Source organism: Dipodomys spectabilis, unplaced genomic scaffold, assembly GCF_019054845.1.
Source record: "Dipodomys spectabilis isolate Male_0828 unplaced genomic scaffold, ASM1905484v1 ptg000098l, whole genome shotgun sequence".
In the NCBI taxonomy this organism is placed as follows: domain Eukaryota; kingdom Metazoa; phylum Chordata; class Mammalia; order Rodentia; family Heteromyidae; genus Dipodomys; species Dipodomys spectabilis.
The window spans coordinates 4,830,493-4,888,615 of record NW_024870775.1 but is presented as its reverse complement, the minus strand read 5'-3'; the positions used below and the strand labels follow the sequence as shown (position 1 = coordinate 4,888,615).

The window sequence follows — 58,123 nt, the reverse complement described above, 5'->3', positions numbered from 1 at the left end:
ATAGACACCTTGGTAGGTATGCCTGTGTCCCCATTAGTGTTAGCACAGTCTGCAGATTCCGAGGCAGAGGATGCTGCACCTCACACTCTGTGAGTGAGCTGGATGTAAAAGACCTGGTGAGGGCCTGGGAAGGTGGCTCATTGGTAGAGCGCTTGCCTTGCATGCCTGAGGCCCTGGGTTCGATTCCTCTGCACCACATAAGCAAAAAGAAAAAAGCTGGAAGTGGCGCTGTGGCTCAAGTGGTAGAGCACTAGCCTTGAGCTGAAGAACTGAGGGACAGCTCCCAGGCCTAGAGTTCAGGCCCCACGACTGGATCAAAAAAAAAAAAAAAAGACCTGGTGAGGAGGACTGCTTTTAAATAGAGTGGCCACTGGATGTCATTGCTGAGGAACAGGCATGTCATGGGATGTACCCCTCACCTGGGTTACTTCCATCTGTTGCTTCCTTGGAGCCACCCTGCTGGGGCACAATGGCTCCAGATTGCAGAGGTCTCATTAAGTCTTGGAGAAGGCCAGGCGCCAGTGGCTCACGCCTGGAATTCTAGCTACTCAGGAGGCTGAGATCTGAGGATCGTGGTTCAAAGCCAGCCCAGGCAGGAAAGACCGTGAGACTCCTATCTCCAATAAACCTCTAGAAAACTGGAAGTGGCGCTGTAACTCAAGTGGTAGAGCACTTGCCTTGAGCTGAAGAGCTGAGGGACAGCGCCTAGGCCCAGAGTTCAAGCCCCATGACCGACGAAAAAAAAAAAAGTCTTGGAGATCTTAGGGGAAGAATGAGTGGGGGCTCTGATGATCTGACGCCCCCAGTCCCCTGCATGGCTGCCTTTCTGTGGCTGCTACATTTCCTTGTCTCTGTAGAGTTCAGATGATCTAGCCCTGATGCAAGTGAGTCAAAGCTCCGGGTGGCCATGACCTCCAAAACTCAGGGTCTGGCTTTGTAGTTCTGGAACTTTGATTACTTCCCCTCTCTCAGGAATCATCATTCCCTGAGAAAATCACACTCAGGGCATGAACCCACAAAGCAGTTAACCCAGAAAGTAACTGATTTTTATTGGTAACAGCACAACACAGTTGGTGGTGAGTTCATTCACTATTGAGCAGTCAATAAACATTTGCCATATTCCCCAGCAAAGGCAAAATCATGGTCTACTGTGCTCACACTCCTGTGGTGCAACAAAAAGAGATGCAGGGCAGGGGCAGAGCTCAGTGGTAGACCACTCAGTCATCATGCTTAAGACCCTTAGTTCTACCTCCAGCACTAAGAAACCAAACACTGCAGTCCTTGTTCCCAGAGACCTTCCTTACCTTTCAATGGGAAAATCAAGATTACAGGGGTCGCTAGGGGCAAGCGTGAGCTCTATACTAAGACTCAGAGTTGAAGTCTTTCTTGCCAACTAATCTCCAAAGTTGGAGTTTTCTACCTACAATATGGACATAATTTTTACCTTAAAAGAGCTACTCGGAAAGAAAAGAGTGTTGTAGGGCACACCTGTAATTCTAGCACTCTGGGGGCTGAGGTCAGAGGAATTCAAGTTCCAGACTGCTTGAGCTGGAGTGAGATTTTTTTTTTTTTTGTCGGTCATGGGACTTGAACTCTGGGGCTTGAGTGCTGCCCCTCAGCTCTTCAGCTCAATGCTAGCGCTCTTCTACCACTTGAGCCACAGCACTACTTCTGGTTTTCTGGTTGTTTATTGGAGATAAGAATCTCACTGGGGCTGGGAAGGTGGGTCAGTGGTAGAGCGCTTGCCTTGCATGCATGAGGCCCTGGGTTCCATTCCTCAGCACCACATAAGCAAAAAGAAAAAAGCCAGAAGTGGCGCTGTGGCTCAAGTGGTAGAGCGCTAGCCTTGAGCTGAAGAGCTGAGGGACAGTGCCCAGGCCCAGAGTTCAGGCCCCACGACTGGACCCCCCCACCCAAAACAAAAAAGTCTCACTGACTTTCCTGTCTGGACTGGCTTTAAACCACAATCCTCAGATCTCAGCCTCAGCTTCCTGAGTAGCTAGGATTACAGGCTTGAGCCACTGGCGCCAGTCCCGGGGCTTGACTCAGGGCCTGGGCGCTGTCCCTCAGCTCTTCAGCTCAAGGCGCTCAACCACCTGAGCCACAGAGCCACATTTGGCCTTTTTTGCTTATGTGGTGCTGAGGAATTGAACCGAGGGCCTCATGCATGTGAGGCAAGCACTCTACCACTGAGCCAACTTCCCAGCATCTCTCCAATTGTATTCTTGTCCTAACTTTACAAATGCTAAGGTGATGCCTACTGGTTAAAGTTACATACTTTAGCAGTCACAGATGCAAAGGTAAACCTCTAGTCTGGAGGTGTAGCAAAGTGGGGAGTATTTATGTCCCAAGACCCTAGCTAGGTCTGATTTCCAACATCACAACCAAATCAATCTAGGTATGCTGTCTCTTTTTACCAGCTTTGGGATTGTAGTAATGAAAGGTCAAGCCCTGACACTATGGACATAACCAGGACCAAATGGGCTTAAAGTACAGCATAGACTGGCGGCGTTGTCTGGGTCCAGTGGCCACTGGATTAGCAAGACCTCTTACATCTTTTGGCTCTCATTTCTTGTCAGCTTCATTCTCAGTACTATGCATGTAACAAGCTTACATCCTACTTGATAAGCAGTCCTGGCAGAAGACCTCAAAATCTTTTCACTTTTCTAAGCTGGGTGCTGGTGGCTCATGCCTATAATCCTAGCTACTCAGGAGGCTGAGATTTGAGGATTGTGGTTCAAAGCCAGCCCAGACAGGAAAGTCCATGAGACTCTTATCTCCAATTAACCCTCAGAAAACTGGCAGTGGCACTGTGGCTCCTGGAAGAGAGCTAGCTATGAGCTGAAGAGCTCAGGGACAGAGACTAGAGACCAGGCTGAGTTCAAGCCCCGCACTGAAGAAAAAAAAATCTATAATCTTTCCACTTTTCTAAAGTTCCAGCAAAATCCAAGGGATTTACACGGACTGGTCAGTCACTTACCCACCAAGGAGGGTCTGCACTGCCTCATTAATCACAGGAAACATGCATGGAAGCCAGGCCAGGGACTCACTCAGGCCATCCTAGTTACTCAGGAGGCTGAGATCTGAGGATTGTGGTTCAAAGCCAGCCCTGGCAGGGAAGTTCATGAGATTCTTATCTCCAAGCCAAAAACCCAGAATTAGAGCTATGGCTCAGGTGGTAGAATATAGGCCTTAAACACTAAAGCTCAAGGAGAGAGTGTCTTGAGTTCAAGCTCTAGGACCAGACCAACACAAAAACCTGTAATCCTAGCTAATTTGGTGGCGATCAGAGGATCATGGCTAGAAGCCAGCTTGGGCAAAAAGTTCTGAAGACACCATCTCAACCAAAGTCAGGAGCAGAGGCACAGGCCTGTTATTACAGGTATGGGGGAATGAATGGATGGTGGCTTCATCTGTCAACCTCAGCTATGTGGGAGAAGCACAAGTAAGAGGATCACAGTCCAGGGCAGCCTGAGCATAAAGCAAGATCTACCTCAAAAATAACCAACACTAAAGGGAGTTAAAGGTATGGCTCAAGTGGTACAACACCCATTTAGCAAGCCCAAAGTCCTGAGTTCAATCCTCAGTACAACCCCCCCACCCCCTGGAAAAAAAAAAAAATCAAACCAAACTCACCATCACTGGTAATGTCACTAGCTTTGCATTTACTTCATTGGAAACTCATAATGCAACAAAGTAGACAGGACAATATTTATTCCCATTTTACAGATAAGGAAACAAAATCAAGAAAAGGCAAGCAGTCTATCCACCTGCTCTAGTCAAAAAGTGGCTTGGCTGCAACTAGACTTCTGATTTCAGTAAAAACATTCCTGATCACCTCCTTTCCTGTGTGTGCCATAGAAGGAACGGGCACTGCTGCAGTTTTCACCAGGCCCACCTGGAGGGTATGGGGGCAAATCTGATCAGGAAGAGAACAATACAAATTGGGTGTGCAGGAAGCTAAGGGAGGATAGCAGGCTTTCTGTCCTGGTTTCAGTACAGTATTTATGGAGGGCTTGGGGCTTACAGGGGCCCATCTATTGTGCCTGGGGCCCAAGACAAAGCAGACAAAGATTCAGGCTGAGTCTCACATCCCAGCAGGTTCAACAATGCACAGGTTTGCCAATGAGAGAATGGTGTATTGTATGAACTCAGGGCCTGGGCACTGTTTCTGATCAAGGCTAGTGGTCTACCACTAGAGCCACAGCGCCACTTCTGTTTTTTTCTGTTTATGTGGAATTGAACCCAAGGCTTCAGGCATGCTAGGCAAACACTCTACCATTTTTTTTTTTTTTTTTTTGGGGTCCGGTCGTGGGCCTGAACTCTGGGCTGGGCGCTGTCCCTTAGCTCTTCAGCTCAAGGCTAGCGCTCTACCACTCGAGCCACAGCACCACTTCTGGCTTTTTTCTTTTTGCTTATGTGGTGCTGAGGAATCAAACCCAGGGCCTCAGGCATGCAAGGCAAGCACTCTACCACTGAGCCACCTTCCCAGCCCAACACTCTACCACTGTCACATTCCCAGCCCCTAGTGTTCATTTTTAAAAATGAACAAAACCTAACTTTGATGAAGGGAGCAACTTGTGCCAGCATCATGAACAATTGATGGTAGCTACTTCTTGTCCCTCACCCAGGGCTCATGAGCACCAGCAAACGGCTGATATAACCAATTCCTTCTGTCCTGCCAGGACAATTTATACACTCGGTATCCAGCTGGCATTCTACGTGTTGCCCCTGAGGCCCCAGAAGAAAATATTCCAGTCAAACTCAAAATCAGGAAAATAGACCAGTGCAACATGTGGTGTGTTAGTAGTGGGCAGGGTGGACAAAAACTGCCATTAGACAGGAAAGGAAGGAAAAGTACTTCCACAGAGAGGATCCAGCAGAGGCCAGTGGTTTAGCCTGGGCTGCAAACCATGGGGACTCATGGATGGGAAGCATTTAAAGGGCTCTGTCAGGAATGAGATCTGCTATGCAGAAGCAACTTCATGAGAGAACATAAGAAATGGAGGACTGCTAGATGGCTGCATTTTTTTTGTTGTTGGTCATGAGGCTTTAACTCTGGGCCTAGGCACTGTCCCTCAGTCCGTCAGCTCAAGCTTGCACTCTTCTACCACTTGAGCTACAGTGCCACTTCCAGTTTACGGTGGTTTATTAGAGATAAGTCTCATAGACTTTCCTGCCAGGGCTGGCTTTGAAATGCAATCCTCAGATCTCAGCCTCCTGAATAGCTAAGGATTACAGGTGTGAGCCATTGGCGCCCTGCTTGGCTATATTTTGGAAGCACACTTTGTGGCAGTGGCTAGGGCCAGTACGGCAACAGGAAAAGATGGAAAGGTAAATTCCTCCTTTGTCTGAAGAGGAAGCACAGGATTTCCTGTGGGCCAGCGGAGGGGTGGTGGATGGAGGTGCTAAGGGAAAGAGTTGGTCAACTGACCTCAAAGCTGGGGCCCCTCCCTCCATTCCACAGCACTGGAGTGGCTGAAAGGTCCCGCTTCCAGTGTGGGAATCAAGAGACATTTTTGTCTGGATTCTTCATCTCCCTTACTTCCCACAAGCAAGCAGTCCTGAAGCCACTGGTAGATTCTAGAACAAAACCTTATTAGGTCTGCCTTCACCCAGTCCCCTCTTGCCCCTTGACCTTTACAACAGTCTACGGCAGCCACAAACTAAGGCATTTCATAAGTGCCACTTTGTTTCTCTCCCATCAACCATTTTTGACAGTTTTTCCTATTTATCACCAGAACCTGGTCCTGCACTGGTCCCAAGAAACATGTGACGAAGTGGTTAACAGCCCCCTCCTCTCCAAAGAGCGGGAGTCCCAGGCTGGGACCAAACATGACACATACAATATAGGATGGAATTGCAGTAAATTTTCCCTTCCCAAGGAAATGTGTTTCTTTCTAATACAGTTTCAAAGCACAGTTAGATTCCCAACACTGGACGGAATCCAATACCTTCTCTTCCAAAGGCAGAAAGTTCTACCCTCTTAACCTTACAACTCCTGAAGGTCGCAGAAAGCATTAGTTCCCATTTTACAAATAAGAAAACAGAGGCTCAGAATGGTTGGCCTTCATTATTTCTTGTGGGGAAGCCCAGATGAAGACTGTCCAGTCCAGTCCAGTCCAGCCCAGCCCTGCCCTGCCCAGCCCTACCCTGCCCAGCCCTGCAGCATGGGTGTGCTGAAGATCCCCTACTATCTCACCTCCTAACACAGCTGCCTGGTTTTTAGCTGTATACCTCATCTCAGCCTGAAGACTTGAGAGACATGGCTCAAATATATCCTTAGCTTTGCAGATGACAAGGTATGCCGTCTCTCTATCCCTTCTCCTCAGTGCTGGGGGGAAACACCACCACCCTTTGAACCCAAGAAAAAGAAGCACCTTTGCTTCCAGTCTGGGAGGAGGCAAAACCAGTAAGGAGAGAGAGAGATCTGAGGAGGCAAGAATAGTTCAATGGGACAAAGGAGGAGAGGGCCACCAGGGGAACGCCTTTTAGAAGGTTTCTGCCCATAGGCACCTAGGAACACAAGATCCCAAGCCAGTCATTTCTTCAGGGCCCCCAGGCTCTTCAGGGCCTCCTGGGCCTGGGCCAGCTGCTGCTGCAACCGCTGTCGGGTGCTCTCGCTGGAGGCCCGCTTCAGGAGGTCCCGCATCTCCTCCACCACCGCCCGGTGGCCAGGGGTGTTGTGGAAGAGCCGCACCGCCCGGTCCCCACATGAGGCCAGGAAGCGGCCTGTGATGTCAAAAGACAAATCAGTGATGCACTCCCCATGGACCTGCTCGAAGTACTCTTCCTTCTCACCCCGACGAGTGTTGAAGAGATGGATGCTAGTGCCACTGGCCAAGGCCAACACATGGGTGTCAGGGGACAGGGCCAGGCGGCACGGCATGGTGCTTGCCTCTTCAAAGCGGCCTGTCCTCAGCAAGTAGGGATCCTGCTGTTTCTTGTACTCCACGTCTGTGTCCCACAGTTTCCATGTGCCATCCTTGGACACAGAGGCCATCCTACAACACAGGAAGGCCAGCCTGAGCCCTGATGTCCCCACCAGAAGGCCAGGCACAGATAGGGAGGCACCTGGGGTCCAGAGCCCCCAGGAACACACGGGCACATTCCCTCCCTCACTCACCTCCGGGAGTCATTGGAGAAGGCAAAGAAGTGGACAGCTGCGGCGTGACCCTTCAGTTCAAAGGCTCGCACCACCTCCTGGAAATCCCCTTTCTTCCCAAAGCAGACTTCCCAGACTTTCACATCTGGAGTAAAGCCACAAGAGGCCACGAACCTGCCACACAAACCACGTTCCTAGACAACTGAATTTTAAAGACATAACACCTGTTTTCCAAGAGAGTTTCTTCTTTCTCGTGGTGCTGGGGACACAGCCCTACTTCTGGCTATTTGGTGGTTCATTGGAGATAAGTCTCATGGACTCTTCCTGTCTGGGCTGGCTTCAAACTGTGATCCTCAGAACTTGGTCTCCTGAGTTGCTAGGACTATAGGTGTGAGCCACCAGTGTCCAACTCCTAGATCTAAAAAGCGCTCTTGTAGCTGGGCACTGGTGGCTCAAACCTGTAATCCTACTCAGAAGGCTGAGATCTGAGGCTCATAGTTCAAAGCCAGCCATGGCAGGAAATTTGAATCTCCAATTAACTACCAGAAAACTGGAAGTGGCGCTGTGACTCAAAGTGGTAGAACACTAGCCTTAAGCTGAAGAGCTCAGGGACAGGGCCCAGGCCCAGAGTTCAAGCCCCATGACCGACCAAAAAAAAAAAAAAGTACTCTTGTATGTTTGTGACCTCAGTTCAACCTTAGAGCTCACTCTAAGATGACCAATACCCCCACTCCAACCTCTAAACCTCACAGGTGAGAAGAGAGACTGAGGAGGCAGCAGCCAATACAGAATCCTAGCATAAGAGCTAGAGCTGGCACCAGACTCCCTCTGTTACCGAGCTGCCCCAGCTTCTTCCCACCCCCTCACCTGCTACACGGGGAGATAGTAGCGTAGGTGTTGTTCATCTGGTTGGTGTTGATAGTGGACAGCACCTGACCCTTCAGATTCCAGATGAGGACCATGGTGTCACTAGACACAGTCATGATGAACTTTCCTGGACGGGAGGGAAGGACATGAGCTTGCTGCAAGGCCCTGAGCAACTGTTATTCTTCATGATGACACTGTGAGGCCTCTACTCCCAGTCCTCCCTCCTCCTGGGCCTCTGCTCTGAACACAAGGCCTGTGGCTCTCCATCCCAGGGGCATTAGGCCCTGGGTCACACAGGGACTGAGTGAGCCAATGCGGCAGCTGTAACAGATGTAGGGTGAGCTCCACTTCCCCTGATCCCCACCTGTGTCAGCAATGCCAATGTTGATGACAGGAGCCTTGTGCTTCTTAGGGAAGTCATCGGGCGTGGCAGTGAAGGTAAAGCCTCCATCTTCCCGCTTGGTCATCTTGAAGACACGTAGGGTGTCCCCGTTGGCCAGCCAAACCACAAAGGCTCTAGGGATGGGCAGCAGACAGGTCATGACCCCATTTGGCCTGTGTGTTCTAGGGCCTATGCCAAATTCCTCCTCACGTCCCACAATCTAGCCTTATAACGGAACCCCTTGGTTCAAAGGGAGGACTCAAAACTCTGCTGACTCCCATAGTTACCAGAAGTCAAGAAACCACGAGGGCTTCCTACTTCATTTGGAAGCCAAGCACCAGCACTTTTCGTAGAAGCAATTTTTACTCTGCTTCTTTATGTTTTTTGTTCCGGTCGTGGGGCCTGAACTCTTGGCCTGGGCGCTGTCCCTCAGCTCTTCAGCTCAAGGCTAGCGCTCTACCACTTGAGCCACAGGGCCACTTCCGGCTTTTTTCCTTTTTGCTTATGTGGTGCTGAGGAATCGAACCCAGGGCCTCATGCATGCGAGGCAAGCACTCTACCACTGAGCCACCTTCTCAGCCCTACTCTGCTTCTTTACTATGTATATGAAAGGCAGTCCCCCAGAAAGCCCCAGGCTATCTGGTGTCTGTCCATCTGTCTTTTTGAACTGGCTCTTCCACTGGAGCCACACCCCAGCCCTTTTGCGTTACATTTCAGATCTATCTGAAAAATACCTTGTACTTTGGCCCAGGTCAGCCTTGGACCTTGATCCTCCCTCAATTGCCTCCCAAGTAGCTGGGACCACAGAGGTATGTGCTACCACATCCAGCTACTTTGTTCTCTTTCTGTCACCCTGAGGGAGACCACCCAGGATCTCTCTATCCTTATTTCCCCTCCCAGATATGGGAAGGCCAAATACAGGGGCTGAGCTTTGGTGGGCAACCCTGAGGCTCCATCCTGCCCCACCTGCAGTCAGGGCTGAAGCGCACCAGGGTGGCGTGGTCCAGCTCTACATTGGCTCTCATGCTGCGGTGCTCCCGCTGCAGGAAGTCCTTGGTGCTCCAGATGCGTACTGTGCGGTCATCTGCACAGGTGGCTAGGTACTTGCCGTTGCTGCTGAAGTCCATGCAAGAGATGTTCCCATTGTGGCTCTGGGGGAGTGGTTGGAGAAAAGCATGAATCGGAGCCCTGACTGGGGAACCCTTGCTTGGGTTAAGTGAGCTGAGGACAGCTGGGATGAGAAGAGATAGGACAGAACACATATGCTGACTTTGGTCAGAGGTAGAGGGGTCTAAACATGCACAGATTACTGCTGAGGAAAAGATGTGTGGGGCTGGAGGCTGTGCATGGCACCCTGGATGCTGCTGTGGCTACTGTTTACCTTCAGTGCTGCAGCCAGAAGACGGTGGGTGAAGTTGTGTGGTTGAGGCTTCTCCTTGCGAATCCGCTGATGCTGTTTCTGCTTCTTGGTTCCCGATTTTTTGGATCCATTTACCTTTTGGCCTAGAAGGAAGGGCCATGTCAATCATCCATACACTTGCGCAAAGCCATTCACTGACTACTTAGGATTAGCCAGGCCCTGAGGAGAGCAGAGAGAGATGAACCAGGTATGGCCCTTGTCCTGGAGAAATGTGTGACGTGGGCAAAAACGGAATCCTCAGTTTGTATCTAGGCTCTCTCAGTGAGTGACTGAGGCTGTCTTTGGGCTGATGAGGCTGACCAAGGGGGTCAGAGGTAGGGAACAAAACTTTTTTTAGAAATTGCTTTGATCCTTGTTATTTTTGGGGGGAGGGGGTTTCGTCTTATTTTTTTGAGACAGGACCACAGGTAATTGAGATGATTGCACTGCATCTTGGTTTCCTTCAAGAGCAGTTGAGAACTGGGTACTATACACAAAGTGATACACTGCTATACACAAAGCAGATCCCACACAATCAGTTACAGGGAGGCATAGTAATACCCATACATAATGACAGTACTGGAGTGGGTAAGGTGGGAGGATTTTGAGTCCCAGGCCAGCAGGGGCTAGCTATTTATTTATTTTTTGGGTACGGTCGTGGGCCTAAACTCTGGGCCTGGGCATTGTCCCTCAGCTCTTCAGTTCAAGGTTAGCGCTCTACCACTTGAGCCACAGCGCCACTTCCAGCTTTTTTTTCCTTCTGCTTATGTGGTGCTGAGGAATCGAACCCAGGGCCTCATGCATGCAAGGAAACGCTCTACCACTGAGCCACCTTCCCAGCCCCAACCTGGGCTATTTAGAATGATCCTCAGCTTAACTTCCCAGCCTGCTCTAACACACACACCCACACACCCTACCCCCCCCCCCCCCCCCCCCCCCCCCCCCCCCCCCGCTTTTTTTTGGTCAGTCATGGAGTTGGAACTCTGGGCCTGGGCACTGTCTCTCAGCTCTTCAGCTCAAGCTTAGCCCTCTATCACTTGAACCACAGTGCCACTTCCAGCTTTTTTTCTGCTTATGTGGTGCTGAGGAATCGAACCCAGGGCCTCATGCATGCAAGGCAAGCGCTCTACCACTGAGCCACCTTCCCAGCCCCACACTCTCCTTTCTTGACCTTTGATTCACACCAAATTCTGTTCTGCAGCTCCTCACCTTCGTGAATTTGGCCATTTTGTAAGAATGTCTTTCCTTCTTGGCTTTTGGGTAAACTTTTTTCCTACCCTACCATCCTTTGGCCACCCCTTGCAGGATGGAGGTTATAGCCCCGTGGCAAGAGCACATGAGTGAAGGGCATACACACACAAAAAATGTCCACATTATGGATTTCCTACTCTGGTTCCCTGTTTCTAGTAGTGGCTCCGCTGTGAAATCCATCCTGCTTTTTTTCTTCTTTTTTCTGTGTGGGTTCCTGAGGCTTGAACTCAGGGCCTGGACTCTGTCCCTGAGCCTCTGTGCTCAAGGCAAGCGCTCTCTTGAGCCACAGCGCCACTTCGGACTTTTTCTGAGTAGTTTACCGGCAATAAAGAAGAGACTCACAGACTTTCCTGCCCGGGCTGGCTTCCTCAGATCTCAGACTCCGGAGTAGCTACCATGACAGGCGTGAGCCACCGGCGCTGGGCTTACTTCCCGCTTTTTTGTGTGTGGTTAACTGCGGAGAAGAATCTCACGGACTTTCTCGCCCGGGCTGGCTTCGAACTGCGATCCTCAGATCTCAGCCTCCCGAGTGGCTGGGATTACAAGCGTGAGCCATGAGCCCCCGACGATCGCGCCATTTTTTTACTGGCGCTTTTAAATGCTCACAACTCACATTCACTGAACTCATTCAAAGAACGCTTGGGCCTACTGGCGGTGACAGGGCCTCTTGACACCCGCGGCTTCACTTAACCGCCCTCCCCCGGCCAGGGTGCGGCGGGGACCCGGAGGGGTGACCCCCGCCTCTGCAGCCGAGGCCCGAGGCCCCGGCCCCCCGCCTCTGCAGCCGAGGCCCGAGGCCCAAGGCCCCCCGCCTCTGCAGCCGAGGCCCGAGGCCCCGGCCCCCCGCCTCTGCAGCCGAGGTCCGAGGCCCAAGGCCCCGGCCCCCGCGGGCGCCCCGACCCTACCCCGGCCCTACTTACGGACCGGCCGGCTGCTCCTCTCCTCCTCGGCGCGCAGCCACCCCCGCGCCACTGCCGCCGTCGCCATCAGGGCCAACAGCCCCACCAACAGGGACAGCCCCATCAGCTCCGGCATCTGCGGCAGCTCCATGTCGGCCAGGGACGCCGTTGCCAACTCAGCTTTCGGCGTAGGGCGGCGTCCGTACGCCTCGACGCACGCAGGGGGCGGGGCCAGGCCGTTGGCGGGCCTCAAAGGGCGGAGTCACCGTGTGAATGACCCGAGGGGAGGGGCCTCAGTGCGGGCGCGCCTGGGGAGGCGGGGACTGACTGTTGGCGCGTCTCATGGGGCGGAGCCTTCCGTTTGAATGCTCGGAGAGGCGTCTAGAGGGGCGAGGCCTGGCAGTTAAGCATCTTTTATGGGCGTGACCTGACTGTTGAGCGTCTTCTGGGGCCGTGGGTGGGTCGAACTTCGCTGCTCGAGCGCCGGAGAGGCGGGGCCTGACTTTCTAGAGAGCCTGAAAGGGCGGGGCCTGGCGGTTGAGCTGCCCTGAGGGGCGGAGCCTGTCCGTTTGAATGCTCCGAGGGGCGTGGCCTTGCCTTTGGCGGGTCCTGCGGGCAGCCTAAATCCGGCGGGTGGGGAGTCGGGCCTGCTGTGCCCTGAGAGAACTACGGGCTCCGTGTACGGTGGCTCGGCGGGGTTGCAAAGTTCCGGCCTGCCCTGGACACCGTTCCGGACGCGGGTCGGGTCGAGGTCCGAAGGGCCGCGCCTGGCCCTGCACCCGGGGGCCCCACTGGAGGGGATGCAGATTACCTCCAGGTTCTGCGGATGTGCGGGAGAGTGCAGGGAGTAAGGACAGAAGCACACGGGAAGTCGGTGGGAGCAGGACGCTGGAAGGAGATTGTAGTTCGTTTTTTGTCGTATTGGGGGATCAGACCCAGGACCTTGCTCATACTAGGTAAGTACTCTACCACAGAGTTACACCCACCTCCCCAACAAGAAATTACACAGAATTTTATTATAGATTCACAGGGAATTGAAAAAGTGAATGATAGAGCCAGGCCCAGTGGCTGGTGTCTATAATCCCAGCTACTTGGAAGGTGGACTGAGGAGCAAAAATCTGCGGCCAGCTCAGGGAAAATGAAGTGAGTGCCTGCCTCAACAAGTCAAGTGTAGTGGTGAGTGCCTATAATCTCAGCCTTGCAGAAGGTAGGATCACCATAGTACGTTGTCAGGGCAAAAAGTTCACACCCTATCTGAAAAATACAAACAGGGTTGAGGTGTGGTTCCAGTGGGAGAGCACTAGCCTAGGAAGCACAAGTTAGGACAGGCCTGAACCACCACACTGCTCACGGTGTTTTCTTACAGCCTCCAAGGCCTTCTACAAAGCCACCTTCAGCTGTCACCCATTCTGTCTCCATCTCAGAAGACACATTGATAGTCACAGCAACATAGTTTTTGCTTTTATGGTTCAAGAAATCTGTACAAAATCCACACATACACACACCCATACACACACAAGATGCCTGACCGCTCTAGCCGCCCCTGCTCTGGTCTTACCAAATATGAGACCGCTCTTGCTCGGCTCAGAGGAAGCCACCCTTCAGCCCCCATGTCACCTGTGTAGGAGCAAAGAAGGCTCCTTCCTGCTCCCTGCTCAGGGCCCCAGGTAAGAACAACACTCTCTGGATGGCCTGCTTAAGTTCCTACAGTCACAGTAGCTAAGGCCTTAGAGCTCTATGTCGGGTGAGCCTCCTTTAGCACCATTTTGCCAAGTGAAAAATGGATTTCCAAAGATGGGGTAGAGTGTCAGTCACCCCAAGTTTCATTGGTATCCCAGGGACAGGAATGCAGCTCTTGGAACTACAGCAAAGGGGCCTGGGACAGGAGTGGAGGGCCTGGGAGTTGTTGCTGGAGCTAGGCAGGGTTAGCTGATACTATAGTGGTGGTCTGCCCCAGGTGCCCTCAGTGACAGCCCTTGTGGCTTGCTCAGGCATGCGGCTGGGATCGGTCAGGATGCTGGTGCACACGCTTAGCTGGCGGAGGGAGTTCAGCACAGCTGGAAAGAGACAGAGACTTGGCTGAGGTGGGGGCTGGCATCAGGCCAGCCCTTCTAAGACCCCTGTCTGTAGGCATCCTGGTGGTTGTAGGACCATCCAAGGAGCACAGCGGCATGGCCCCAAGCAGAACCCCCTGCCCTGAGCCTCCACGCTGCAGGGCAGACAGGTGGTGGGCATACTTGGCCGGAGAGCTGGCAAGGAACAGCACTGGTCCAGCCAGGCCAGCGAAGTCTGGCGGAGGCTGTGAAGGCTTGAAGTGGACACCATCCCATTGAAGGACTCAAACAGCGGTCGGATGAGAATGCTGAACTGAGAGCCAAGGTCAAGGAACAGGCTTGAGGCCAAGACAGTACTACACGGAACCTTGATACCTGACCCAAATCAGAAGGAAGGGCTTGCCACTATCTAACCTTGGGCCCTAAAAACCCTCAATGTCCCCCACATCATGCCAAAGACTGACTACCTCTCTAGCTTTCAGCTCCCTCCTCTTGGTTCTGCCAGTCCTGGTTCTACTCAAGACTGCCCCTTCTCCCTGGATTGCCAGTCATGATTCTGAGCTGGGTGTGGTGTTGCATGCCTATAATGTCAGCTACTCAGGAGGCAAAGGTAGGAAGATCACAATCCAATGCCAGCCTGGGCAAATGCCTGAGACCCTATTTGAAAAACAAAAGGACTGGGGGTATGCGCAAGTGACCCTGAGTTCAATCACTAGCACGTGGTGGAGCGGGGCTGGGATTTCTTCCATTTTTAGATCTCATCATTAAAAAGATTCAGAATACTCTCTTGGGACCTTGAATGTGTGTGTGTGTGTGTGTGTGTGTGCACTTGTGCACATTCATGCATGCTGGTACTGGGACTTGAACTCAGGGCCTCATGCTCTTGTCTGATGATCTACCACTTGTGCTACCCACTCCACTTCTGGCATTTTTTTTTTTTTTTTGGTTGGTCGTGGGGCTTGGACTCTGGACTTGGGCGCTGTCCTTGTGCTCTTCAGCTCAAGGTGAGGACTCTACCGCTGGTAGAGCACCACTTCTGGTTTTTTCTAGTGGTTTATTGGAGATAAGAGTCTCACGGACTTTCCTGCCCAGGCTGGCTTTGAATGGCGATCCTCAGATCTCAGCCTTCTGAGTAGCTAGGATTATAGGCATGAGCCACCAGTGCCGGGCTGGCTTTTTTTTTTTTTTTTCTAGCAAGTTGGCAATGAGTCTCTGGATTTGTTTGCCCAAGCTGGCTTTGAACTGTGATCCCCAGATCTTAGCTAGGATTACAGGAGGCATAAGCCACTGGTGCCTGGCTTTCTTGGGGCCTCTTGAGGGTTCCTCTTGCTTTGGATCTTTCCTCCCCTTGACTCTCTCAGCTCCCAGATCTACACTGGGTGACCTTGCTGGTCCAGAGCCTGGTAGCAGGGGGCAGGTTAGAGTCCTTCTTTGGGCCTGTGGAACTGAACCTGTGGCTTCAGGCACAGCTTGATCAGGCTGAAGTACTCATCCCTCTGCTGCCCTGAGGCCATTGGCTAGAGTGAGGATACCACCCAGAACTTCCAGTTGTGCAGTGTGCGGGTCCGGACGTAGTCATCAAACATGTGTCGCATGTGGTCAAAGCGCTGGTGTGTGATGGGCACCCCCGTGGCTGGCAGCTGCTGCTGACACAAGCTGGGGGCCATGCACGTCAGCAGTGGGGAGCCAGAGGAATGGCCTGCTCCCTGGGCCCCTGCCTTTGCCCTGACCCCAGACCTTCCCCACCCTGCCTACTTGATGGCGGCATTGAGCTCCTCGATCTCGTCCCGGAGCTGCTGGGCCTCCTCCTGCATGGAGGCCCGCTCCTGCTGCAGGATGGTGATGTACTCTGCAGTTTTCTGTAGCGTGGTAGCCTTGCTCACCTGCAGACACCACCAGTGTGGGCCTGGGGGCTGGCCTTAGGTGGGCGGTCAGGGAGGGGTCCCGGTGCTCTGGGGGTACAGCCTGGGCTGGGGGCTCACCTTGAGGCTGGGCTGGGCACTGAGGGTGCTCACGAGCCCATGCAGAGTGTCGAAGCCGAGTTTGATATTGAAACGCCGTTTCTGTTCGGCCGAGATATGCGTGATCCTTCGGCTCTCCGTCTTGGGGAACAGAAGGTGCAGTGAGTTTAGGAAGGAGCCCGGGAGAGCCTGGGGAGCTGGACAAGCAGTGTGGAGGTACCCACTTTATTGTTGTCTTGACGGCCCCGGCTTGGGATGGGTAGAGGGGGAGAGACACGGCCCCTTGGTGGCCCAGGTGCAGGGACAGAGTTCTCCTCCGACAGCCGCCGCTCACGGCCTGTAGCAGGGACAGAGACAGATCCCCAGACAGACCTCTCGGCTCCAGGCAAGCCCCCCTCACCCTTCCACACTCCATCTTCCTTCATCCTCCCTCTTTACCACTGGGAGCTGGGGGTGACAGTCGCTCTGCTTTGGGGACAACCAGGGACCTGGGAGGGGCCAGCGTGGCTGAGCTAGGTGGCGGCCTGGGTGGTACAGGGGCCAGCGTTGGGGAAAAGAAGGCATGAGGGAATTCAGGGATGGTCTCCTGTTGGGGCAGAGAAGCGCAGAGAGTTGGGGAACAGGCCCTGGGCTCAGCCTCACCTCCCAGCACCTGCCATCTTACCGGTGATCCCGGGGATACGCCAAGGGGTGCGGGCAGGAGTGGTGGCTCCAGGGCCTGCTCAGGCTTGGCTGCACACACGGGACAACCCATCATGGCTTAAGATCCCCTCATGCCCCAAGCTCACCCTTCACCCGGGGCTCCCCAGCACAGCCCTCATTCCAGGGCTAGTCCATCTCACCTGCCCTGAGCAGCTGTGTGAGGCAGGGGTTACTGGGGCTGGTGGTGGCAGAGGTCATGGTGGGGGGGCTGGCTCTCTGTCCCCTAGGGGATGGGACAGGGGGCTTGCCTCTGATATGCATGCTCTGGGACACTGAGAGGGGAGACCCAAAGGCAGACTCTGGGTACCCCGAGGAGAGATGGTCTATGGGGAAAGAGGCAGAGGTGGGGCGGGGGCCAGGCTGTGGGGTGGGGAGGAAGGCCGGGGGAGCAGGCACAGGGGACACTCCCAGGACAGGAGGGCCTGTGGGGAAGGGGAACCTGCTAGAGAAGACAGTCTCTTCTGGTACCATAGCTGGCGGTGGAGCCATGGCAGGGAAGGAGGGTGGGGTGCAGGGCTCCAGGGGTCTTTTGGCAGGGCTAGGGTATGGCAGGACAGGAGTGGGAGGTGGGGGAGGAGGTGGGAGCTTGGGCTTGGAGTCTTCAGGAAGGAGGAAATCAGAGTTCAGAAAGGCACCGGGGTCCACAGGGACAAGGCAGCTGCTCCGAGCCTAGTTAGGGGACAGAGAGACACTCATCAGGGAGTAGGGGGGGCAGGGAGGGTTACCCATTTGCAACCATGTATCCATCCATCCAGTCATCCATCCATTAACTACCCACCAGTCCACCCACTAACTACCCATCGGTCCATCCATTCAGTTCTCTGTGCATCATCCACCCATGACCATTCCTATTCATGCACCCACCTACTATCCATCCATTATCCATCCACCCATCCATCTATCATCCATCCATCCATCTATCTATATATCTGTCTATCCATCCATCCATCCATTCAACCATCCACTCATGATCCATCATCCATCATCCATCCATCCCTCTGGTCATCCATCCATTAACTACCCACCAATCCATCCATTCATCCTTCCCTACATATATGCATGCATCCATAATCCACCATACCTCTATCCATCCATCCCTTCATGCATATATCCACCATTCCTCCATCTATTCATCCACTCATCCAGCTGTCATCCACCCATCTGTTCATCACCCATCCATCCAGCCATCCATGCAACATCCACCCATTACCCACACACCAATCCATCCATCATCTACCATCTAGCTATCCATTCAACCATCCATCATCCATCCCTCCTTTTATTCATCCATCTACCCATCCATCATCTAGCCACTATCTACTAAGTACATTAACCAACTACTTACCTACATCAGCCCATCAAACTATCTACGAATCCATCCACCCAACCAGCCACTCATCTGCTTACATATCCACATATAGCTATGTAACTCACATATGCATGCACCATTATCTTCATTCCAATTACTAATTCATCATCTATGCATACACTTACTTGCTCACTCATTGGACAACCATGTACACTGTGTACACTTAGAGACAGTAGTGAGCAAGAGGCCCACAGTGCAGTGCAATTTTCTCCTCCTTACAATCCCTTTTTCTGACCATGGAGTTTTTGAGCCAGCATGGTAGACTCAGATTTTCCTGAATAGATGCTCAGCTTCCTGGCTCCATGTTTTCCTTCTCACTCCCCCGCCCCCACCCCCACCCCTCCGCCCAATAGTCTCTTCTGTCCAAACCTGACCCTTGCCCAAAGGCCCAGAATCTGGGCCTCCAAGAAGTCTTTCCTGCCTGCAACCCAGCCTCCCATGGTGCCCTGCTGTGTTGACTGCCATCTCTGTCTGGCCCAGGTCTGCTCTCGGGCCTCCCTTTCCCTGCCCCTGTGCCCTCCTGGATCTCTTGGTTGGCCAGACTTGATACAGAGACTGCAGGAAGTGCCTGGTAGGGCTCCAGGAAGCTCAGGGGATGACCAGAACAAGGGTGAGCTCACCTGCAGGCGATTCTGTCCAGAGAGCGGAATTATGGCTGAGGAGGATGCTGGTGCCACCTCTGGGCCCAGGATCTCACTGCTGAAGAGAGAGTCAGCCATGGGGCCGAAGCTGGGGGGCTCTGGGAAGTTGGAAGATACGGGCGTCTGGGGGGGACGATAGTTGCTGAAGAAATCTGTAATTGAGACCCAGGGGTGGCAGCAGTTAGGGCTCTGTCCCCGGGCTGGGGGGGGGGGGCTCCACAGGAGATTGTGAAATGAGTTTCTGTCTCACTCAAGGGAAGCAGCAGCCAAGGCTGGGGTTGGGGGGGGGACCTGCTTGGGGGGAGGATAGTGGGCTAGCTAGCAAGGTCCTCAGGAAACCAATCCCACAGGGTCCCTTTTCTGGCCTCTTTCTCTGATACAAAGGTGGGGTGGCATGAAGGGGGTCTGGGAGGGAAAGGGGTGGGGTACAGGGAGGCACCCCAGTGCAGCAGGAGGTCAAGGGTGAGTCATGGGTGAGTGGGTCAGGAGGTCAGCGGGTCTGGGGCTTGCAGGAAGGTTGACAGAGCCCAAGCAGAGCCCAGGATAGGGTGAAGGCCAGGGGGGTGACAGACACAAAAAAAGTGGGCTCATCTTGGGGACAGCAGCAGGGAGGAAGGGGCTGGGGAGCCTGCAGCGCTGGTGAGGGGGCACAGGGTGGCCAGATTGGGGTGCTGTGTTGTGTAAGTCCTGGGCTATTCTGGTTTTGGGAAGCAGCTGCCTGTGGCCTAAACCACATCCCGGGCTAGGGTGCCGCTGGCCACCCGCTCCCTTCCGGGCACCTTTCTCTGACCCTGAGCAGCCTGCGGTCTGCCCCAAGGCCTCCGCTGCGGGCCGGGCCTGACCTCACCACGGCGGTACCCGGCTCCCTCCTGACCCTCAGCCAGGAGAGCCCGCAAGGCCCCTCTCCTGCACCTCATGTGTGCACATGTGTGTGTGCTCTCCACAAAGCCAAAGCCCCCTCCCTCCCTCCCCCCCAGTGTGTCACTTTGTCTGTGGCAGCCTGTGCGTGCATCCTGCCCTTCCCCAGCTGTGTCTCCCCCTGCAGCAGGAGGCATTTCTGGCTGTCCTGAGGTCTACTTTGTGTGTGTGTGTGTGTGTGTGTGTGTGTGTGTGTGTGTGTGTGTGTGTGTGTGTGTGTGTGTGTGTGTGTCTGGTTCTGGCTGTCCTGAGGTCTACTTTGTGTGTGTGTGTGTGTGTGTGTGTGTGTGTGTGTGTGTGTGTGTGGCTGGTTCTGGGCCTTGAACTCCGGGCCTGGGCACCGTCCCTTAGTTTTTTTCATTCAAGGCTGGCACTCTACCAACTGAGCCACACCTTCACTTCCAGTGTTTTGGTAAGTAGAGATAAGAGTCTCCACAGACTTTCCTGCCTGGGCTAGCAATTTTTGGTCCTCAGTGTCCTGAGTTGCTAGGATTACAGGGGTGAGCCACTGGGCCAGGACTCTGAGGCCCATTTTTAGCCAAGGGGCTGCAGGAGCAGGTAAAGCCACCGATCTTCCAGCCCTGGTCCCCAGGGGCCACAGGCTACATGACTTGAGACCTGGGGCTTGTCTGGCACACTCCCACCCCGCACAGGCAGGAGTCTGAGGTGGCTGGTCCTCAGCCCTGAGCCGCCAGCCATCTGCCTACCCTGGACAGCCCATGCTTATCCCCAGAAAAGCTGCTTCCCAGCCTCCTCCTCAGCCCCGGCCTCCCCCTCAACCTCAGCCTCCTCTCAGCCCCAGCTTCCCCTCAGTCCCAGCCTCCCTCAGTCCCAGCCTCCCTCAGTCCCAGCTTCCCCCCAGTCCCAGCCTCCCTCAGTCCCAGCCTCCCTCAGTCCCAGCCTCCCTCAATCCCAGCTTCCTTCAACCCCAGCCTCCCCCTCAGCCCCAGCCTCCCTCAACCCCAGTTTCCCCTCAGCCCCAGCCTCCCTCAACACCATCCTCCCTCTCAGTCCTAGCCTCTCTCAGCCCCAGCCTCCCCTTCAGCCCCAGACTCCCTAAACCCAGGCCTCCCCCTCATCCTTAGCCGACCCTCAGCCCCAGCCTCCCTCAACCCGTTTCCCCTCAGCCCCAGCCTCCCTCAACACCATCCTCCCTCTCAGTCCTAGCCTCTCTCAACCCCAGCCATGCCCTCAGCCCTAGCCTCCCTCAACCCAGCCTCCCTCAGCCCCAGACTCCCTCAACCACAGTCTCCCCCTCAGCCCCAGCCTCCCCTCAGTCCTAGCCTCCCTCAACCCCAGCCTCCCTCAGCTCCAGCCTCTTCCTGACCTGGGCTTGCTCCTGGAGCCCCATGCACCCTGCCCTGCCATCTCTCCCCACCTGTCCTCACAGGGCTCCTGAGTGCATAGAGTTCTGGACCCCTGGGGGTGGGGGTGGTGAAGGTGTTTCCAGGGAGGGGCTCACAGTGGAAGTCCAGGAGCCGCCACCTCTGTGAAACCCAAGCTCACCCCCACCCCGCGCACAGCCACTCTGAACTGAAAGGTCTCATAAGGTTCCATGTTGGAGGCTCATGCCTGTAATCCAAGCTACTCAGATTACAGGGGTGACCACAGGAGGATGAGATCTGGTGACTGTGTTCAAAGCCAGCCTGGGCAGAAAACAATTCCTGAGACTTTTATCTCCAATAACCCAGCAACAACAGAAGTAGAGGTGTGGTTCAAAGGGTAGAGCACCAGCCTTGAGCAAAAAAGCTAAGCAAGAGTGTGAGCAAGCACCAGTACCAGCACCAAAATAAAAGTCCCTACGGTCTCAGTTTTGTCCGGAGCTTTGATGGACACTGGCTCTTACCTGTGGTGGGGGTCTGTGTGCCAGGACAGGGCTGCCACCCTCTTTGGCTGGTCTGCTCCCAGGGTACTGCCATCAACACTTCTGCCCCTGGCAGCCCCCACCCACCCAGAGCTGAGGCAGGGGTGAGGGTGGTTCCTCATTCCCTAGTCCCCGCCCCATGGACCTCTGTTTCCTGATGGACAGGCCCAGGACCCTATGGGAAAGCAGCTGAGGGAGTGGCTGAAACTAAGCCTCTCTTTTGAGCAGGGCACCGGTGGCTCATGCTTGTAATCCTAGCTACTCAGGAAGCTAAGGTCTGAGGATCGAGGTTCAAAGCCAGCCTGGGCAGGAAAAGCCATGAAACTTTTATCTCCAATAAACCACCAGAAAACCAGAAGTGGCATTGTAGCTCAAGCGGTAGAGCATTAGCCTTGAGCTGAAGAGCTGAGGGACAGTGCCCAGGCCCAGAGTTCAAGCCCCACGACCCAACAAAAAGCAGAAAAACAAAACAAAACAAAAACAAAAAAAACTAGGTCTCTCCTTCTTTCTGTCCCCTGGACCTTGGGTGCGACAGGCTGAGCCTGATTTACACACACACACACACACACACACAGGGCTCTAGAGCCCCCTAATGCAGTTTGCAGAAAGTAGCGTGGAGGATTAAGTCATGTGAAAACAGACATTTGGAAAGGTGTAACTTGGTGGCTCTAGGTTAGGAGAGGAGGCAGCTAAAAATTTATGATCTTCAAAAATGTTTTATATAATCAGATGCCTGGGATATTCTCTCTCTCTCTCTCTTCTCTGCCAGTTCTTGGGCTTGAACTCAGGGCCTGGGCATTGTCCCTGAGCTTCATTTGCTCAAGGCTAACACTCTACCACATGAGCCACAGCACCATTTCTGGCTTTTTCCACTTATATGATACTAAGGAATCGAACCCAGGACTTCATGCATACTAGGTAAGCACTCTACCCCTAGGCCACATTCCCAGCCTGACCTGGGATGGGCTGGGAAGGTGGCTCAGGGACAGCACCCAGTCTGAGTTCAAGCTCCAGTACCACCAAAAAGAGGTGTTTTTTAAAAAAATTAGTTTTTATTTTTTGTCGGTCATGGGCCTGAACTCTGGGCCTGGGCGCTGTCCCTCAGCTCTTTTGCTCAAGGCTTGTGTTCTACCACTTGAGCCACGGCGCCACTTCCGGTTTTCTGAGTGGTTGGAGCTAAGAATTTCATGGACTTTCCTGCCTGGGCTGGCTTTGAACCGAGATCCTCAGATCTCAACCTCCTGAGTAGTTAGGATTACAGGTGTGAGCAACTGGGGCCTAGCTTATTATTATTTGTAAGTAATAAACAGACCCAAGCCAATCAAAGTCCTTCTCTCCCTTAAGAGATTCCCACATTTACTGCTTTCCTGGGAGTCCCCAGTCCCCTGGTCCTGTATTCTACCTGTCCCTCTCCTTACCTGAGGCCAAACAAAGTGGCCTAAGGTGGTGTGGTACCCTGCCTGTCTACTCTAGGAAGGTCTGCCTCACCTGAGCTGTCCATGAAGTCATCAAGGCTAGGCTGCAGGGGCGTCAGGTCTGGCTGGATCATGTCAGCATTGCCAACATAGGCTGGGGGAACAGTAGTGTTGTCAAGAGCAGCAAGCAGGGTGGACAGTCCCCAGCCATCCTCTCTGGACTGTCACTGGCCTGAGGCACTGACCCTGCCCCCAGTGTGGACCAAGGCCCTCACCATCCTCAGGAGGCAGCTGCAGGGATGAGGGGCTGGGCTGGGTCATGGTGAAGAGCGTGTCAGAGATGTCGGACAAGAAACAGTCGAGATCCAGCAGTTGCCGCCCACCGGGCTCCTCCTCCGGGCCCCCCAGCAGCACGGGCACCACGCTGGAGAAGATCTGCTCGCACCATCGCTCTGGAGGGGGCCACCCCGCTTCCGCCTAGTGAGACAAGGATCACTGCCCAGCCCCCCACATCAGCCTGCCTGCAGGACGCACCTCCTCGCCTCTCCCAGGGGTCTGGTCCACTGCCTGGAAGGTCACAATCACCCCACTGGCCTCTAATGGATTTTCCCCAGGAAACAGGCCAGGGTGGCCAATCCCCTGAAGAAATAAGGGATCCGTTCCTCCATTCTATGCTTTTCCCTCCTGGGGAGGGGGGGGGTCCTGTTTACTCAGTGGCCAGAGGTCTTTCCACCACTGCGGGTGGAGGTCCCTCCCATCCCACCCTAGCCTTCGGACACAGTGGCCAGCCAAGGGGGAGCTGTGGAATATGTACCTCTTGTGGGACAAGCCCAACCCCTTTCCTGGATTTCACAAATACCTACCTGTTTAGGGGCCAGGAGATCCCCTTCCCTGCTGGACTTACGGAGCTGCAAGGACAGAGTTAGACACGGGACCCCCTTCCATAACTCCCAGCCTCCATAGACGTGGTCCCCCATGTCTTCCCTCCCCCCCCCCGCCCCCCCCCCCCCCCCCGTCTCCCCTCTGCCGTCAGAGGTAAGCAGGCTGCAGTGGCGTCCAGTGACCACACGGTGGCGCTGTCAGCGTGGGACTTTCATGGAGGTCCTGAGAGAGCGGGCTGGGCTGGGGAGCCCTGCAAGCCCTTTCCCGAGCCGTGGGGCACAGCGGTGGGGCACCCCAAGTCGCGGGGGACAGCTGTGGGGCTCCCCTGGGTCCCCACTGACCCGCTTCTTGTAGTAGATGCGCCACTTGTGGTACTCGCGCATCACCACCTCGATGCGGCGCTTCCAGTAATTCCCTTCCAGGACGACGGCCTGGGGGTGCGGAGGGAGCGGGGCCAAGAGGGGGCGTGGTCGGGCTCCTCCCGCCCCTCCTCCATCTCACCCCCTCTCCTCCATCCACACCCTTCCCTCCTCCCTCCTCTCCCCTCCCCACATCCCTTCCTGCATGACAGCCTGGGGACACGGAGGGGGCGGGACCGCGCTTCCTGCTGGGGCCTGCCCCTCCCACCCGTGGCGCTGAAGGGGCAGTGGGTGGGTGCCGCACCCCTGTTTTCTTACCTCGGGTTTCCGATGCTCATCAGCCTCAGGCCCCTGCAGAGGAGTCACGAAGCCACACACGGGGCTCCTCCTCCGCTCCACATCTGAGAGAGGGAGCCAGGTCAGGGGCCCCCAGATCTCAGCAACCCCTTATGGGAGGGGGGGTGACTACTCAAGCGACAGCCTCTGAAATCTAGCTTGGCTTTTCTGTTTTCTTGAGACAGTCTCACTAAATTGACCAGTGATTCTCCTGCCTCAGTCTCCCTAGTGTGGAAATTATAGCACTACCACCCTGGCCCAGCCTGGCCCTGGTGTTCAGGAGGAAGCCTGCCTGCCTGGGCTGGCCCTCCCTTCCCATCATGCCCTCCTGTGCCTCCCAGGATATCCTGAATGGGGGGCACAGTCCCCAGTTCCCGGCTGGACCTCCTTAGGCTCGTGGGCATCTGGGTCCAGGCCATCTCCACCTGCCTTACCTGGCTCCCTTTCCAGGCTCCGGTCCCAGCCTCTCTTCTTTTTTGTGTCTACAGTCCAAGTTTGGTTACTGAATTCTAGGACCTAGCCCACCCACCACCCCCTTTTAATTTGGTGCAGGTACTGGGGCTTGAACTCAGGGCCTCAAACTCAGGGCCTCCCACTGGAGCTGGCTTTAACACCAAAAAATTCTCAGTAGCCATGGATGCCCTCTAGCAGGGGCAGATGCTGGGATGGGGGCACAGGGCTAAAATGGGGTGGCTTATCTCTCACTAAGAGATAAGAAAAGCAAACAAAGCAGGAGATAATGGGGGTGGAAGGTTCTCCCATGGAAGATAGGGCAGGGCACAGGCTAGGGAAGGACTTGAGAGTTCAGGACCAAGCAGAGGGGTGAGTTCCTCCCTTCCCTAGACTACCTTCAAACCTCTGGTGATGGGAAGGGGGCGTTCCTAACTTCTTTGTGTGCTAAGACTGAGGCTTGAACCCCTGGGGGGGGGGGGGCTTTGGGCTCTGACTTGGCTTTTTTTTCTCAAGGCTGGAGCTCAGCCACTTGAGCCACAGCTCCACTTCTGGCTTTTTGCCAACTTTTCTGGTCTGATTGGCTTCCAACCACTATCTTCAGATCTCAGCCTCCTGAGTAACTAGGATTACAGGTGTGAGTCACTGGTGTCCAGCCTTGGCTACACCTGTTTTTTGGCCATGGGGCTTGAACTCTGTCCCTGTGCTCTTCAGCTCAAAGGCAAGTGCTCTACCACTTGAGTCATGGCGCCACTTCCGGTTTTCTAGTAGTTTATTGAAGATAAGAGTCTCATGGACTTTCCTGCTTGGGCTGGCTTTGAACCCTGATCCTCAGATCTCAGCCTCCTGAGTAGCTAGGATTACAAGTGTGAGCCACTGGCGCCCAGCTCGGCTACAGCTTTTATAATATCCATGAACCTGAAAAGTCACTTGCTATTCTGAGCCTCTATTGCTCATTAATAAAATTAAGGGGGCACAGCTAGGAGGCTTTTTTTTTTTTTTTTTGTCGGTCGTGGGGCTTGAACTCTGGGCCTGGGCGCTGTCCCTCAGCTCTTCAGCTCAAGGTGAGCGCTCTACCACTTGAGCCACAGCGCCACTTCTGGTTTTCTAGTGGTTTATTGGAGATAGGAGTCTCACAGTCTCTCCTGCCCGGGCTGGCTTTGAACCGCGATCCTCAGCTCTCAGCCTCCTGAGTAGCTAGGATTACAGGCGTGAGCCACCAGCGCCCGGCCTAGGAGGCTTTTTATTTTTTATTTTTTGGTTTGGTTGTGGGGCCTGAACTCTGGGCCTGGGCGCTGTCCCTCAGCTCTTCAGCTTAAGGCTAGCGCTCTACCGCTTGAGCCACAGCGCCACTTCCGGTTTTTTCTTTTTTGCTTATGTGGTGCTGAGGAATCGAACCCAGGGCCTCATGCATGCAAGGCAAGCGCTCTACCACTGAGCCACCTTCCCAGCCCCTAGGAGGCTTTTTAAAATTTGATTTTTAAATTTTTTTTGGCCAGTCCTGGGGCTTGAACTCAGGGCCTGGGCACTGTCCCTGAGCCTCTCTGTGCTCAAGACGAGCACTCTACCACTTGAGCCACAGCACCACTTCTGGCTTTTTCTGTGTATGTGGTGCTGAGGATTTAAACCCAGGGCTTCATGCATGCTGGGCAAGCACTCTACCACGGAGCCACCTTCCCAACCTTAGGAGGCTCTAAAAAAGAAGGTGAAGATGAGTGAAACCAGTCTGGGATCCAATGCAAAGACCTCAGCTGCTCCTCTGGGGTTGGGATGGAGCTGAGCTGGACAGGGGCCTAACCAACTCAAGGCTGGGCCAAGACCCCTGGGTTTTCCCCAAGGGAATGAGTGTGGCCTCTTCAGGGCACATCATTTATCATTGACTGAGCACAGCATGAAGGCAGAACTGCCGGCCTTACCTGATCTGGAATAATATGGGCTCAGAGAGGTTGGGCAGCTTGCCTGGAGTCACCAGCCAACATGATATTCACGATCTAGCACTGCCCCCCTCCCCCCCAATTGGGGAATGAACACAGGAAGTAGGCAAGTGATTTACCATTGGGCTATATTCCCACCCCTTCCACGACCTGATGCTCTGGGACCCCAAGTCTCCAAGGTAGGCACCTCCTGGGTGATCAGTAAAGATTTCATGGAAGGCTGGTGGAGACTCACACAAGACTTTCCTCAGTTTCCCCACTTACAAAGTGATGCAATTGAGTGAGTCGCCACTGAGCCAGATGCCTGTAATCCTAGCCACTCAGGAGGCTGAGATCTGAAGCCAGACTGGGCAGGAAAGTCCCTGAGACTTTTCTTTCCAGTTAACCAGGAAAAAGCTGGAAGCAGAGCTGTGGCTCTAAGTGGTAGAGCACCAACCCTGAGAGAGAAAGCTAAGGGACTGTGCCCAGGCCTTGAGCTCAAGCCCAGGACTGCCCCCCCCAAAAAAGTGCTGCAACACTCAGAAGGTGTCTAATGCCCCCTTTACCCTGCCATTTGGAGCACCTGTCTCACAGATTGGGCTGTGAACTGGTCCCCAAGTGCAAGCTGCTTCCCACATAAGGGTGCCCTCTGCTGGTGACCCGCACAACTGTGGACACTACCTTGGCACACTCCCCCCCCCCCCCCCCCCAGACCCTCAGGGCTTCCTGGTAAGACCAGCAGCAGCCTGCCGGCTGTCCTGAATTTGCTAGCGATCTCTGCCAGGGGCCCTGTGGCTGGGGGCCCTGTGGTTGGGGGCGGGGGAGGGGGGAGTCCTGGGGTACCCACTCACACTGGATGTACCAGGCTCTCCAGATGGCGTTGTTCAGGCGGATCTTTTCCCTGCACAGCAACTTGAGGCCTTTGAAGTTCTTCCACTTGGGGGAGACCAGCTTGCCACTGTTGTGGGGAGAGGGTAAATCAGGATAGGGTCCTGGGGGGCTTCTCATGCATGAAGCGTTCACCTGTGGCTGCAATTGGAGGAACCCCACCCCAAATCCTATCCCTCTTCTCACCTGCCAGGATCCAGACCCTGGCCGTATTCTTCAGACCTCCCGGTTGCGTTTCCTGAGCCCTGTGTGTTAATCTACTGCTGTGAGAACCCCAGCCAGGGAGCATTTGCTTATAAACTCTGTCTTCCGAGCAGCCGTGAGTGGTGGCTGCACAGCTGTCACACCTGTAGTAGCCCTGGGGGAGAGGCTTCAGACCCTTTTCTTACTTTGGGAGGGGCAGAGATGACTTTCATGGTCAGGCAAGATAGTGCATGCCTGTAATCCCTGCTACTAAGGAGGAAGATAGGAGGATTGTGGTCAGAGGCGAGCACAGGTTTAAAAAAAAGTGCAACCAAAGGGCTGGGGAGTGGCTCCAGTGGTGGAGCATTTGCCTAGCAAGTGAGAGACCGCGAGTTCAAACTCCAGTATGACTCCCCACCCCCCAAAAATAATTAAGAGGAGAAAGGGGGCATGCTTAAGGTCACATAGCAAGGGTCCAGGCAAGCCCTGGGACTTCTTCTGTTCCTCTCTCTGGACCCCTTAGTCTGAGGGGCTGGGAACCCATGGGAGAGGGAGCCACTTCCCCAGGGGTTCCCTTCTCCTGGGACATGGCGACCAGAGGATATCAGCGGAGCTGGCTGCCAACCCCGTGTATAGAGGCTGCACACAGGAGGCTCCCAGGACCACTGGGTAGAACAGGCAGGCGAGGCTGACCCAGGAGGCCAGAAACTTGAGGTCAGACCTCTGCCCATCCTCTCCCCCCACTTCTTCCTCATGGTTTACACCCCCCCCCCCCAGCCTTCTGGAAAGCTAGGCCTGCCCTCTTGGGAGTAAGGAGGGGGTGGGGGGGTCTGACTCTTCAGCTCCTCTCCCAGAAGGGGGGGGGGGAGGTGGGGGGTTGGGGCATAGGGTCACTTGTCCTCTCTGGTCTCCAAGTTCCTCTGTTTGTTTTGGGAGGGTTGGCTGCCATGGGTAGGGACAGGGGTATTGCCACCTCAGGGGACCACAGGCCTCATTACCCAAATAGGGTCCACACACAGGTGTCCTGGTGCTGATGGCCCTATCCCCTGGTGCTTAGATCAACACCATCTGTACAGTAATGAGAGGGAGGGGAACTCTAACCCTTCCCTCCCCCAGCCAGCTTGCCTTCTGGCACCTAAAGGGGACTGTGGAGTTGATGCTCCTGCATGTATCCCAGCAACCTCCTGGAGTCCCATCCCCATCCAGCCACCCTCTCCATCTCCCTTTTGAGGTTCAGGGCCCTGACCTGGCTTTGGGACGGGTGACTGACAACAGCTAAACCTCGGGGAAAGGACCTGATTGGTTGGAGGTCAGGGAGGGGCTGAGCCTGCAGCAAAAAGCCTAAGGCCAAAGTTCAAGCTCTGCTTCTGACAGCAGGAAACAATCAGAGAATTTTAGGCCAAGATGGTTTTTTTTTTTCTCCTCCGAGACAAGGTCTTAACTAGGTAGCCTCAAACTTGAGATCCTCTACTCTCAGCCTCCCAGGTGCTGGGATTACAGATGCCACCATGCCGGCTAGGACGGGACAAACTTCAGCACTCAGTACACTCAGGAATTCACTGTAGCATTGCCCTGACGTGTCCTTGCTTATCGTCCCCCTACATCCTGAGGCCGGCTCCCACCTAGAACGAGGACTATCTGGGAGCCACTAACCCCTCCTCCCTCAGCCTTCCACCCCCAGAATTGTGGAACACAAACTGCTAGAAAAGTCCTCCCCTCTCCACACAGCCCTGAAAGGTGGAAGTCAGCCAGGCCCACCCCAGGCTGCCCTCCTTCCTGCGGGCCTGCCCCACCGTCCTTGGCCCTCCCTGCCTGTCTGCTGGACCCCGCGATCTTTGGATTTTTTTTTCACCCCAGCTACCCCCACTGGGGTTCCTACAGCCTGCAGTCGGCCATGGGGGGGGGGGCGGCGGGAGTGCGGGCAGGAGGCCGATGGGAGGGGGGCTCTGGAGGAGGGGCCAGGACCTCAGACGCCCCGCTCTCGGACGGTCTCGTGATGTCCAAGGAGGTGGGGAGGAAGGGACGGACGGGAATCTGAACTTTCCACACTGGTCAGGCGCCCGGGACGGACGATCGGGTTGCAACACGACCTGGGCCTGAGGCCAGAATGTGTGGGCCAAGGTTACTTCTTCTCCAGCCAATGGGGTCCAGGCCTCCGCCGCCCCCGGCTCCCCGTCTCGGCCGCGTGCACCCCACTCCGCTCCGGGCCGCGGGTGCCGGCGCTTCTCGGAAGGGGAGGAGGCACAGTGGGGCCCCAGAAACGGATTTACGGGCGCCGCGCGAAGATCAAAGCCGGCCGATCCCTTTCCTTGCTACGGTTTTCGGTTGATAATTTATCCCGGCCCCTCCGCTCCCAGGAACTTTGCTCCGGGGCACCGGGCCAGGACCCCGGTTCGCGCCCTCCTCGGGGACACGGGCGCGGCCCGCGCCCCGCGCCAGACGCCCAGCGGGGTCCGCAGGTGCGGGGCGCTTGGATCCCAGGCCCCGCTCCCCGGCCTTGGCCGTCGAGCTCCGCGAGCAGCGCCCGTCCAGGGGCGCCCCCCCCCGCCGCCCCCCTTGACCTAGCGGGCGAGAAGCGGAGTCCGGGCCACGGCGGGTGGGCAGGGCTTCAGGAGACGCGGGCTGTGACTTGGGCACCCACGGGTGTGCTGGGGTGCTGCAGGTTGCCGAAGGAAGGGGACCCTCGACAGGGGGTGCTGCTGGAGAGGGAATCGCGGGTCCGGGAGGGGAGGAGCAGAGGTGTCTTAGGCTCTTGGACTCCTTTAGGGCGCGCGGAGCCAAGCCCGGAAATGGACGCTAGGGGCTGGAGGCGGCGGCGGCGGGAGGAAGGGGCGGCGGGGGGCGGGCAGGGCCGGGGCTGGGGGCGCAGGGCTGGAGGAGGGGACTGCAGCCGGGGCCCGGGCCGCGCGGGGCGTCGCACTCCCAGCCGCCCTCACCTGTAGGCCAGGCTCATGCACTCGAAGAGGCGGGTGAGGGTGGGGTCGATGCTGCGCGGCCCGAAGTCGGCGATCCCCGCGGGCCCCTCCTGGTCGCGCCGCCGGGCCAGCGAATCGCTGTGCGGCGACGACACCATGAAGTGTCCGCTGTGGATGACCTGCGATCGGAGCAGACCGCCCGCGCTGCGCCGGGGACTCGGGTCCTCCGAGTCAGTGTCCGAGTCCGAGTCCGGGCTGGCGACGACCCGGGGGACCTGCGAGCCCGAGGCCAGACCTTCGAGCGCCCTGGCCATGGCCGCTGCCGCCACCCGGCCTGCACGCCGCAGCCGCTCCAGCTGCTGAACTGCCAACACCGTCGGTTCGGCGTTATTAACTAGCCACGCCCCTCCTCGGATTGGCTGGTACCTGAGTGGGCGTGGTCTGTACCCCCCAGGGGACGTCGGAGCGCACGGGGCCACATTAGCATCATCAGTGAGCCTTAGGGTCCGGGTCTGCGGGTTTCTTCCTGCCCGCGTTGCCTTCTGCAGCGACCTCTGAAGTCGCGATGACTCCGCCCTCAGTCCGCCCAACAGGGATCTCCAGTGCTTGAGGGTTCCAGGTGGCCAGCTCGGCCTTATTAACATACCCACGCCCCTCCCTTATGATTGGATGTTATTGGAGTGGGCGGTGCCGGGCCACATTAGCATAATAGATAAGCCCGGTGGGAGCAGGTGGTCCCAGCCTGCGGTATCTTCCTAGAAAGGAGTCTCTAGAAGTGTCCCTTACTACACCTTAGCTTAAAAGCACATCGGTGCCTGGGGGTCCTGGGTAAGGGGCGCATCTCCTTCCACCTGACTGCCTTCTGATAGCCAAGCCCTGGGCACTAGACAGGCAATGTCTCAGGAACACCCACAGCCTCAAGGTAGCTTCGAATGGGGACATCATAGGTCCAGATTACACACACACACACACATACTCTCTCTCTCTCTCTCTTTCTTTCTCTCTGTAGTATTAGGGCTTGTACTCAGGGACTTGTACTCTTGCTTTTTTTTGTTGTTGTTGAAGGCTGGTGCTCTGCCACTTGAGCCACAGCTCCACTTCCATCTTTTTGCTAGTTAATTGGAGATAAGCATCTCAGGACATTCCTGCCTGGGCTGACTTTAAACCTGGATCCTCAAATCTCTGCCTCCTGAGTAGCTAGGGTTACAGGCATGCCAGTACCTGGCTTCATGGGGATTTTTTTTTTTTTTTTGCCAGTCCTGGGGCTTGAACTCAGGGACTGGGCACTGTCTTTGAGCTTCTTTTGCTCAAGGCTAGCACTCTACTACTTGAACCACAGTGCCACTTCTAGCTTTTTCTGTTTATGTGTTACTGAAGAATCGACCCCAGGGCTTCATGCATGCTAGTAAACACTCTACCACTAAGCCACATTCTCAGGCCCTCATTGGGGATTTTAACAGTCCTCAGAGTCAGAACACACTGAAATATCTCAGACTTTCGTCTGACTTCCACACTTCCACCAGGGCTGTGTCTGGTAGGAGAGGGAAGGGTTGGAGGTAAAAGTGAACTTTCCTTGGCTTGACCAGGTATGTCCTACATGTGGTGAGGAAAACAAGATGGCACTGTCAGAGTGCAGAGGGTCCAAAAAAAAAAAAAAAAGACTAGAGGTGTAACTCAGAGTGTCTGCTTAGCAAATGTTTAGCTGTGAGTTCCAACTCCAGTACCAAGGGGTAAAAATAAAAACAGAAACAGAAACAAAAGCAAACCAGGTGGAGTGGTTCATGCTGATAATTCCAGGCACTCTAGAGACTAAATAGCAAGGAGCCTGTGGTTCAAGGAGAGTCCAAGGCAAATAAAATAAAATAAAATTAGTGAGATCCAATTTCAACCAATAAGTTGGAAGGGTTATGTTTGTTTGTGCTCCCAGTGACCTGAGAGGCTGTAGGAAGGAAGATCAAGGTCTGAGACTGGCCTTGGGTAAAATACAATACACTACCTAAAAAATAGCTAAAAGCAGCCAGGTGCCAGTGGCTCACACCTGCAATCCTACCTACTCTGGAGGCTGAGACCTGAGGATAGTGGTTTGAAGCCAGCCTGGGCAGAAAAGTCCCCATGAGACTCTTATCTCCAATTAACCATCAGAAAACTAGAAGTGGTGCTGTGGCTCAAGTGATAGGGTGCCAGCCTTGAGCACAAAGGGGCTCAGGGACAGCACCTAGGCCCTGAGTTTAAGCCCCATAACTGATCCCCCTCCTCCCCCAAAAAAAGCAAAAAAGGCTGAGGGCATGGCTCCAGTGGTAGAGCATCTGCCTAGCAAGCACAAGACCCTGAACTCAAGCCCCCATATTGGGGTGGGGGGAGATGCCTATTTTGGTCTCTTATTTGCTACTTTGGAGGGGCTCAGCTTCATTTCAGAAAGGCTGAAAAACTGGTCCTTTGGGGTCCTCAGCACAGAGATGGACATGTACACTGCTCACCCCTTCTGTGGTCTATGCACCGCTGCAGAAGGACTTGAACCCCCTCACCCCAAGACTCTGCTCCTAGAGACTTAGCCGATGGTACAGGAATGAGTTTTGTTCCTCTTCCCTTCTTGTCATCAGCTGAAAACCCCATATAAACCCACAGGGGAGCACTGTAGTGCTACTACAGACACGGCGTCCTTGGACTCTCTCATGTTGACCTGATGTGGTCTTGCCAGGATGGCAGCCCAGCCCCGCCTCACCAAAAAGCCTCTCTCACCTCTCACCTTCTTCTCCTCTTTCCCCTTTGTCCTGTAGTTACCCGTGGCCCAGCGTTCACAACCCCGCAGACAAACAAGTGTGGTTCCCAGCCAGGTCCTGTCTGGGGTGTAAAGACCTGGCTGGCCCCAGGGCCTCCCTGCACCCTGCTCTCCCTGCTTCCTAGCCCTGGCTACCTCTTGCCAAATGGTTCCTTCTCACCAGGAAAGCTCACCCATCATTAAAGTACCACCTCTGATAGCTTTTTTTGGGGGGGATGGGGGACAGTACTAGGATTTGAACTCAGGACCTCAAGCTCTCACTTGGTTTGTTTTTTCAAGACTGGTGCTCTACCCTTTGAGCTGTACCTCCATTTCTAGTTTTTTTTTGTCGGTCATGGGATTTGAACTCGGCCTGGGGGCTGTCCCTCAGCTCTTCAGCTCAACGCGAATGCTCTACCACTTGAGCTACAGCACCACTTCCGGTTTTCTGGTGGTTTATTGGAGATAGAGTCTCACAGTTTCTCCTGCCCGGGCTGGCTTTGAACCGCAATCCTCAGATCTCAGCCTCCTGAGTAGCTAGGATTACAGGCGTGAGCCACCAGTGCCCGGATTATTTCTAGTTTTTTTTCTGGTTAAGTGGAGCTAAGAATCTTTCGGAGTTGTCTGCCCAGGCTGCCTTGGAACTGTGATCCTCATACCAGCCTCCTGAGCAGCTAGGATGACAGGTGTGAGCCACTAGTGTCTGGCCCTGATAGCTTTTTGTTGTTTTGTTTTTGGGGTGCTGCAATCAAGGGCCCTGTGCGCACGAAGCAAGCACTGTACCACTGAACCTCACCCCACCCCACCTGAGGTAGCGTAGCATCCCCGCCTTCTCCAGGTTTGTATATGTATCTTGACAACCCTGTTCCAGCTATCCCCTTGCATTCGGCTCTGAAGCAGCAAGTGGTGCAAGGCCTCTCTTTCCCACTAGAGGGCAAATGTCCCAGAAGGAAGAATCCCCATGCTGCTCATAGCCCAAATCCCCTCAAGGGCAGAGGAGTTAGTGGGTGTTTGTGGGTTTATATTACATCTAACTACTATATACAATCCACTCATCCATCCATCCATCCATCCATATATACATATATCCATACATACATACACTCATCTGTTGACCCATCCATCCATCCTTTGTTTCCATATATCCATCCATCCCTTCATCTATCCATCTATCCTTTTCCCATCTATCCATCCATCCATTCATCCATTCATCCTACCACCCATCCTTCCATCCACCCACTCATCTTCTTTCTTTCTTTCCTCCTCTCCTTCCTTTCTTTCTCTTCCTTCCTTCTTTCCTTCCTTCCTTCTTTCCTTCCTTCCTTCCTTCTTTCCTTCCTTCCTTCCTTCATCCATCCACCCATCCATCACCCATGCAGACACACATTGCCTGTATACACATATTCATGCTTAGAGAATGATTTACTATATCTTGGCATAGTGCAGTTCTAGCACTTGAGAGGCCTGAGGAGTCTGAGTTTCAGGCCAGTGTGAACTACACAATGAAAGTCTGTCTCAAAAAAGAAAGCACATGGCATGTATCAGTCTCAGTGATAAGTATTTAACTTTTTTTTTTTTTTGCCAGTTGTGGGGGCTGAACTCTGGGCCTGGGCTCTGTCCCTCAGCTCTTTAGCTCAAGGCTAGTGCCCCACACTTGAGCCACAGCACTACTTCTGGCTTTTTTCTGCTTATGTGGTGCTGAGGACTCAAACCCAGGGCCTCATGCATGCAAGGCAAGCACTCTACCACTGAGCCAACTTCCTAGCCACTTAATTTTTTTTTTAAAGCTACACCAACTGTGATCTTTACAGATCCTAAATGACTGATGGGAATATTTAATTTTGTCAGTCGTGGGACCTGAACTCTGGGCCTGGGCACTGTCTCTCAGCCCTTCAGCTCAAGGCTAGCACTTTGCCACTTGAGCCACAGCACCACCTCTGGCTTTTTCTGCTTATGTGGTGCTGAGGAATTGAACCCAGGGCCTCATGCATGCAAGGCAAGCACTCTACCACTGAGCTACCTTCCCAGCCCTGGGAATATTTAATTTTAACTTTTGCCAAAGTTAAAAAAATTAGGGAGCTGGGTGCTGGTGGCTCATGCCTCTAATCCTATCTACTCAGGAGGCTGAGATCTGAGGATTGAGGTTCAAAGCCAGCCCGGGCAGGAAAGTCCGTGAGACTCTTATCTCCAATAAACCACCAGAAAACTAGAAGTGGTGCTGTGGCTCAAGTGGTACAGCACTCGCTTTGAGCTGAACTGCTGAGGGACAGCGCCCAGTCCCAGAGTTCAAGCCCCATGACTGACCAAAAAACAAATTAGGAAAATATTCACAGAGATAGAAAGTAAATTAGTAAATTGGTTGCTGGTGGCTCACGTCTTAATCCTAGCTACTCAGTAGGCTGAGATCTGAGAATCACAGTTCAAAACTAGCATGGGAAGACAAATCTTCCAGACTCTTATGTTTAATTAGCCCACAAAGAGTCAAAAGTGGAAGCATGGCTCAAGTGGTAGAGCACCATCCTTGGACTGAAAAGCAGAGAAAGAGTGTAAAGCCCTGATTTTAGGACCTAATCCCAGCACAAAAAAAATTTAGCAATTGTAATTAACAATTGCCAGAAGCTAGGAGTGAGAAAACAAGAAATGACTGCTAATAGGATGCTTTGACTCTCTCTGCCCGCCCTCCCCCCACCTTCTAGTTTGAACTCAGTATCTTCAGGGTCTTGAGCTTGTTCAACTTGTTTGCATGGCTGATGCTCTCATTTGAACCACCTACAGTGAGCCAGCTCTTTTGCTGGCTCATTGGAGAGAAGAGTCTCATGGACTTTGCTGCCTGGGCTGTCTTTGAATCTCAATCCTCAGATCTCAGCCTCCTGAGTAGCTAGGATGACAAGCATAAACCACCAGGCACTCAGCCACCTTGTGACTTTTAACCCATTTTGTAGACAAGGTCATTTTTTTTTCCACTGCTAGGCGTCGTCCCAAGGGCCTGCATCTTGCAATCCATCTACAGCTAAGCTACACCTCCAGCTCAGCTGGTCACAGGCTGAGACAGTGAGGATTCAAAGCCCATGATCTGACAACAGCCTGTCTCACAGTTAATTTGCTGAAGGGCTGGTGATAATTCTGGACGGGCCAGCCATCACACTGCTGTCCCCTGTGTACCTTTTTGGGGAAGCGCTTTTGTATTTTTATGTGAGCAGGTACTGGGAACTGAGCTCAGGGCCTAGTCACTGTCCCTGAGCTTTTTGCTCAAAGCTGGAACTCTACCACTTGAGCCACATAGAGTCTCACAGATTTTCTTGCCTGAGCTGGCTTTTGAAGCCCCATCCTCAGATCTTAGCCTCCTGAGTAGCTGGGATTAAAGGTGTAAGCACTGGTGCCTGACACTTTGGGCACGTTTGTTTGTTTGTTTGTTTGTTTTTGGTTGGTCGTGGGGCCTGAACTCTGGGCCTGGGCACTGTCCCTCGGCTTTTCAGCTCAAGGCTAGAGCTCTACCACTTGAGTCACTGTGCCACTTCCAGCTTTTTCTATTTATGTGGTGCTGAGGAATTGAACCCAGGGCCTCATGCATGCAAGGCAAGCGCTCTACCACTGAACCACCTTCCCAGCCACTGGGTAAGGTTTTGATACCATCCTCCGCTGCTGGGCATCCACATACCCTTGACCTAGCAAAGTCCACTAAGATGTGTGCCAGCATGCAAGACTCCTCACTATAGTGCTGTGTTTTTTTATTTCTTTAAAAAACAACAAAACTTTTTTTTTTTTTCTGTACAGGGGATTGAATTGAACCCAGGGTCTTGTGTATGCTAGACAAGCACTCTACCACTTGAGCCACATCCTCAATCTTTCTGCATCTATCTATCTATCTAGATATCTATCTATCTATCATTATTTATTTATTTATTTTTGGTCATAGGCCTTGAACTCTGGGCCTGGGCGCTGTCCCTCAACTCTTCAGCTCAAGGCGCACCTGGCGTCCACAACGCCACTTCCGGTTTTCTGAGTGGTTTATTGGAGGTAAGAGTCTCGTGGACTTTTCCTGCCTGGGCTGGTTTTGAAATATGATCCTCAGATCTCAGCCTCCTGAGTAGCTAGGATTACAGGCGTGAGCCACCGGCGCCTGCTTATATAGTGTTTTTGAGAGAGGGTCTAGATAACTTTGTCCAGGCTGGCCTCAAACTCTAGACCCACCTGCTTCTGCTTTCTGAGGTACTGGGATTACAGGCATGTGCCGCTGCATTCAACTTAAAACACTCAATTGGTGTTAAAAGTGCACGTATCCATGAATGTTCACAGAGAATACTTGCGTGTCACTGGACCTGCACAGAGGAGTAAAAGGTAGGCAGGGCAGGATGGTGTATGATAGCACTCAGGAGGCCGAGGCAGGAGGATCACTAATGCAAGGCCAACCCTGAGCTACACTTAGCCAAGGTGGGAAGTAGAGTGCAAGGCCAGGCTATGATGCTGTTACTGAAGAAGGCAGCCACCCGTCCAGTTTCCGAAGACAATTCTAGAACTCTGGAAACAAGAGGGCTAATTCCAGACCCAGCACCCATGCTCCTCTCAAATCCTCTCCATCTTCTCCTCCCGTCCTTCAGTCAGACCAAAGGAAGCCCATCCAAGGTACAGCTAAGAGGTGCCAGCCCCAGCCAGGCACCAGTGGTGACGCTTGTAATCCCAGCTACTTGGGAGGCTGAGAAAAGGAGGGCCCAGGTTCAAAGCCAGTCCTGGGAGAAAAGTTTGGGAAACTCCCTTCTCAACCCATAGCTGAGTGCAGTGACACACACTTGTCATCCCAAGCTATGAGAGAGACTAAGATTGGGAGGATCATGGTTCCAAGCCAGCCCCAGCAAAAAAGCCCAAGACATCCCATCTCCATGGAAGGGAGCCGAGACATGGTAGTGAGTACCTGCCATCCCAGCTCAAAGGAAACTACCAGCCTTGCTGCCTGGCCCTTGGAAGGAACATTTGTAGACATTCTCTCCTGTTCGTGAAGGGGAATAGAACAGGGCTTGCCATTACTCTGTACCATTGAAGAAGGAGAGGCCCAGAGAAGCTAACACACTTGCTAGAAGTCACACAGCCAGGACTTTTAAGTCCCAATTTCTGACCCTGTGCTGCTGCTTCTTCTTTTTTTTTTTGGTCGGTCGTGGGGCTTGAACTTTGGGCTTGGGCGCTGTCCCTGTGCTCTTCAGCTCAAGGCAAGTGCTCTACTGCTTGAGCCACAGCGCCACTTCTGGTTTTCTAGTGGTTTATTGGAAATAAGAGTCTCAGGCTGACTTTCCTGCCCGGGCTGACTTTGAACCGCGATCCTCAGATCTCAGCCTCCTGAGTAGCTAGGATTATAGGCATGAGCCATCGGCACCCGGCTCCTGTGCTTCTTTTGCCACCCCCTCTTCCTTTCTTTCTGCTTGGGGTTGAACCTCCCTTCCTTTTTTCACTCAAGACAGACACTCTACCACTTGTGAGCCATACCTCCAGTTCTTGCTTTTTGCTGGTTAATTGGAGACAAGAGACTCCAAGTGCAACAGACTTGTCTGTTACAACTGGCATCCAACTGTGATGCTGCCTCCCAAGTAGCCAGGATTATAGGCATGAGCCCCCAGATCCCCAGCTGATTTTGTTTTCTTTAGATAGGGTTTCCCTACATGGCCCAGACTGGTTCAAGATCCTCCCCATTGGGAATTTCATTACAGTAATGAGAAATTCAGTCACTGTGACTGAGCTCAGCCTCAGCTTCCAGCCTCTCTCTATTCCTCAGAGGTTGGGCTGGGGCTTGGGGCTACAAGTCCCAGCTCCATCTAGAGTCTTGGTGTTTGCAGTAACAGACACTCATTGCAAAACTATCTAAGGGCTTCTGGCACCAGCCATCGAGAGAAAGAGAGAGAGAGAGAGAGAGAGGAGAGACTGAGACAGAGAGAGACAGAGACAGAGACAGAGAGACAGAGAGACGGGGGGGGGGGGAAGATCGAGAGGGGGAGGGGGCTTGAGTATGGCAATAGGAATTTAAACTCACAGCTTCAAGTGCTCTACCAGCTGAACTTTACCTCAAGCCCCTTTTTGCTTTAGCTGTTATTACTGCACTTTTTTTTTCTTTTTTGTCAATTGTGGGGCTTGGACTCGGGGCCTGGGCACTGTCCCTGAGCTCTTCAGCTTAAGGCTAGCGCTCTACCGCTTGAGCCACAGTGCCACTTCTAGCTTTTTCTGCTTATGTGGTGCTGAGGAAGGAATTGAATCCAGGGCTTCATGCATGCAAGGCAAGCATTCTACCACTGAGCCATCTTCCCAGCCTGGAGACTCTTATCTCTAATTAAGCAAAAGGCTAGAAGTGGAGCTGTGGCTCAAGTGGTAGAGTGCTAACCTGAACCCAAGAAGCTTAGGGATAGCACCTAGGCCCTGAGTTCATGAACCAGAAAGAGGAGGAGGAGGAAGAAGAAGAGGAGGAGAAGAGGAGGAGGAGGAGGAAGTAGGAAGAGGAGGAGGAAGTAGGAAGGAAAGAAGGAAGGAAGGAAAGAAGGAAGGAAGGAGGGAAGAAGTCTGGGTCTGTATGCCAGTTCTGCCCAAATCTCCATGACCTTGAGCAAGTGTCTTGACCTCTACGGCCTCTGCTTCCTCATTCTCAGGGGAGAGACGTCCTTACTGCTGTGTTATCAGGAAGAAGGAAACAGTGCACACACACACACATGTGCACACACACACACACACACGCACGCATGTTCACACATTTGCACAGCACCTGATTTGCAGGTGGCATTAGGGAATTCCCCCGCTTTGGTCCTGACTAAGCTGAGAGGGCCTCCCCTTGCCCCTGGGTCCCACGTGTGCCCCTTCATGGCCAGTGCTGACAGCCAAGTTTGTGCTGGGGGCTGGGAGGGGTCCAGGCGTTGGGAGGGGTCCAGGCGTTGGGGCAGCACAGGCAGAGGTGGTTGGGCGACACCAGAAGCTCTGGGACACACAGAAGGGTCCAGAAGAGTAGAGGCAGAACCTGGGTGGACCCCACCTGTGTCCCCAGCCCCTCCCAGCCCAGCCCAGCCGACGGATGTACCAGACAAGCAGACGCGCTGGGGTCCTGGACCTAGAGGCCTCCTGGGCAGTGTGTCTCTTTCCCTTGAAGCTGAGGCACAGTGAAGGGGGCACCCCAGAGTGAGAATGAGCACCCCAGAGTGAGAATGGATGCCCCAGAGTGAGAATGAGCACCCCAGAGTGAGAATGAGCACCCCAGAGTGAGAATGGACACCCCAGAGTGAGAATGGACACCCCAGAGTGAGAATGAGCACCCCAGAGTGAGAGGGGGCACCCCAGAGTGAGAATGGATGCCCCAGAGTGAGAGGGGACACCCCAGAGTGAGAATGGACACCCCAGAGTGAGAATGAGCACCCCAGAGTGAGAATGGACACCCCAGAGTGAGAATGGACACCCCAGAGTGAGAATGGACACCCCAGAGTGAGAATGAGCACCCCAGAGTGAGAGGGGACACCCCAGAGTGAGAATGGACACCCCAGAGTGAGAGGGGACACCCCAGAGTGAGAATGAGCACCCCAGAGTGAGAATGGACACCCCAGAGTGAGAATGGACACCCCAGAGTGAGAATGGACACCCCAGAGTGAGAGGGGACACCCCAGAGTGAGAATGGACACCCCAGAGTGAGAATGAGCACCCCAGAGTGAGAGGGGACACCCCAGAGTGAGAATGGACACCCCAGAGTGAGAATGGACACCCCAGAGTGAGAATGGACACCCCAGAGTGAGAGGGGACACCCCAGAGTGAGAATGGACACCCCAGAGTGAGAGGGGACACCCCGGAGTGAGAATGGACACCCCAGAGTGAGAGGGGACACCCCAGAGTGAGAATGGACACCCCAGAGTGAGAGGGGACACCCCGGAGTGAGAATGAGCACCCCAGAGTGAGAATGGACACCCCGGAGTGAGAGGGGACACCCCAGAGTGAGAATGAGCACCCCAGAGTGAGAATGAGCACCCCAGAGTGAGAATGAGCACCCCAGAGTGAGAATGGACACCCCAGAGTGAGAATGGACACCCCAGAGTGAGAGGGGGCACCCCAGGGTGAGAATGGACACCTCAGAGTGAGAATGAGCACCCCAGAGTGAGAATGGACACCCCAGAGTGAGAATGAGCACCCCAGAGTGAGAATGAGCACCCCAGAGTGAGAATGGACACCCCAGAGTGAGAGGGGACACCCCAGAGTGAGAATGGACACCCCAGAGTGAGAATGGACACCCCAGAGTGAGAGGGGACACCCCAGAGTGAGAATGAGCACCCCAGAGTGAGAATGGACGCCCCAGAGTGAGAATGGGCACCCAGGAGTGAGAGGGGACACCCCAGAGTGAGAATGGACACCCCAGAGTGAGAATGAGCACCCCAGAGTGAGAGGGGACACCCCAGAGTGAGAGGGGACACCCCAGAGTGAGAATGGACACCCCAGAGTGAGAATGGACACCCCAGAGTGAGAATGGACACCCCAGAGTGAGAGGGGACACCCCAGAGTGAGAATGGACACCCCAGAGTGAGAGGGGACACCCCGGAGTGAGAATGAGCACCCCAGAGTGAGAATGGACACCCCGGAGTGAGAGGGGACACCCCAGAGTGAGAATGAGCACCCCAGAGTGAGAATGAGCACCCCAGAGTGAGAATGAGCACCCCAGAGTGAGAATGGACACCCCAGAGTGAGAATGGACACCCCAGAGTGAGAGGGGGCACCCCAGGGTGAGAATGGACACCTCAGAGTGAGAATGAGCACCCCAGAGTGAGAATGGACACCCCAGAGTGAGAATGAGCACCCCAGAGTGAGAATGAGCACCCCAGAGTGAGAATGGACACCCCAGAGTGAGAGGGGACACCCCAGAGTGAGAATGGACACCCCAGAGTGAGAATGGACACCCCAGAGTGAGAATGGGCACCCAGGAGTGAGAGGGGACACCCCAGAGTGAGAATGAGCACCCCAGAGTGAGAATGAGCACCCCGGAGTGAGAATGAGCACCCCGGAGTGAGAGGGGGCACCCGGAGCGTGCGGGCACCCCGCGGTGGGGCCAGGCGGGCGGCGCAGGCCCGCACCCCGGGCTGGCTCACCTGGCTCGGGCGCGTGGCGCGGGCTGCGATGCTGAGCCGGCCGGGCCGGGCCGGGCGTGCCGGCAGCGGGGTGCGCTCCCCGCTCCCCTCGCGCTCCCCGCCCCGCGCCGTCCTTTGCCCCGGGGTCAGGTGCCGCCCGTGCCCGGTGCACGTGGGCCGCGCGCCCCGGGGCTGTGGCATCGCCCGGGCGGCCAATCCCGGCCCGCCGGCGGCTCGTGCTCACCTTTAACCCCGCCCCGGCCCCCAAACCCCGCGGGGCGCAGAGGGGGAGCAGGGCGCCCCCACCCAGCCACAGGGAGGAGAGGGGAAGAGCAGGGCGGGGCGCCCATCACCCCATCCAGCTCCGGAACCCCAAACCTTGGGGGGGGAGGGTGAAGAGCGGTGGGGCGCCCCAAACCCTGGCCCAGCCCAAGGAGCCTCCTGGATCCCTTGATGGGCTCGGCCTCCTCTTTTCCTTTTCTTCTCCAGCCCAGGCGGATCCCAAAGCAGCACCCCCCCCCCCCCGCCCTCCCGCCCCCCCACCCTCCCCCCCCTCCTCGCCCGGCCCCCTTTCGGGGGGCCCCCCTCACCCCCTAGCCCGCTGACCCCTTGGTGCTCCCCTCCCACACCCGAGGAGGCAGGGCAGAGGCCGGGAGAGGGCCTGAATTGTTCAGGACGCTGCTCAAACTCCAGCCTGGGCGAGAGGCGGCCAGAGGGGGAGCCGCGGATCCCCCCGTCCTCTGCGGCAGTCACCTCACATGGCCTCTTTGTGGGTTTATTTTATGGCACTTGGAAGGGAACTCCCCGTTGGAGAGCTTGCCAGGCGAATGTTCTACCACTTGAGCCACACTTCCAGCCCTTTTTTCCCCCTTCCCTTTTCTTATTGTTCAGAGAAAGTCTCGATTTGGGGCCAGGACTCAGAACCCAACCCACCTATGTGGTCCGGCTACTGGTGATGTGTCATCATACCAGCTTATTTGTTTGTTGAGATGGGGGGAATCTCACTAACTTTTATCCCTGACCAGCCCTTAGAATTATGATCTTGATCTCCTCCATTTGGGTAGCTGGGATTATAGGCATGAGCCACCGAGCCTAGCCTTTTGTTTTGTTTTGTTTGTGACACAAGATCCCACTATGTAAACTAGGCTGGCCTTGAACTTGAGGTTTTCTACCTTTGTCTCCCACGTTCTGGGATTATAGGTTCATGTCACCATACCTGGCAAGCCACTTTGGGTTGCTGTCCTTGTTTTTAGTGCTGAGGATTAAGCTCATGCTAGGCAAGTGTTGTACCACTGAAATTTGTCCCCAGCTGAATAAGTATATATTTTTAAAAGCAAGAGTATAATAAAACTCAAACTCTTGAGTGGGAATGGTAGTCCAGAAAGGAGAGAAACCTGGGCAGACACCGCAGTTAGCTGTAAATTACTACTGAGGATTTTTGTTTTGTTTTAATTTTGGGAGATCATCAGGCTTGAACTTGGCACTGTCTTGAGATTTTTTTTTCTTCTCAAGGCTAGTCCTCTTGAACTCTGGGCTTGGGCGCTCTCCCTCAGTTCTTCAGCTCAAGGCTAGTACTCTACTACTTGAGCCACAGCACCACTTCCAGCTTTTTCTGCTTATGTGGTGCTGAGGAATTGAACCCAGGTCCTCATGCATGCAAGGCAAGCACTCTACCACTGAGCCACCTTCCCAGCCCCCTCTATCACGTTGAGCCACAGCTCCACTTCCAGTTTTCTGGTGATAAGTTGGAGATAAGAGTCTCTTGGACGGGCTGGGAAGGTGGCTCAGTGGTAGAGCGCTTGCCTTGCACGCATGAGGCCCTGGGTTCGATTCCTCAGCACCACATAAGCAAAAAGAAAAAAAAGCCGGAAGTGGCGCTGTGGCTCAAGTGGTAGAGCGCTAGCCTTGAGCTGAAGAGCTGAGGGACAGCGCCCAGGCCCAGAGTTCAGGCGCCACAACCGGACCCAAAAAAAAAAAAAAAGAGTCTCTTGGACTTACAGCCTCCTGAGTTGTGAGTCACCAGCCTGTTGAAATAATTTTAAAAAGGAAGAAGAGGTGAAAGGGAGGGAGTGGGTGGAGAAGATGGAAAAGGTACATAGTAAGCATATATGCAATCTCACAATGAACCCCCTTTGCTCAACAAATATATGCTAGGAACAATGCAAAAAAAAAAATGTGTCTACGTTTGAAAGCCTGGGTATCACTAATAAAGGAAAAAGACAACCTGAAGGATGGGGACAAAAAAAAAAAGACAAATCATGTATCTATAAAACATAACTATTTGAAAAGTGAGCAGAGAATTGGAATAGACACTTCTTCAAAGAAGACAGGAAAAGAGCCAACAATCACACGAAAAGATGCTCCATTTCTTTTGTCATAAAAATGCAACAAACCATGACACATCATTCTCACTGGGATGGCTATTAAAAAAAAAAGCAGCCGGGCGCTGGTGGCTCCCTCCTGTAATCCTAGCTACTCAGGAGGCTGAGATCTGAGGATCGCGGTTCAAAGCCAGCCCGGGCAGGAGAGACCGTGAGACTCCGATCTCCAATAAACCACCAGAAAACCGGAAGTGGCGCTGTGGCTCAAGTGGTAGAGCGCTCGCCTTGAGCCGAAGAGCTGAGGGACAGCGCCCAGGCCCAGAGTTCAAGCCCCACGACCGACAAAAAAAAAAGCAGACAACATTTGTTGGCAAGAAATTGGAAGACTTACTGAGTGTGGTGGTACATGCCTGTAATCCTAGCAGTCAGGAGGTTGAAAAAGGCAGATCTCAAATTAGAAGACAGCCTGCGTTACATATTGAATTTGAAATTACTTTAGGTTACAAAGAAAGACGCTTCTAAAGAAAAAAAATTAGAAGCCTTTTATGTTTTCACTGTGACTGAAAAGGTTCTAGTGAGGCAGAGGCTGGATTCTGCAGGGAGAGAGACAAGAGAACCAGCAGCAGGAAGCAGGTGGAGGGAGGGCAGAAAGGGGGAGACCAGGTGAACAGAAGAGCAACAAGAAATTTCCAGCTTATCAGTGGCTCCCCAGGAGGCAAAGGGGACAGCTGATGACTCCAGTGCAGGGCAAAACAGCAGCCCTGGTAATACACAGATGGCCGTTCTAGTTGCAAGAAATGACCACCCATCCTGCCAGACTTAATCTCAGGATAGGCCTTTGTGACACACTGACTTCCAATGTGGAAGGCTTTGGGAAGGAGACAGGAAGACACCATCTTGACAAAGGGCCCGTTTTGGAGACTGGGTTTGCTGTGGGGGACCTGAGGATAAGGAACACATAGTTGAAGGAAATGAAAAAGGATGCAAACAGCCATTTGAGCTAAAACAGACTTCAAACAGCTGAATGAAATACAGAAGGCAATGCAGGATATGAATATAATTTAATAAAGATGTACAAATCTTGAAAAGAAATGAAACAAATTTTGAAAATGAACAATTCTTTTTGTTTCTTTGGGGGGTCCGGTCGTGGGGCCTGAACTCTGGGCCAGGGCGCTGTCCCTCAGCTCTTCAGCTCAAAGCTAGCGCTCTACCACTTGAGCCACAGTGCCACTTCCGGCTTTTTTTCTTTTTGCTTATGTGGTGCTAAGGAATCGAACCCAGGGCCTCAGGCATGCAAGGCAAGTGCTCTACCACTGAGCCATCTTCCCAGCTGAAAATGAACAATTTTATAGCACAAATAAAGAAAAGGGAAAGAACGAAAAGCCTAGCTAAGATGGGAGCCAGTGGTTCCCATTTGAAATCTTAGCTATTCAGGAGGTTGTGATTTGAAGGATGGCTGTTCGAAGATATCCCCGGCAGAAAGATCAGTGAGATTTCATCTCTAAAATAATCAGCAAGGGTGGGGGGTGAGATGGGAAGGGATGGGAAGGGGAAACAAAGGAGGAGGCAACAAAGCTTGATAAGAAATGTACTCATTACCTTGCCCATGTAATTGTAAGCCCTTTGTATGGTATTTTCACAAAAAAAAAAAAAGAAAAAAGAAAAAAAATAACCAGCAAGCCCGGCATTGGTAGCTCATGCCTGTAATTCTAGCTACTCAGGAGACTGAGATATAATGATCATGGTTCAGAGCCAGCTCAGGCAGGAAAGTCCATGAGACTCTTAATCTCTAATGAACCACCAGGAAACTGAAAGTGGCACTGTGGCTCAACTGGTAGAGCTCTAACCTTGAGTGGAAAAGCTTAGGGATAGTGCCCAGGTCCTGAGTTGGAGCTCCACGACCAACAAAATAAATAAATAAAATAAATAATCAGCAAAAAGCAGAACTGGAAATGAGGCTCAAAATGTAGAGGATTAGTCAAGTAAGCAAGAAAGCTGACTCAGCATGAGGCCAAACCTCAGTACTGACAAAAGAAATCAATCCCCAACTAATACATGAGAAGTTGAGTAGGGTACCTGGGACTGAAGATAAAGCAGAGGAATTAGAGCAATCCATCAAAGACATTGAACAAACACTACCAAAGCACAAGTGGAATTTTTACCTATAATCCTAGTTACCAGGTTGAAACTTAAGAATCATGGTTCAAAGCCAGTCTGATCAAAAACAAAACAAAACACCCAGCAAGACTCTTATCTCCAATTAGGAAATAGAAATCTGTAAATAGGGGCTCAAGTAGTAGGGCACCAGCTGTGAATGAAAAAGTTGAGCAAAAACATGTGGCCCTGAGTTGAAGCCCCAGCACTAGCACGGGCTAAAAGACCAAAACTCACAAATGATGGGAGAAGGGAAGAAGAGGAGGAGGAGGAAGAGGAGGAGAAGGAAGAATAAGAAAGAAATAGAGAGGATCATTTACGTGAACACGAGACAGACAAGATCAGAGAACATCTGTATACACATTATACACTCAAGCATAGAATAAAGAGAATATTAAAAGCTGCAAAGGAGCAACAACTCACGCATACTGACAAATCCATTGGAATAACAACAGATTTCTCTATACAAACCCTAAATGCAAGAAGGGCATAGAAAGATATAATGCAAGCCATGAAAGACAGTCATTGTCAACATATATTACTTTGCCTGACAAAGATAGCTTTCATAATTGAGTGAGAAATAATAACCTTCCATGTTAAACAAAACCTAAAGAAATCATGATCACAAAACAAGCACTATAGAAGATGTTTGAGAGAACTCTACACACAAAAGAGGAAGGCAAATGAAAACAGGAAAGCATGGGAAAGAACAAATCACACTAGAATAGTAAGGTAGTGAAAGAAGAATAGCTAAGAAGTAGATATGACATCAGGCTCTGGTGGCTCATGTCTATAATCCCAGCCACTCAAGATACAAGAGACCTGAGGATCACAGTTTGCAATCAGCCTGGCAGGAAAGTCAGTGATACTCTTTCTTTTTTTTTGGGGGGGGGGGCCCGGTTATGGGGCCTGAACTCTGGGCCTGGGTGCTGTACCTCTACTCTTCAGCTCAAGGCTAGCGCTCTACCACTTGAGCCACAGCGCCACTTCTGGCTTTTTTCTTTTTGCTTATGTGGTGCTGAGGAATCGAACCCAGGGCCTCATGTATGCAAGGCAAGCACTCTACCACTGAGCCAACTTCCCAGCCCGAGTCAGGGATACTCTTATCTCCAATTAACCATCAAAAAAGCTGGAAGTAGAGCTGGGTGCTAGTGGATCACATATGTAATCCTAGCTACTCAGAAGGCTGAGATCTGAGGATTGCAGTTTGAAACCAGTTCAGGCAGGAAAGTGTGAGATTCTTATCTCCAGTTAATCACAAAGAAAATTGGAAATAGACCTGTGGCTCAAATGATAGCTCACCAAACTTGAACAAAAAACTCAAGAACAGCACCCAGGCTCTGGATTGGTACACGCTCTCTCACTCTCTCTCTCTCACACACACACACACACCCAGAAAATAAATAAATAAAATTAAAAGTCAAAAATAAAAATAAAAGGGCTGAGAAGGTGGCTCAGTGGTAGAGCTCTTGCCTTGCATGTCTGAGGCTCTGGGTTCGATTCCTCAGCACCACATAAGCAAAAAGCAAATTGTGGCTCAAAGTGGTAGAGTACTAGTCTTGAGCTGAAGAGCTGAGGGACAGCGCCCAGGCCCAGAGTTCAGGCCCCACGACCGGACCCAAAATAAATAAAAGCAAGATCAATTTGTTGTCTACCAGAAATACATCTCATTGACAAAAGAGTTTAAGGATAGAAAGGATTTTTCAAGCAAGAAACCTGGTAGAGTAACTCTACTTAAGTCTGGTAAAACCGGGGCTAGGAAGGTGGCTAAGTGGTAGAGCACTTGCCTTGCAGGCATGAGGCCTTGGGTTCAATTCCTCAGCCCACATAAGCAAAAAGAAAAAGCCGGAAGTGGCGCTGTGGCTCAAGTGGTAGAGTGCTAGCCTTGAGTTGAAGAGCTGAGGGACAGTGCTCAGGCCCAGAGTTAAGGCCCCACGACCGGACCCAAAAAAAAAAAAAAAAAAAAGAAAATTAACACCTACTAAAACCGGTGGGAGATACAGAGGGGGAGTGAGGAAACTTACAATTACCAGTGCCCACATCAAAACAAACAAGAAAGACAGACTGAGGGAGGCCGCTGGGGGTGGTGGTAGTGGTGGTGGGGTGATATATATCTTAGCCAGGGCTGGGAATGTGGCTTAGTGGTAGAGTGCTTGCCTAGCATACATGAAGCCCTGGGTTCAATTCCTCAGTACCATATAAACTGAAAAGGCCAGATGTGGTGCTGTGGCTCAAATGGTAGAGTGCTATCTTTGAGCAAAAGAAGCCTGGGGAGTGGATTCAAGCCCCAAAACTGGGGGGAAAAACCCTCAAAACTTAGCCTAATGAGGGCCTATAAATTTCTAGGAAAAAACACAGGGAAAAAAAGACCCAATATTAGCAGACAGAATAAAACAATGGTTTAAAGCAGAAATTAACAAAATGGAGAGTAAAAACAAAATTGCAAAGAATCCATTAAACAAAAAGGCTAGTTTTTGAGTTGGAGGCATGGCTTCTCCTGGTAGACCACTAGCCCTTGAGGAAAGTGTCAGGTAACAAGTTTGAATCCAGGTTGCAGATCACTAAAACAAACAAACAACAACAAAAAACAACTAGTTCTTTGAAAGAACATACACAAAACCCTAGTCAATCTGACCAAAAGGAGAGAAACATGCTCAAATTAATAAGTATCCATGAAAAGGGCCATTGTGACTACAAATGAGTATCATGAGAGAATAATTTGAAAAATGGTACTCAGAGGAACTGGCAAATCTAGAATCATCTGACATGAACTGAACCATGAAAAAAGATATAAAATAAGCAGTGGGATTGAAGCAGTAATAAAGAGTGCCCTAGCCTAGTGCCAGTAGCTCATACCTGTAAAGCTAGTTACTTATGGTTTGAAGCCAGCTTGGGCAAAAAAGTCTATGTGCTGCTGCTGCTGCTTCTCCTTCTTCTTCTTCTCCTTCTCCTTCTTCTTCTTCTTCTTCTTCTTTTTTTTTTTTTGCCAGTCAGGGGGCCTAACCTCTGGGCCTGGGCCATGTCCCTCAGCTCTTCAGCTCAAGGCTAGGACTCTACCTCTTGAGCCAAAGCGCCACTTCTGGCCTTTTCTGCTTATGTGGTGCTGAGGAATCGAACCAGGGCCTTATGCATGCAAGGCAAGCACTCTACCACTGAGCTACCTTTCCAGACTCTCTATGTGATTCTTAACCCCAGTTAATCACGAAATAACCAGAAGTGAAGCTGTGGCTGAAGTGGTGGAGCAGTAGGCATAAGGAAAAGAGTCCAGGGACAGCATGCAGGCCCTGAATTCAAGATCCAGGGCAGAAAAAGTCAATGTTTTAAGGCCCCCAAATTCTGAGTGCTCTACTCATTAACAAAAGAACAGACATCCAAACAAAATAAATATACAGCTTCTGTCAGAAGCAGCTGCTCTGTTCATTCTAGCATCTAGGGCTGTCCCCCCCCCACCCCCCCGCCCCTGGCCACCCCCTTGCCTGACTTCGTGGAAAACTGATGAGTGCATTGGAGCTCGGGATGTAAATGACAAAGTAGAGCACCAAGAGTTTGGGGGCCTTAAAACATCTTTTTTTACGGGCCTCTAATTCTGAGTGCTCTACTGTCATTAACACAAGGATAGACATCCCAACAAAGATAAATATACAACTTGTTTCTGTCAGAAGCAGCTCCTGTGTTCATCCTAGTTTCTAGGGCTGTCCCCTCCCCTTAAAACATTTGTTTTAAGGTCCCCAACTTCTGAGTGCTCTACTTTGTCATGTGCATCCTGAGCTCCAATATACTCGTCAGCTTTCCAAGAAGTGGGGAGGAAAATTCAGATCTGTGGCTGTGGACAGTAAGAGAGGAGGGCACAGGGCTAGATGCTTGGATGAACATAAGAGCTGCTTCTGACAGAAAGAAGCTGTATATTTATCTTTGTTGGGATATCTGTCCTTGTTTGTTTGTTTTTTTTTTTGGGTCCGGTCATGGAGCCTGAACTCTGGGCCTGGGCACTGTCCCTCAGCTCTTCAGCTCAAGGCTAGCGCTCTACCACTTGAGCCACAGCGCCATTTCTGGCTTTTTTCTTTTTGCTTATGTGGTGCTGAGGAATCGAACCCAGGGCCTCATGCATGCAAGGCAAGCACTCTACCACCGAGCCACCTTCCCAGCCCCGGGATATCTGTCCTTGTGTTAAGGAGTAGAACACTCAGAATTGTGCAGTGCTGCTCACTGCACACTGCGCAACACCTGCTGCACACACAGATGCTGGCTTCCCCTCACATCCAAGCTGCCCCTGTGCCCCCTGCTTACACTGATGCCAGGGTCCACTCACAGTGCATTGTCCCATGCCTGTTGTTCACATGGTCAACAGCATCTGCTCACAGTCTACTTCCCCACATCTGCTGCCCACGTGGATGCCAGTGTCCACTCACAGCTAGGCCGCCTGCATGCCCGCTGTCCAAATGGATGCCAGTGTCTGCTCAACACACTGCCCCTCAATGGCTGCTTACAAGGTCAGAGATGTCTACTGCGCCCCATGGATGCGGGAGTCTACTTCCAGTGCACTACCCCATGCCAGCTGGCCACCCAGACACCATCACTAGCTCCTCACTAAGGTTCCAAAATGAGGGGCTGGGAAGGTGGCTCAGTGGTAGAATGCTTGCCTTGCATGCATGAGACCCTGGGTACGATTCCTCAGCACCACATAAGCAGAAAAAGCTGGAAGTGGTGCTGTGGCTCAAATGGTAGAGTGCTAGCCTTGAGCTGAAATGCTGAGGGACAGTGCCCAGGCCCCAAATAAAAAAAAATAAAGTTCCAAAATGAAAACATCTTTTGTATTAGAAAGTTATCATTTCAGGGGTTGGGAAGGTGGCTCAGTGGTAGAGTGCTTGCCTTGCATGCATGAAGCTGGAAGTGGCGCTGTGGCTCCAGTGGTAGAGCACTAGCCCTGAGCTGAAGAGCTGAGGGACAGCGCCCAGGCCCAGAGTTCAGGCCCCATGACTGGCCAAAAAAAAAATTAAAAAACCTACAAAAACAAAACAAAAAAAAGACCCAAGATCACTGTTGTGTTATGGTCATATAACATATAAAAAGTAAAATAATATCAACTTTTAGAGGAAATCTTGGTTTAGAAATTTCAAAGAATCTAACATTTCAGATATTAAACTTAAAACCACCATTTAAAAACATGTGAAATACTCAATGATAAGTAAACTGTACCAGTCAATCAAGGTTGAATTCCGGGTTAGCAGGTCATGGGATTTGTCTTTATCTCTTTTATATATTCTTCCTTAGGATTCTCCTCCTCTTCCTTCATTGGCAAAGGTTCTTCTGATGTCTCTTTAATTGGCTCTTTAATCTTCTCATCTAATTTATTGTTAAGCTACTATAATGTCATTCAAAGCATTTGATGGAATTTAATTTTTATTTTGTTGGTCCTGGGGCTTGAATTCAGGGCCTGGGCTCTGTTCCTGAGTTCATTTGCTCAAGGCTAGCACTCTACCATTTGAGCCACAGAGCCACTTCTGGTTTTCCAGTGGTTAATTGGAGATAAACATCTCATGGCCTTTTCAGCCCAGGTTGGTTTCATACTGTGATCCTCAGATATCAGCTTCCTAAGTAGTTAGGATTAAAGGCACAAGCTACCCATGCCCTGGGAGTTTAATGTAATTTTAAAGACTATTCAGAGACTAAACAGTGGAGATATTCTATTTCTAGCTGCTAACCATAAAATTATATTTATTATTTATCATTTATTTATTTATTTCTGCCAGTACCAGGGCTTGGCTCAGCTTTCATGCTCTCAGGTGACCAAACCTCCAGACTAGCTTTTGTTGGTTAATTGGAGACTCTGATCTGAAAGACTTTTCTGCCAGGGCTGGCTTCAAATCTCAATCTTCCAGATCTCAACTCCTTGAGTACAGTAGTTAGGATTAGACATGAGCTAAAAATGCTTTTCTTTTTTTTGCCAGTCCTGGGGCTTGAACTCAGGTCCTGAGCTCTGTCCCTCAGCCTTTCTGTGTTCAAGGCTAACACTCTATCACTTGAGCCACAGTACCACTTCTGGCTTTTTCTGTAATGTGGAAATCTGAGGAATCAAACCCAGGGCTTCATACATGCTAGGCAAGCATTCTAACACTAAGCCATATTCCCAGCCCCCAAAATGCTCCTAAATAGCATTTATTTGAATCCGCTATAATCAGGAAATGTTTTAAAAAGCATCTTACTTCAAAAGTACATAAAATTGTTCAACTTACTCATATATCATTTAACAGCATTCATATACTTTGCTAAAAAGTATCAGACACTAAAACAATTAAAAATAGAAGTGGAGGCTGTGGTACAGAAAATGATAGTCTAGCCGGCTGCTGGTGGCTCAAGCCTGTAATCCTAGCTACTCAGGAGGCTGAGATCTGAGGATTGTGGTTCAAAGCCAGCCCGGACAGGAAAGTCTGTGAGACTTTTATCTCCAATAAACCACTGTGGCTCAAGCAGTGGAGTGCTCGCCTTGAGCTGAAGAGCGCAGAGACAGCGCCCAAGCCCAGAGTTCAAGCCCCATGACCGATCAAAAAAGAAAAAAAAAGAAAATGAGTCTTCTACATCTAAGATGAGTCTTCTACATCTAAGATTCCAAGGGCCTTCTTTTTTTTTCCTTTACAACACATATAATATCCTCTTGTTTGCTGATTATCAGTATTATCAATCCTCAATAAGGACAATAAAATTATATAACTCCAGACAACAGAAAAATATGTGTATATATCTGTGCATTACATGCATGCATAAATAAATTTCTGCAGATGGAAAGATGACAGCAAATATAAAACAGAACCAACAATTCAAGTATATATTTATCAAGTTTGTGGAATTCTTTTTTTTTTTTTTTGGGTCCAGTCGTGGGGCCTGAACTTTGGGCCCTGGTGCTGTCCCTCAGCTCTTCAGCTCAAGGCTAGCGCTCTACCACTTGAGCCACAGCGCCACTTCCGGCTTTTTTCTTTTTGCTTATGTGGTACATGAGGAATCGAACCCAGGGTCTCAGGCATGCAAGGCAAGCGCTCTACCACTGAGCCACCTTCCCTCAAGTTTGTGGAATTCTTATAATTATGTAATCAGAAAATCCCTTGAACCTGTTGAAAAGGAATTAACACAGAATTTCGAATGACTTTCTATTTATTCTAGCTTGTACTATGTCCCATGTCATTAAAAGAACTCTCCTTTTTTCCTTTAATTATTGAATTTTTTCCCCAGGTTGAGGTTAATATTCTATTATATAATAATGTCTTCACATCTGTTGTTTTATATACAGCCCAGTCAGAAACTGCTGTTGTTCCAACTAAGGAAGCAGGCAAAGCTGCCATAGCAACCTGGAGATGGATCATGGGAACGATAGAAGGGACCTTTCCTGATACTACACCTGAAAAAAGACGTTGATCCAGGGGCTGAGAAGTTGGCTCAGTGATAGAGTGCTTGACGGGAATGCATGAGGCCCTGGGTTCGATTCCTCAGCATTACATAAGCAGAAAAAAAAAAGCCAGAAGTGTTGCTGTTGCTCAAGTGTAGAGCGCTAGCCTTGAGCTGAAGAGCTGAGGGACAGCGCCCAGGCCCAGAGTTCAGCCCCTATGACCGACAAAAAACAAAAAACGAAAAAAATGAATCCAAGTGTTAACTTACATTGCAGAACAAATCTCTATAATATGAGCTCAATCTTTCCATTTAACATAAACAAATGGATGATTAGTTGGAATAAAAACATTATAAAATTATTATTAAAATTACTATAAAAATTTCATAGTGCCTGTTTAAGTTGAGCACTTAGACTCTAGAATGAAGAAAATTCCTACCAGATCTCTCTTTTGTTAGGCTAATAACATACTTCCCAAGCCTTCCTTTCAGCACAATGGTACTTTGTTCAGACATCTAGCCTCTAAGTGTAAGAGGATAGTTTCTGCTGCTTTCATGTTTGTGGTGATCGACTGAGTATAGATGGCACAAATACATAATGTTCACTTCATTCATAGCTAGGGATATAGCTTGGTAGTAGAGTGCTTGCCTTGTTCCAGTGCCAGCACTGCGCCCCCTTCCCCCCACAGTCTCAATATACACTTAATTCAATGACCCAAAGAAACTAATATATGATGATAAAAATAGTTAATGTGCATGGTTATTCACTATGTTGAATAAACATAATGCATGTGTTTATTCATATATGTATGTATGCATCACCTGACAAAGACTTCAATTTATGCGATTCATTAGCACTATTTTTTTTTTTTTTTTTTTTTTTTTTTTTTTGGGTCCGGTTGTGGAGCCTGAACTCTGGGCCTGGGCGCTGTCCTTCAGCTCTTCAGCTCAAGGCTAGTGCTCTACCACTTGAGCCACAGCGCCACTTCCGGCTTTTTTCGTTTTGCTTATGTGGTGCTGAGGAATCGAACCCAGGGCCTCTGGCATGCAAGGCAAGCGCTCTACCACTGAGCCACCTTCCCAGCCCCATTAGCACTATTTTATAGTTTTGTCATATTGTAACTAACTTGAACTTATGTCCTTGTACTTTCTAGGCAAGTGCCATACCACTGAACCTTTTTTGCACTAGTCATTTTATCACACTGGTTATTTTTTTTTTTTTTTTTTTTTTTATTGTAAAGCTACTATACAGAGGGTCACAGTTACATGAGTGAGGTTATGAGTACACTTCCTCTTGAACATTGTTACCCCCTCCATTGTTTTCCCCCTACCATCCCCTCCCTCCCTCCCTTCCCCGAGGTTCTTTTTTTTTTTTTTTTTTTTTTGATTGTGATTAAATGATTACATAATTTCAAAGTCACAAGTTCATTCTAACTTCCCTGGAGCAAATTGTCTACCACAGTCTGTAATATATAACAGTGTTCACATGTTATATACCATATTTGTGATCAGCAGCATGAGGATATTTAGTAGTGGTTCAACCAGATGAGCGGGAGTTCTTTGTTTCTTAAGTCCTGTTAGTTTTGTCGTATCACTAACCTTTTGGATTTAGCATCCACTTATGAGGGAGACCATGTACCGTTTGTCTCTTCGTTCTTGGCTTACCTCGCTCAACATGATTCCTTCTAGCTCCATCCATTTCCCTGCAAATGCCATTATTTTGTCATTTCTAATGGCTGCATAATATTCCATTGTGTATAGATACCACAATTTTTGGATCCATTCATCTGTGGTGGGGCACCTAGGTTGTTTCCATATCCTAGCTATTGCGAACAGTGCTGCAATAAACATGGAGGTGCACGTGTCCTTGTATATTGGTTCCTGTTGTTCAGGGTAGATGCCTAGAAGTGGTATGACTGGGTCGTAAGGGAGGTCAATCTTTAGCTTTCTAAGGACCCTCCAGACTGCTTTCCAAAGTGGTTGTATAAGTGTACATTCCCACCAGCAGTGTAATAGGGTTCCTCTTTCTCCACATCCCCTCCAGCATTTGTCGTTGGCTGATTTGTGGATGTGGGACATTCTGACTGGGGTAAGGTGGTATCTCAGGGTTGTCTTTATTTGCATTTCCTTCACCACCAGGGATGATGAACATTTCCTCATGTGTTTCTTTGCCATTTTTATTTCTTCATTTGAGAAGTCCCTCTTTAGTTCCCTTGCCCATTTAGTAATTGGTTTGTTAGGTTTGGGAGGGATTAGTTTCTTGAGTTCCCTGTATATACAGGATGTTAACCCCTTGTCTGATATATTGCTGGTAAATATTTTTTCCCAATTAGTTGGTTGTCTTTCTAGCTTAGTTGCGATAGATTTAGCTGTGCAGAAGCTTTTTATTTTAAGGTAGTCCCATTTGTCGAGTCTCTCTCCAACTTGTTGTGACCCTGGGACTCTGTTCAGGAAGTTCCTTCCTGTGCCTATTAGTTCAAGTGTCTCTCCTACTCTGTCCTGCAGTAGTTTCAGAGATTCAGGTTTAATGTTAAGGTCTTTAATCCATTTTGAGTTGATGTTGGTGCATGGTGATAGGCTGGGGTCCACTTTTAGTTTTCTGCATGTGGCTGCCCAGTTTTCCCAGCACCAGCGGTTGAAGAGGCTGTGTTTCTTCCATTGTATGTCTTTGGCTCCTTTGTCGAATATCAGCTGGCTGTAGGCCTGTGGATTTATATCTGGATCTTCTATTCTGTTCCATTGGTCTTCGGGTCTGTTTTTGTGCCAGTACCATGCTGTCTTTGTGATTATAGCTCTGTAGTAGAGTTTGAAGTTCGGCATGGATAGCCCTCCCATATTGTCTTTATCCCCTAGAATTGTTTTGGCTATTCTAGGTCTTTTGTTGTTCCATATAAATTTTTGGACTGTTTTCTGTATTTCAGTGATGTACGTCATTGGGATTTTAATAGGAATTGCATTGAATTTGTATATTAATTTTGGAAGTATCACCATCTTTACTATATTAAGTCGGCCTATCCAGGAGCATGGGAGGTCTTTCCATTTCCTAGTGTCTTCTGCAATTTCTTTCTTTAACTTTTTATAGTTCTCATTAAATAGTTCTTTTACATCTTTGGTTAGGTTAATTCCTAAATATTTTATTTTTTGGGAGGTTATTGTGAATGGGGTTGCTCCCTTTATTTCCCTCTCTTCCTGTGCGTTATCAGTGTATAGGAAGGCAACTGATTTTTGTGGGTTTATTTTGTATCCTGCTATTTTGCCGAAGTGACTTATGATTTCTAAAAGTTTGGGGATGGAGTTTTTGGGATCGTGGAGGTATAGTATCATGTCGTCTGCAAAAAGGGATAGTTTCACTTCTTCTTTCCCTATGCGGATCCCTTTAATGTCTTTTTCTTGCCTTATTGCCCTGGCTAAGGGTTCTAGGACTATGTTGAAGAGGAGTGGAGACAGTGGACATCCTTGCCTTGTTCCTGTTTTTAGGAGGATTGGTTGTAGCTTTTCCCCATTAAGTATAATATTGGCTATTGGTCTGTCATAAATGGCTTTTATTGTTTTTAGAAATGTTCCTTCTATTCCTATTTTCTCCAGAGCTTTTAGCATGAATGAATGTTGAATTTTATCAAAGGCCTTTTCTGCATCTGTGGCGATAATCATGTGATTCTTGACCTTGGCTCTGTTGATATGCTGGATTACATTTA

General features: G+C 51.6%; 2 protein-coding genes across 4 annotated transcripts; both read right to left on the bottom strand.

Annotated features, from left to right (window-relative positions):
* Positions 1–5,850: 5,850 nt before the first annotated feature.
* On the bottom strand, positions 5,851–12,106 carry Tbl2 (transducin beta like 2). Its single transcript, XM_042686984.1, has 7 exons — positions 11,925–12,106; positions 9,736–9,857; positions 9,321–9,505; positions 8,337–8,488; positions 7,973–8,099; positions 7,127–7,279; positions 5,851–7,004 (listed from the first exon to the last, which is right to left on the bottom strand). Exons 1-7 carry the CDS (start codon positions 12,052–12,054, stop codon positions 6,542–6,544), a joined length of 1,332 nt encoding a protein of 443 aa, XP_042542918.1. The 5' UTR covers positions 12,055–12,106; the 3' UTR covers positions 5,851–6,541.
* Positions 12,107–13,351: 1,245 nt separating this feature from the next.
* Positions 13,352–31,092, bottom strand: Mlxipl (MLX interacting protein like). 3 transcript variants are annotated; one of them, XM_042686908.1, is made up of 17 exons: positions 30,775–31,092; positions 27,619–27,725; positions 24,387–24,469; positions 24,051–24,140; positions 23,691–23,735; positions 23,103–23,304; positions 22,901–22,981; positions 18,610–18,782; positions 16,761–17,289; positions 16,583–16,650; positions 16,357–16,504; positions 16,143–16,255; positions 15,940–16,059; positions 15,713–15,840; positions 15,490–15,613; positions 14,141–14,270; positions 13,352–13,960 (listed from the first exon to the last, which is right to left on the bottom strand). In XM_042686908.1, exons 1-17 carry the CDS (start codon positions 31,065–31,067, stop codon positions 13,839–13,841), a joined length of 2,556 nt encoding a protein of 851 aa, XP_042542842.1. In that variant the 5' UTR covers positions 31,068–31,092; the 3' UTR covers positions 13,352–13,838. The 3 variants fall into 3 exon arrangements, with proteins under 3 accessions (XP_042542842.1, XP_042542843.1, XP_042542845.1); XM_042686909.1 differs by lacking the exon at positions 23,691–23,735; XM_042686911.1 differs by lacking the exon at positions 30,775–31,092 and having other exon boundaries at positions 27,630–27,718.
* Positions 31,093–58,123: the final 27,031 nt, after the last annotated feature.

Bases quoted from the DNA above. Each gene is read 5' to 3' on its own strand.
- Tbl2 (XM_042686984.1), bottom strand. From the start codon at position 12,054: ATGGAGCTGCCGCAGATGCCGGAGCTGATGGGGCTGTCCCTGTTGGTG. The intron at 8,489-9,320 runs GTGGGGCAGGAT...GCCCATCCCTAG, and splicing joins CGCTTCAGCCCTGACTGCAG to AGCCTTTGTGGTTTGGCTGG. The intron at 7,280-7,972 runs GTGAGGGGGTGG...TTTGTGTGGCAG, and splicing joins ACTATCTCCCCGTGTAGCAG to GTTCGTGGCCTCTTGTGGCT.
- Mlxipl (XM_042686908.1), bottom strand. From the start codon at position 31,067: ATGGCCAGGGCGCTCGAAGGTCTGGCCTCGGGCTCGCAGGTCCCCCGG. The intron at 22,982-23,102 runs GTGAGGGCCTTG...CTGTTCCCCCAG, and splicing joins GCAGCTGCCTCCTGAGGATG to CCTATGTTGGCAATGCTGAC. The intron at 16,060-16,142 runs GTGGGTACCTCC...CTGTTCCCCAAG, and splicing joins GCCGTCAAGACAACAATAAA to ACGGAGAGCCGAAGGATCAC.